At 43.8% G+C, this 72,089-nt stretch overlaps 1 protein-coding gene across 1 annotated transcript; it reads left to right on the top strand.

Annotated features, from left to right (window-relative positions):
• Nucleotides 1-18,271: 18,271 nt before the first annotated feature.
• Nucleotides 18,272-66,007, top strand: PDGFB (platelet derived growth factor subunit B). Its single transcript, XM_040359495.1, has 7 exons — nt 18,272-18,586; nt 28,970-29,066; nt 45,686-45,778; nt 47,626-47,819; nt 52,670-52,817; nt 57,576-57,751; nt 63,665-66,007. The coding sequence occupies exons 1-6, from the start codon at nt 18,530-18,532 to the stop codon at nt 57,710-57,712; spliced, it is 726 nt and encodes a 241-aa protein (XP_040215429.1). The 5' UTR covers nt 18,272-18,529; the 3' UTR covers nt 57,713-57,751; nt 63,665-66,007.
• The last annotated feature ends 6,082 nt before the right edge of the window (nt 66,008-72,089 follow it).

Raw genomic sequence — 72,089 nt, 5'->3', positions numbered from 1 at the left:
CTGGCTATAAGTGTTCTATGTGCAAGCAATGGTCACTCCCAAGGCCTGATTGATGCAATGAGCTGGTGGCTAGAGCTGCACGATTAATCGAAAACGCAATCTTTTTCCCTTCCCGATCTTCAATACAGCATGTCACGATCTTTCTAACAAGTGCAGAGAGTTCTCACAGCTGGATAAACAAAATCCAGGCTGCCTGCCAAGTTTTAATACAACACAAATAAGTGGAAACAAAGTATCTTGTCATTCTTTTATCAATGGAAAGAACTCCGGTGTGTAGATGAAGGAAGTTTAGCCATTTAAAGACCAAACTTTTTCTGACATTTGTTGCTTACAGCTCGCCCCCGACTCCCGTGCGTGTGTCCGGCGGGCTCGATCGCAGCCGGGCACCCGCGATTGCTCGTTACAGAGCTAGGAACGGGAGCTGTGTGTGTAAACACACAGCTCCCGGTCCTGTCAGGGGGGGAAATGCTGATCCTCTGTTCATACAATGTATGAACAGAGGATCATTGTTTCCCCTAGTGAGGCCACCCCCCCCCCACAGTAAGAACACACCCAGGGACATACTTAACCCCTTCCCCGCCCCCTAGTGTTAACCCCTTCACTGCCCGTGGCATTTTTATAGTAATTCAATGCATTTTTATAGCACTGATCGCTATAAAAATGCCAATGGTCCCAAAAATGTGTCAAAAGTGTCTGAAGTGTCCGCCATAATGTTGCAGTACCGAAAAAAAAATCGCTGATCGCCACCATTACTAGTAAAACATATATATTAATAAAAATGCCATAAAAATACCCCCTATTTTGTAAACGCTATAACTTTTGCGCAAACCAATCAATAAACGCTTATTGCGATTTTTTTTACGAAAAATATGTAGAAGAATACGTATCGGCCTAAACTGAGGAAAAAAATTTTTTTTTATATATTTTTGGGGGATATTTATTACAGCAAAAAGTAAAAAATATTCATTTTATACAAAATTGTCGCTCTATTTTTGTTTATAGCGCAAAAAATAAAAACCGCAGAGGTGATCAAATACCACCAAAAGAAAGCTCTATTTGTGGGAAAAAAAGGACACCAATTTTGTTTGGGAGCCACGTCGCACGACCGCGCAATTGTCAGTTAAAGCGGCGCAGTCCCGAATCGCAAAAAGTGCTCTGGTCTTTGGGCAGCAATATGGTCCGGGGGTTAAGTGGTTAATTAATAAAAAATAAATAAACAGCAAAATTAGCCCAATTTTTTTGTATAATTTGAAAGAAGCTGTTACACCGCGAGAATCGTGATCTTTATCTAAGCAAAAAAATTGTGATTCTCATTTTAGCCAGAATCGTGCAGCTTTACTAGTGGCTATTTGGAAAATCAGTGGCAATTATCCTGATATTTCATAAACAGTGACAATAGTAGAGCTCCCAACTGTCTCGAAACTGATTTCGATGGACTGTCTCTGGTTTGGAGAAATGTCACTCTGTCCCTTATTCCTCTTCATTTGTCCCTCATTTTGGTCTGATCTATATAGATATATATAAATGCACTTTTTATCTATCAAAAAGTGTTTTCCAGCGCTAAACGTTTCATCTGATTTCTAAATTGCTCCATTTGTAAATCCGAAAAAGCCAATATAAAGTAATATTAGTGGTAAGAAAAAGCACTTGTGGGTTTAAGCAATCTTGTTTTTTTTTTGTACAATTCTCCTTTAAGGGGGCGTGGCAAGGGGTGTGTCCTATGCCTGCATACTTTGCTGATAGGTATCCCTCTTTCCCATCTCAAAAAAAATGGGAGGTATGATAATATTTAATTTATAATGAACTAGGCATTTTTCATGGAAACAAATTCCTGATTCAGACACAACATACATTTGGGGAAAAAAGGAGAGTATGGGGAAATCCCCCTTTGTTTATAGTCACCAGAACAAGTGTCCCCCTCTGTAAGATTCTTCTTCTTCCCATTCTAGTGACAGTGAAACATTGTAGATTTCCCTCACTTTTTGACTAGCTTGTTCCAGTTGATGTTTGATCATACTTATGTTATAAAGGGAACACTGTACCTCTGCATCAAACACATAAAGTGGTATTAAATCCAAAGGCAAACATTTATTATGCAGTTTTTATTGACGTTTACCAATTCTTAAATGTCATGGCTGCATTCCTTTTCCTTTTTAGACTTCCCTTTGACTGTTTTCCCCTTGCCGATCCTGCCAGTAAGTCTGTTGTTTTTTAAAACAACTCCTGCAGATGTAGCTGTTAGGCCTGATCCATACTGGTGCAGCTGTGATTTCTGCAGGGGGAGGGAGGAGGAGGACAAGAGTTGGGGGAAATCACATCAAAAACCGATCAAAAACATGAGTACAAGCGATTTTGATGCATTTCCATTGAGGTTTATGGGGCATAAAATCACACTGCATTGCACCAATGTAGCACATGCACCTTCCCCAAAGTCACAATGCAGTTGCGTTGCATTGATGTGAGCAGGCACCTTAGAAATGAATGTGATTTCCATTCTGAAGTCGCACCAGTATGAACCAGGCCTTAGAGCAGGGGTCCTCAAACTACGTCCCACCAGGGTGATTTACCCGGCCTGCGGACTGCCCCTTCCATGAAATCGCAGCACTGCCCTCTGCTACCTCATTCACACAAGACGGGAAACATGACAGGCCTGGATAAAGGGTGGGACTTTTCATTTTAAGAAGCGGGTGATTGGTTACTAGACAGTGGTCCCAGCAATCAATCACCTGCCTTTCACTTGAAAAGTCCCGCCCATTGTCCGGACCTGTCATGCTTCCTGTCTTGTGTGAATAAGGTAGCAGAGGAGAGGGGGGAGTGCTGCAATCTCATGGAAGGGGCAACAGTGTAATATCGATGGGGGGGATCTGTTATGGGGGCATCTATGATGGGGGATCTATTAAGGAGGTCATCTATGATGGAGGGAATCTGTAATGGGGGGCTCTGTAATGTGAGGGAGTCTGTGATGGGGGGTGTGGTGGGGGAGAGTCTGTGATGGGGAGGATCTGTGATGGGGGGATCTGTGATGGGGGCACTGGCAGCAGTTGATGGGCATAGTAACAGCAATTGATGGGCAGACTGGCAGCAGTTGATGGGCACAGTAGTGGCAATTAATAGGCACAGTGTCCGCAATTGATTGGCACAGTAGTGGCAATTGATGAGCACACTGGCAGCAATTGATAGGCACAATGTCAGCAATTCATGGGCACACAGGCAGCAATTGATGGGCACAGTAGCAGCAATTGATGGGCTCACTGGCAGCAATTGATGGGCACACTGGCAGCAATTGATGGGTACAGTAGCTGCGTTTAATGGCACAGTGGCAGGGTTTGATGGCACAGTGGTTGCTTTTGATGGCACATTGGCTGCGTTTGATGGCACAGTGGCTGCGTTTAATGGGCACAGTGGCGGCAATTGATGGGCACAGTGGCTGTAATTTATGGGGTTTTTTTCAGTTTGTTTGCGCCCCCCCCAAAAATTTTGAGCACCAGCCGCCACTGGTTTCTAAACTTTCCCAACTCTATCCAAAACTAAAGGGAAAGTTTTGGCTTTACATACATTTTAAAGGTAAAGTGAAGCTGATATACAAATCAAGCAAAGCACAAACAGTGACTAGTCACCTGGTAGCAACATTCATATTGAGAATGTGATCATGAAAGACCTTGCACCAATATAAGCTGCTCTTGAAAACCAATGATGACTTTTTTCAGGTTTCTATCTATAGATAGTGATGAGTACAGAGAACTGTATCTAAATATAGTAACTTGATGATATCACTTTCTATATAGAGGAGCAGGACATCCAGACCGCTGCAGAGGTGGTGCTATGCGCTGATACCAAGAAATATATATATATATATGTATAACAAAGTAGAAAACACTACTTTTATCTCAGGTGCAATTTGAAACGACAGTTCAAATTAAATGCAGAATTTTTTTTAAAGACATTTTTGAAATGTTTGAATACAAGCAGATGTGTGACTCATGAATGGGTTAATTTAGGCTGAACAATGTATGGCTTCTGAATGACTCATAACCCAATGGTATGTATTACTGTCCAGTCAGACAGTATTTTAATTAGACACGTATCACGTGGTCAGGTGGACCATCTTACTACAGCTGATCATAGGGGAGGGAGAATGTGTAGACTAATTGTAGACTTGGAGTTAGAAGACGCATTGTGTGGGCCGATCGTATCAATGATGGCTAAACACGGACTTTTAAGAGGGGGTAGAGAAGGCAGAAAGGTAACTTTGTGGGCCATAGAGGCATACAGGAGGCAGAGTTGAAGCTGATCAAGGGCAGATTGGAGAGAGAGGCACCAGAAGATCATGGGACATTAGATGATGCAGGGAAGGATCTGACTGGGGAGGAAAGAGAGGCACAAAGGAGATCATAAACTAGGGAAAGAGAGAGAAGGCGGTAGAATCTAATGGTCAGGGCTGATCCTAGGCAGGGTGCACAGGATGCTTTGCACCCAGGCGCCTGCAGAGGAAGTGCCAGAGTTCTCCCCTCCCTCCTTCTCTCCTTGTTTGTGTCCGTCCAGAACTAGTGTTCTGAGCATAGGTGTGTGTCTGTCCAGAACTGATGTGTGAGCATAGGGCAGCCCATCCAGCCTGGCAGTGCTCGAGGGAGAGGCCGCTCCTCTTCCTGACATGAGGGTTCTAGTTTTCAGTGGCTACTGAGTGCTGATGTGCAGGAATGAATTCCTCACACTGGGAGTCTCGGATCCTGCACTGCCTCCCCCTCCCATCTCTATCTTGGGCTGCACAGAGAGAGAACCGAGGGGAGTCAAAGTGTTCAGTGTGCTGTGTGCTGGGAGATGGCATCCCCAGCATCCCTTTACACATGCTCTGGGCTGCCCCTGCTCTAGATGTTTTATAGCATGATAGATTGCATAGGATACACAGCCCCTGCCCATCTCCTGTACTATGTCTGCAGTCTCTGACCATCTCCTGTACTATGTCTGTGGTCTCTGACCATCTTCTTTACTATGTCTGCAGTCTCTAACCATCTCCTGTACTATGTCTGCAGTCTCTGACCATCTCCTGTACTATGTCTGCAGTCTCTAACCATCTCCTGTACTATGTCTGCAGTCTCTGATCATCTCCTGTACTGTGTATGCAGTCTCTGACCATCTCCTGTACTACGTCTTCAGTCTCTGACCGTCTCCTGTATCATGTCTGCAGTCTCTGACCATCTCCTGTATCATGTTTGTAGTATGTCTGGGGACTCTTTCTAACAGACTTTCTAACAAAAGCCCTCTCTGTGTCCATCAGAGAGACTCCCCTCCATGTCCCAATAAAGTACTCTGCTTCTCTTCCTGTATTTTGTTTATTGTTAAGAGATCATGTAAAGATCCCAGGTTAATGAAGATTTCGTGGGGGAGCATATCTATGGTTGAGTCATTGCCATAGAAACAGTTGTAAATGGAGGAGTTAGTAAAATGACCACACCCATGTGGGGGGCACCAGAAATATTTCTGCACCCAGGCAGCTGTGACCCTAGGATCGGCCCTGCTAATGGTGAACTGGAGACCATTTGTGGAATAGGTAAAAAGGGGTTGGTGGCAAAGAGGAAGATGGCTGGGTGGTGGGAAAACTACAGCAGAAACAAAGAGGAAAAAGAGTAGGGAGAAGACAGTAATTATTGTAAGCAGCCATATAACCCGGCATGCTGGTTTTACTCAAGTTGGTTGATCGATCAGTCAACTTGGTACATTTAGCATACCCAAACACGGTTTGAATCTCAGCTGGTTAAGCAGATTCAAACTGTGTATGCAGGGCTAATGTTAGAAACCATGGCGCCCCATAAAGCCAACCTGATACCCCCCCCCCCCCCTCAAAAAAAAAACAGCTTACTATGCTTCAGTTATGGATGAACACAATGAGGTATCAGTACAGGTCATTCAGGAGAAAGATCAAAACTCATCTCTTTTGATATCAAAGGAGACAGGAACAACAAGCGCCCAGAGGCGATTAAGTTCGCATGTGCTGCGCTATATAAGTTTTCATTCATTCATTCATTCATTGTGTCTATTCATTTACTGGACCTTTCCCAACTCTCCATCTTGAAGGAACCTATTGTGTGCTTGAAACTGCCAGTCGGAAGGAAAGGAGGAAAGTCAGCAGCACTGCGGGGGTGGGGGCACACAGGCAGGTATGGGCAGCAGGGGGAAACGTATGGTAAACAGGGAGGCAATTGCTAGAACCGATCCCCTGTATGGAGCTCTCTGCTGAAAGCCAGCAAGACCGAGAGGAGAAGAAGCCAGTTTTCAGCTGCTGCAGAGAGCCATACAGGGGATGTGTTCCAGTAATTGCCCCTCCCCCCACCGTGCCGATCACCCTCGCTGTCGACATCCAATTCATCCAGCTACCTGGGCCCCCTACTGGCCTGGGCCCCATACAGGAGTGCTGGTGGTACCCCCTTATCTACAGCCCTGTGTGTATGGCCTGCCTAAAGCTTAATATCACCAGAGTCAAACCTGATGTAGCACCCTGATGTTTAGGCAGGGTTGCTATCAAATTTATTTGCCAAGTGATAGTTGCCCTGGCCAATTGATAGGAGGTCAATTGATTTCACCCTATTTCTGGAATTGCTGCACTTCTCTCTTCTGTCACTAGATGGCCGGGTATCTGGTGGCATTAGATAGGACAAGGGCATTGCAAGGACAGATTGGGAATGAGTGGGGTGTCTTAGCCAATGGGCAGGGATTTTCTTGGTTCGCTTGGGCTGCTGGGAGAGCCTATTTATTTGGGTGGAGTCAGGTGATCAGGTTTCTGTGCCACCTGGACAGCTGTCTGGGAGGACGTGTGTTGTAATGCCTTGGGCCTATGTTGGGGACATCTGGCTGCTATGCTGTCTGAGGGCCTATTCAGAAGCAAGAGAGCAGCGTTGGCTTGCAGTCCAACCAGAAGCAACGGTTCTGCCGGCCAGAGAACCAGCTGTGGTCAGAGGTAGAGGGGAAGCTGTCGCCACTAAGGGACCATCCACTTTGCTACTGGAGACCACTGTGAGTAGCTGAAGCAAGTACCTGAGCAGTATTCTCACCAGTCGGGGACCATGAAGAATTGGAGAAACTTCGGCAGATGCCAAGCCAGGGACCAAGCCAGTGGAGGTGACGCTTGCGGAGCATTATTGTGTGCAAAGCCAGGGACCAAGCAGGCCAGTGGGGTGAAGCTTGAGGAGCATCTGTGAGTGCCAAGCTAGGGACCCAGCAGGGATGTGGGGGTGACACATGAGGAAGATACTGAGTGAGAAGATTGGAGGAGCTCCGAAGATCTAGTGGTGGGTGGATCTGTTGGTCTAGTGAAAGACTGGGAGCTTAGCTGAGTGAAGTTCTACTATAGATGATTGTAGAAGAAGTGGAGGAATTTATTGAAACTGTTGTTAGAAACTCTGATTGTTGCCATAGGAGACAGCGGTCCTACTCATGCAGATGTGGCGTCTAGCTGGATGCCTTTCCCTGCATGGCTGTCTGCCTTTAGAAGTCTCGGAGTCTGACAATTAACATTGCATCTACTAAAGGGTGTCTTGTCCCTGAGGCCTTGTACACACGACCGAACATGTCCGCTGAAACTGGTCCGTCGGACCAGTTTCCGCGGACATGTCCGACCGTGTGTAGGGCCTACCGGACAGTTTTCCGGCCTAGCGGACAGGTTTCCAGCGGACAAAAGTTTCTTAGCATGCTAAGAAACTTGTCCGCTGGAAGCCTGTCCGTCGGACATGTCCGATGGTCAGTACGACTCATCGGACATGTCCGCTGGCCCGAAATCCCACGCGTGCTTCGACGCATGCGTGGAAGCATTGAACTTCCTGGTGCGCGCACGTCGCCGCGTCATCGTCGCCGCAACGTCATCGCGTATTCTGTCTGCGGGGAATTTGGTCTGATGGTGTGTACACACATCAGACCAAATGATCTCAGCAGACATGTCCGATGAAAACGGTCTGCAGACCGTTTTCATCGGACATGTCTGGTCGTGTGTAAAAAGCCTCACTCTTTCGCCCACCGTTCTGTTTAAGACAATAGATCTCTTTGCATTCAAGAAGTGAATGCATTACACCCACCAGGCACTTGGCTACATTTGGTGCCCAACATGGGGCAAAGGCATTATGCTCGCAGCAGTTGCGCATAGCAACTGGCTACAGCTACATCGGGCAAGTAACATCTCTACTTCTTATAGACTGTGTTATTATGCATTCTGACAATGTGGGGAAGAACCAGCAAGTCTCATTGTCCATGAAAGAGTATCAGCCTGGTCTTTTGACACTTTCCGACAGCGCTGCAAGGGTTAAAACTGACTCCATTACAGATTTGTCTCGCTCCAGAAGGAAAAGGTTGAGCCCAAAAGTTTCTAGAAACTATCTGCACCAATCCGTTGGCAGGGGGAGGAGCCCCTGCTCTGCAGAGAAGAATAAGGAAGTGCTGCCACGTGTGCCTGGTTTTGGGTTGGAGAAGATGGCACAGTTTGGAGGTGCAATGGTGGATTGGAAGATGTATGCTCTGGGTGTTGGCTTTGGTCTGAACTAGGGATGAGCCGAAACACCCCCACGGTTTGGTTTGCGGCAGAACATGCGAACGGACCAAAAGTTTGCGCAAACTTTCCAACACCGTTAAAGTCTATGGGACTCGAACGTCAAAAATCAAAGTGCGCATTTTAAAAGCTAATATGCAAGTTATTGTCCTAAAAAGTGTTTGGGGACCTGGGTCCTGCCCCAGGGGACATGTATCAATGTATCTCCCCAGCCCATTACCAGGCCCTTTGGGTCTTGTATGTATATTAAGTGGAACCCGGCACCCAAATAAAAAAAGAAAAGTTGAATCTGTTTGTAATTTGGAACAGGTACATTTTTTAAGTGTAGCTCCATTTTTAAGCTTTTTGGATCGCATAGGGAAAGGTTATCACCCCTGTAACATTTGTTTTGCTGTCTGTGCCCCTCTTTAGTAGAATTCACCTCACTTTCTGTCCCAATGACAATTGGATTTTGAAAATTTGGGGTTATTAGGGAAACAAGGATTGGTGATAAAGCATTTTTTTTCCCCATATTGGGCCATATTCTCAAACAAGTTACGCCGGTGTATCTACTGATACACCGGCGTAAATCGAATTTCCCGCCGGCGTATCATTGTTTTGTATTCACAAAACAAGATACGCCGGATTTAGGCTAGGATCCGACTAGTGTAAGTCACTTACACTGTCGGATCTTACATGTAATTCGCCGCCGGCCGCTAGGTGGCGTTTACGTTCAGGTCTCATTTGTTTATGCAAATGAGCCTGATACGCTGATTCCCAAACGAAATCGCGTTGCGTAACCGTCGCTTACGTTGTTTGCGTAAGCGTAAGGTTACCCCTGCTATATGAGGGGTAACCTTACGCCAGTCCCACGTATGCCATGTTAAGTATGGCGTCGGGTCCGCGTCGTCTTTTCCCGTCTAGTACGTCGTTTTACTAAGTCGTTCTTGAATACCACTTTACGTCAATGACGCACACGTAGGCGTCATTGACGTTTTCCGTCGAGAACTGGAGCATGCGCACTGGGCTATTTTAAGCCCAGCGCATGCGCAGTTCGAACGGCACGGGGGCGCGCTTAATTTAAATACAAGCCGCCCCCTTGGAATTACGCGGGGATACGCCGGGCCAATTACACTACGCCGCCCCAAACTACGGAGCAAGTGTTTGGGGAATACAGCACTTGCTCCTGTAAGTTGGGGCGGCGTAGTGTAAATGGCTTACGTGACGCCGCCGCAGGAACTACAAGAATCTGGCCCATTAACTCTAAGGCCTCAAACACACGATAGGTTAACCAGAGGACAACGGTCTGAAGGACCTATGAAGCTGACTGATGGGTTAAATAACCGATCGCGTCAGAACGCGGTGACGTAAAACACAACGACGTGCTGAAAAAAATGAAGTTCAATGCTTCCAAGCATGCGTCGACTTGATTCTGAGCATGCGCGGGTCTTTAACCAATGGTTTTGCATACTAACGATCGGTTTTGACCTATCGGTTAGCAATCCATCGGTTAAATTTGAAAGCAAGTTGTAATTTTTTTAACCTAAGGTTAAACAACCTATGGGGCCTACACATGATCAGTTTTTCGACCGATGAAAACAGTCCTTCAGACCGTTGTCCTCTGGTTAACCTATCGTGTGTACGAGGCCTTAGGCCTCGTACACATGACCGTTTTCCTCGACAGAATCCATCAAGAAACTTGGTGGCAGAGCTTTTTCTCTGAGGAAAACGGTCGTGTGTATGTTTTTCGTTGAGAAAACTGACGTGGAACTCGACGAGAAGTCTCAATTTCCTCATCATGTTTCTCGTCGGGCTGGTTTACGACGAGAAACACGTTCGTGTGTATGCTTAGAAACCCGCGCATGCTCAGAATAAAGTATGAGATGGGAGCGTGCCTTCGGTAAAAGTAGGGTTTGTAATGGAGATAACACATTCGTCACGCTGTAACAGACTGAAAAGCGCGAATCGTCTCTCACCAAACTTTTACTTAACACGCAGTAACATGAGATTAGCAAAAGCAGCCCCAAGGGTGGCACCAGTGGAATCAAACTTCCCCTTTATAGTGCCGTCGTACATGTTGTACGTCACCGCGTTTGAGAACGACGAGATTTTGTCTTCACAGTGTGTGTACGCAAAGAAAGCTTGACAAGGTTCTCGACAAGCCTAACAAGGAACTCGTTGAGGAAAACGATGTTTCATTTATGACGTTCCTCGGTCGTGTGTACAAGGCCTTACAGGAGAGAATTTCCCTTCCTAGGGGTAGATTTCCTCTCACTTCCTGTTGTCTCCCTCAGTCTGTAAGTAGGAGTCATTTGTAAGTTGGATGTTTGAAAGTAGAGGACCGCCTGTGTATACTATACGGCCTGCCATATATACTCTGCAGAAAATTTAGCCTTAGGCAGTGGTGGTGGTGGCACAACACTGTAAAGCTCCACAGATACTCTTGTTCAGCACAGGAACGGGCCCTGCTGAGAAATATTAAATCAAAAATTTAAATTACGCGCCCCTGTTAAATAAGGGCAGACAAATTGGGCCTTAGGCGGTGGTGGTGGGGGCACAACACTGTAAAGCCTGCCTTCTTCTCTTCTTCTTATGTTGACGCGTCGCTTCCTTCCGCTGTAATGCCGGGTGTCCGGTGCGTGATGATGATAGGCCTCTTATGACGTCACAGTTCCATCATGCTCCGGTCCCGATCCGTCACAGAAGACGTCACAGAAGAGAGTGCTGGCCGCCGCTAGTAATTGAACTAACACACGAAGATAGCGGCAGCCAGCCCTGAAGGAGAAGGCACCGGAGAGCGAGCGGGAGAAGAATCGGGGAGCGCCGAGTCAACAGCGGAGATCGGAGAAGATAGAAGAAGACCCCCCCGGAGAGTGGAGAAGACCCCCCCAAGAGCAGAGAAGACCCCCCGGAGAGCGGAAGAGAACCAGACGGCGGTGAAGAAGAAGCCCCCCCTGCTAAAAGAGCTAAAGAAGACAGGGGGGGCCCCCGGAGCAGACTAATAAATGATTTAAAAAACCCTGTGTCGTGTGTTTATTTACTTTTACACTTTGCCTCCAGGTGAATGGGTAGGGGTACGATATAAACCATATTCATTCACTTAGGGTGGGGGGCCGGTATCTGGGGGCCCCCTTATTTAAGGGGGCTCCCAGATTCCGTTAAGCCCCCCGCCCACAGACCCCGACAACCAACGGCCAGGGTTGTCGGGAAGAGGCCCTGTCCTTATCAACATGGGGACATGGTGCTCTGTGGTGGGAGGGGCCGCAGTGTGCCCCCCCTGCCCCAGAGCACCCAACACCCCCATGTTGAGGGCATGCGGCCTGGTACGGCTCAGGAGGGGGGGCACTCGCTCGTCCCCACCCCCATTCCTGACCGGCCGGGCAGCGTGCTTTGGATACAGGTCTGGTATGGATTGTGGGGGGACCCCCACGTCGGCTTTTCGGCGTAGGGGGTCTCCTTACAACCCATACCAGACATAAGGGCCTGGTATGCTCCTGGGGGGGGACCCATGCTGTTTTTTTATTTAAAATTTGGCGTGGAGTTCCTTCTCAGGATGCATACCAAACGCCGCAGCTAGAATTGGCGGGAATCCAAATCGGATCTCCCGTTGCTTCTATGACGCGCTCGCTGGAATGTGCTTTGTCTATTCCAGCGAGTGCGAGATGTCGGCACCCTGTCGCCGAGAATCAGCGCGATGCTATGATGATATGTGTTTTTCTACATATTTTTGGTAAAAAAAAACGCAAAAAGCGTACAGTGGAACCTCGGATTGCGAGTAACACGGTTAACAAGCGCTTTGCAATATGAGCACTGTATTTAAAAAAATCCTGACTCGGTTTGCGAGTGTTGTCTCGCAAAACAAGCAGGATTCAAGTCAAAGCTGTGTGCAATACCGATCAGCGCAGTTCGAAGCTGTTCAGAAATGCTCGAAAAATCTTGGAAATACTCTATTCCCGAGCCTTTCCGAGGTTTTCCGAGTTGAGCCGGGGTGTCCTCGGCCCTGTCTGAGGGGTTTACGAGGCTCTCCGGCGCCCCCCACCCACCTCTGGCCATATGCGGTATTGCATGCCATTGAAGTCAATGCGGAACAAATAACTTTCCTTTCCAATGACTTCAATGGGGAAACTCGCTTTGATATGCGAGTACTTTTGGATTACGAGCATTCTCCTGGAACGGATTATGCTTGTAATCCAAGGTTCCACTGTATATTGATTGGTTTGCGCAAAAGTTATAGCGTCTACAAAATAGGGGATAGATTTATGGCATTTTTTTTTTTTTTATTGGTAATGACGGCGATCTGCGATTCATGACTGCCACATTATGGCGGACACATCAGACACTTTTGACACTAACAGAACAAAGAAGTGGCCGCACACTGGAACTCCAAAATCGCTTGATGAGTCTTTATTGTACGTCACCGCGTTTGAGAACGACGAGATTTTGTCTTCACAGTGTGTGTACGCAAAGAAAGCTTGACAAGGTTCTCGACAAGCCTAACAAGGAACTCGTTGAGGAAAACGATGTTTCATTTATGACGTTCCTCGGTCGTGTGTACAAGGCCTTACAGGAGAGAATTTCCCTTCCTAGGGGTAGATTTCCTCTCACTTCCTGTTGTCTCCCTCCGTCTGTAAGTAGGAGTCATTTGTAAGTTGGATGTTTGAAAGTAGAGGACCGCCTGTGTATACTATACGGCCTGCCATATATACTCTGCAGAAAATTTAGCCTTAGGCAGTGGTGGTGGTGGCACAACACTGTAAAGCTCCACAGATACTCTTGTTCAGCACAGGAACGGGCCCTGCTGAGAAATATTAAATCAAAAATTTAAATTACGCGCCCCTGTTAAATAAGGGCAGACAAATTGGGCCTTAGGCGGTGGTGGTGGTGGGGGCACAACACTGTAAAGCCTGCCTTCTTCTCTTCTTCTTATGTTGACGCGTCGCTTCCTTCCGCTGTAATGCCGGGTGTCCGGTGCGCGATGATTTATATAGGCCTCTTATGACGTCACAGTTCCATCATGCTCCGGTCCCGATCCGTCACAGAAGACGTCACAGAAGAGAGTGCTGGCCGCCGCTAGTAATTGAACTAACACACGAAGATAGCGGCAGCCAGCCCTGAAGGAGAAGGCACCGGAGAGCGAGCGGGAGAAGAATCGGGGAGCGCCGAGTCAACAGCGGAGATCGGAGAAGATAGAAGAAGACCCCCCCGGAGAGTGGAGAAGACCCCCCCAAGAGCGGAGAAGACCCCCCGGAGAGCGGAAGAGAACCAGACGGCGGTGAAGAAGAAGCCCCCCCTGCTAAAAGAGCTAAAGAAGACAGGGGGGGCCCCCGGAGCAGACTAATAAATGATTTAAAAAACCCTGTGTCGTGTGTTTATTTACTTTTACACTTTGCCTCCAGGTGAATGGGTAGGGGTACGATATAAACCATATTCATTCACTTAGGGTGGGGGGCCGGTATCTGGGGGCCCCCTTATTTAAGGGGGCTCCCAGATTCCGTTAAGCCCCCCGCCCACAGACCCCGACAACCAACGGCCAGGGTTGTCGGGAAGAGGCCCTGTCCTTATCAACATGGGGACATGGTGCTCTGTGGTGGGAGGGGCCGCAGTGTGCCCCCCCTGCCCCAGAGCACCCAACACCCCCATGTTGAGGGCATGCGGCCTGGTACGGCTCAGGAGGGGGGGCACTCGCTCGTCCCCACCCCCATTCCTGACCGGCCGGGCAGCGTGCTTTGGATACAGGTCTGGTATGGATTGTGGGGGGACCCCCACGTCGGCTTTTCGGCGTAGGGGGTCTCCTTACAACCCATACCAGACATAAGGGCCTGGTATGCTCCTGGGGGGGGACCCATGCTGTTTTTTTATTTAAAATTTGGCGTGGAGTTCCTTCTCAGGATGCATACCAAACGCCGCAGCTAGAATTGGCGGGAATCCAAATCGGATCTCCCGTTGCTTCTATGACGCGCTCGCTGGAATGTGCTTTGTCTATTCCAGCGAGTGCGAGATGTCGGCACCCTGTCGCCGAGAATCAGCGCGATGCTATGATGATATGTGTTTTTCTACATATTTTTGGTAAAAAAAAACGCAAAAAGCGTACAGTGGAACCTCGGATTGCGAGTAACACGGTTAACAAGCGCTTTGCAATATGAGCACTGTATTTAAAAAAATCCTGACTCGGTTTGCGAGTGTTGTCTCGCAAAACAAGCAGGATTCAAGTCAAAGCTGTGTGCAATACCGATCAGCGCAGTTCGAAGCTGTTCAGAAATGCTCGAAAAATCTTGGAAATACTCTATTCCCGAGCCTTTCCGAGGTTTTCCGAGTTGAGCCGGGGTGTCCTCGGCCCTGTCTGAGGGGTTTACGAGGCTCTCCGGCGCCCCCCACCCACCTCTGGCCATATGCGGTATTGCATGCCATTGAAGTCAATGCGGAACAAATAACTTTCCTTTCCATTGACTTCAATGGGGAAACTCGCTTTGATATGCGAGTACTTTTGGATTACGAGCATTCTCCTGGAACGGATTATGCTCGTAATCCAAGGTTCCACTGTATATTGATTGGTTTGCGCAAAAGTTATAGCGTCTACAAAATAGGGGATAGATTTATGGCATTTTTTTTTTTTTATTGGTAATGACGGCGATCTGCGATTCATGACTGCCACAATATGGCGGACACATCAGACACTTTTGACACTAACAGAACAAAGAAGTGGCCGCACACTGGAACTCCAAAATCGCTTGATGAGTCTTTATTGTCACAAATGTCAGACGAACACAGGAACAGCAGTTACAGCAGTTGATGCATTTTAGAAGCAATGGCTTGCTTGTTCAGCAGTTTTTTCCAAAGTGCTTTTTGGGGGCCAGTGCATGGTGTATAATTAATATAATATTTTATATATTCTACAATTGTAATTGTTTTTTCTTTATTTATTTTTCACAATGCTTGGGGGGAGGGGGGGCATGGAGTGGACAGTTGTATTGTGTCAGTAGGGCAGTGGATGGCGGCAGTCGTTTTTGTTTTTATTTTATTTTCTATAATTTTTTTAGTTCCTATTTATTATATATTATATTATTATATTATATTATATTGTCATTATATTTTATAATTTATAACACATTGGGGTGGGGGGTGTCAGTATGGCAATGGACAGTGTCAGTAGTTTTTAGTTTTTATGTATTTTTTTTTTTTTTTACAAATTAATCTTTTAACTTTTTTTTTTTTTTTTTACAATTACATTTTTTGTTCTTTTTTTTTTTACAATGCTTTTTGTGGGGGGAGGGGGTTGAGGTGTCAGTAGGACAGTGGATGGTGTCTTTTGTTTGTCTTTGTTTTTTCTATTGTACTATTGTACTATTTGTACTATTTGTTTTTCTTATTTTTTTTTTTTGTCAGGATAAAAGATTTAAGGGGTGGCCCAGTTAGGCAACTGTGACGGGAAACTTTTTAGTCAGTGATGTTTTCATATATGAATAGCACCAAAATAACCTTGTTGAGGCTGGTTTTGTTAATGTACTTTAAGGCCCCTTTCACACCGACACGTTTTTCAGGCGGTTTAGCGCTAAAAATAGCGATGCTATACCGCCTGAAGAAAATCATGCCATGCAGTCTTCAGTGTGAAAGCCCGAAGGCTTTCTCACTGAAGCGGTGCGCTAGCAGGACCGCTCCAAAACTCTTGCTAGCCGCATCTTTGGAGCGGTGAAGAAGCGGTGTGTTTACAGCTTTTTCACCGCTCCTTCCCATTGAAATCAATGAGAAACCGTGGTAATATGCCTCTGCAGAGGCGCATTGCCGGCGGTATTAACCCTTTTCCGGCCGCTAGCAGGGGTTAAAACCACACCGCTAGTGGTCAAATATTGCGGTAAATACGACGGTATAGCAGCGCTAAAAATCGCCCTGCTATACCGCCAGCGCACCTCCTGTGCCCAGTGTGAAAAGGGCCTTAGTAATTAAATGTTAAAAACTAGAAAAAGAGCATGTTTTGTATACTTTGTATGAAAAGTCCCAAAAATGAATGGGTTATTTGCAGAGATTAAAAATACTTTTCTGTGCCTTTACCTAAAAAGTTAGTCGCTGGGTCTGTCTAAGCACTGAGCTGACTTGATTGTAGAGGCTAATCTACTTTCCCTATAAGTGTGCGGTCACTAAGTCCATGTGCTCTATGTCCATCCAGGGTTCATAAAGTCACCCCAGGGTGATGTGTGGTCAGTAGCAGTGGTGGTGCGTCCATAAAGGGTGCACGGGCACCGCCCCCTCTCTCCTGCCACCTGTCTATCACCATAGATAGATTCATGCATTGCATTAATCTATCTCTGGCCAGCCCTGCCACCCCCTATTCAGGTATCCAGTCCCTTTTCTGACACCGGGCACCTGAATTACAGTGGCGGGGTATTTTTTGGAAGCACCTGATTAGAGCCATAGGCTCTAATAGGCATCCAAACAGGTGAACAGCGGCGACATGCTGGGCGCTCGCTGTTCACTCAGTGTTGTGTTAGCAAAGCAAATGTATATCCGCATTCCTAACACTGAACCGCCTCTAAGCCAATCAGGTGCTCGGGTCTGTTACCTGTCACCTGATTGGCTGAAACGACAGGTGCTGTGATTGGATGCCTATCACAGAGGATGGGAAGAGACGACAGGAGAAGACATCGAAGAGCGTGAAGGACACCGGACACCACTCGCCCGCCTGCCGCCGTGCCCTGCTGCCCCACCGAGACAAGGTAAGTGGTAAGGTAAGTGGTGGGAGGGGGATGCACACTGGCAGCATTTAATGGGCACACTGACGGCAATTGATGGGCACACTGGCAGCAATTGATGGGCACAGTGCCAGCAATTGATGGGCACACTGGCAGCAATTGATGGGCACAGTAACGGCAATTGATGAGCACACTGGCAGCAATTAATGGGCACAGTAGCGGCAATTGATGAACACACTGGCAGCAATTGATGGGCACAGTGCCAGCAATTGATGGGCACAGTAATGGCAATTGATGAGCACACTGGCAGCAATTGATGGGCACAGTAGTGGCAATTTATGGGTACAGTGGCTGCATTTGATGAGCACAGTAGCAGCAATTGATGAGCACAGTGTCAGCAATTGATGGGCACACTGGCAGCAATTGATGGGCACAGTAGTGGCAATTGATGAGCACACTGGCAGCAATTGATGGGCACAGTAACGGCAATTTATGGGTACAGTAGGGGAATTTGATGGGCACAGTGGCTGCATTTGATGGGCACAGTGAGGGCAATTGATGGCACATTGGCTGCATTTGATGCCACAGTGGCTGCTTATAATGTGGGTGCATTTGGTGGGCACAGTGGCTGCGTTTGATGGCACAGTGGCGGCAATTGATGGGCACAGTAGCTGAGTTTGATGGGCACAGTAGCTGCGTTTGATGGCACAGTGGTGGCAATTGATGAGCACAGTAGCTGCGTTTGATGGGCATAGTAACAGCGTTTGATGGGCACAATAGCGGCAATTGATGGGCACAGTAGCTGCGTTTTAAGGGCACAGTGGCTGCAAATGATGGGGTTTGTTTTCAGTTTGTTTGCGCCCCATGAAACATTTTGATCTTGAGCCGCCAGGTGCGGAGCTCGGTGTGAGGTCCTCCTGCGATCTTTAGCAGCACACACACATATGATGACACATCGGTAAATGATTCGGATGGTTTGTCCACATGTTGTGCGCGCTGTCAGTGTCCCTCCGCCCATCACCCCTCCCCTTACACACCTTAGTATGAGTCTTGGCCCCGCCCCTGGGCGCCCCGCCCCTCCACTCCGACATCTAAAGACTAGAGCTGACTTTCAGTGCCTGCAGTGCCCGGCTGGTGTGTACATGTGGAGCGGACACGGACTATTAATGCTGCCAGCCATCACTCCCCTCCGCCTGGCACCTTGGCATCTCTTCTCTATGGAATAAGGATCGTTGTTCTCCGGGGAGGGAGGAGGACCCTGCTGTCACATTCCCTGTCTACACCGAGCTGACAGCTGCTATATACATGAACCATACATTCTGCCCCGGACTACAGGATGAATCTGGGGGGTCTGCTAATGTATGTGGGGCTCCTCTATGCGGTTCGTGCTGAGGTGAGTCCGATCATCTGGAATAATCATCAGCCTTACCAGAGACACCTAAAATGTACATTACCATAGCAACTAATTAGAGATGAGATTTCATCAGTGAGTATATGATGAACTAATGGAAGGTGATTGCTGATTGGCTGCTCTGAGTTGCTGTGCACCTTGGCTCTACTGTATGGGCAACTTTGTCATAGTGTGTGTACAGATCGAATGGACTGTCTATTATACACAACACATCGGATGGAAGCTGCTTGGTTTTTGGGTTTTACTAAACATATTGGGGTCTGTTTGTGAATGTTTTCACCCAAGATCAATGCAACTTTCACCCAGGATTCACACATTTCTCTGATTGGATCCAGGTAGAAAATTGTGTAAATATTCGGTGAAAGTGTTAGGAATTTTAGGTAAAGGTAATAATAAATAGTCCCCAAATGGTCAACTCACAAAAACATATTATATGTGTTTATTATTATTATTTGTGTTTGCCTTCCTTTTTATTATTGTTACTATTTCATTAGTATTTTTTATTATTCTTATTTATTATTCTTGCTATAATATTATTAGTATCATCAATATATATATATATATATATATATATATATATATATATATATATATATATATATATATATATATATATATATATATATATTTTAATGATTATTATAATTGGTTCTTTTTTTTCTTTTATTATTATTTTTTATTTTATTATGTGTTATTTTCTTATTTATTCTGCTATTATATGTGTTTATTATTATTATTTGTATTAGCCTTCCTTTTTATTATTGTTACTATTTCATTAGTATTTTTTATTATTCTTATTTATTTTTATTACTATAATATTATTAGTATCATCAATATATATATATATATATATATATATATATATATATATATATATATATATATATATATATATATATATTTTTTTAATGATTATTATAATTGTTTCTTATTTTTCTTTTATTATTATTTTTCTTTTTATTATGTGTTATTTGCTTATTTATTCTGCTGAATGTACCATTCTTTCATGGCTCTGTGGATCCTCTATGTAAAAGATTATTGCACAGATGTTTTCTGAATCCTGTCCTTCAGCTGGCATTAATGATGACTTTCTAGGTATCCATGGCAGAATCTAGAAAGCAAAGTCCCAGGTGGATGTAAAATAATGCCTTCTGATATAAAGTGCAATGCATAGAAGTGACAGTTCCATAGAGCTGTTATGTGGTTGCCTATGATAAGAGCACTGGCAATGGTGTGTTTGTACATGGGTGATGTGGGAAGGTGGTTGGCAGTGGGTGCCAGTTGTAGAGGTGACCTGTGCAGTCCCAAGTCATGGCCTGCTGCACCTGCCAGGGACGGTGTGTGTGTGTGTTTGCGGAAGTGTGATCACAGCAGTGAATGTGCAGCCTCAGGGACAGAGTTCTGAGATGCCTGAGGAGGGCAGGTTACATTACAACACAAATACTCGCCTGGGAGGCAGGGAGAGGACAGGCACGAAGGAGATAGGAAGACAAACTCGGAGAGAGTTAAAAAGGCCCAGTGATAAGTATCTTTGATGGATTCCTTTTGATCAGCCTTCATCCACATTTTTTATTACACAGTAACCCTTGAAATAATGTTCAGGTTTTAGGGAACTGCTTATAATTGTTAAATTCGCAGCTCAAAGGACTATGGCGTGAACAGCAAGTTTTTATATAATAATAGAAGCGTAAGGAATGTGGTATACTTACTGTTTGTGGTACCTGGGGCTTCCATGTACAACCATTTGTTTTACCAGTAATAATGAAAGGCAACAAGTGATAATGGCCAGGAAAGAAACCTTACATTGGTGGTCAGTAGAAACGTAGTGCCCACATGTGTTTGCGGGCAGTAAAGTTGCCCTGTACACTGGAGATTAGTGATGGGCTTTGTTACATTGATGGTCAAAGTAGTGTCTCTTACACTGGTGGTCAGTGATGTCCCCATTTACACTGGTGGTCAGTGATGTCCCCATTTACACTGGTGGTCAGTGAAGTCCCCATTTACACTGGTGGTCAGTGAAGTCCCCATTTACACTGGTGGTCAGTGAAGTCCCCATTTACTCTGGTGGTCAATGAAGTCCCCATTTACTCTGGTGGTCAATGAAGTCCCCATTTACTCTGGTGGTCAGTGAAGTCCCCATTTACACTGGTGGTCAGTGAAGTCCCCATTTACACTGGTGGTCAGTGAAGTCCCCATTTACACTGGTGGTCAGTGAAGTCCCCATTTACACTGGTGGTCAGTGAAGTCCCCATTTACACTGGTGGTCAGTGAAGTGCTTTATTACATTGATGGTCAGCATAGTGCCCCTTAGACTGGTGATCAGTGACAGTTACATCGGTGGTGAGTACATTTTCCCTTATATTGGCGGTAAGCAAAGTGCTTTGCTAGATTGGTGGTCAGTAAGAAGGGCCCCCCCTTAAGCTGGGTATACAGAGGTCGAATATCGGGAAACAACGGGCCATTTAAAAAAAACAGCAATCGGCCCGTGTGTATGTCCGGTCTGTCCCACGGAAGCCGTCCATACAGACGGGCCAATGGCAGAGAGTGCAGATCAGAGTGTTCTTTCGGGGGGGTGGGCCCTGTCAGAACACAACAGCCCAGCGGGGGAGATCGCTGATCTAACCTCCCATCGTTAGTACAGCGGCTCAGATGTGTTGAACATAAAATAAATAAAAATAGTGTGTACCCGGCATGAGGATGGTGGTGTGTGAAGAAGAGCCCACTACACTAGTGGCCAGTGTAGTGCCCCTTACATTGGTGGGGTCAGTGAAGTGCTCTGTTCCATTGGTGGTGAGTAAAGTGTTCTGCTACATTGGTGGTCAGTGAAGTGCTCTGTTCCATTGGTGGAGTCAGTGAAGTGCTCTGTTCCATTGGTGGTGAGTAAAGTGTTCTGCTACATTGGTAGTCAGTGAAGTGCTCTGTTCCATTAGTGGTGAGTAAAGTGTTCTGCTACATTGGTAGTCAGTGAAGTGCTCTGTTCCATTGGTGGTGAGTAAAGTGTTCTGCTACATTGGTGGTCAGTGAAGTCCCCATTTACATTGGCGGTCAGTACGATTTCCCTAACATTGGTGCTTGATGAACTGCTTTGTGAGGCATTGAAGAAGAGTACCCTGGGCTGTGAAGAAGGGCCCCGTTGCACTGGTGGTCAGTGCGCAGTGCCCCTTACATTGGCAGTTAGTGAGAAAATCGCTCCTTACATTGTTGGTCAGTGAACTGCCCTGTTACAATGTTGGTCAGTTGAGAACGGCCCCTTAATTTGGAGGTCAGTGGAGAAGAGCTACTTTTAGATTGGTGGCCAGTGGAGAAGAGCCCATTACACTGATGGTCAATGAGAAAAATACTCCATACATTACTGGTCAGTAAATTGCTCAGTTACATTACTGGTCAGTAAAGTGGTCAGTTACATTACTGGTCAGTAAAGTGCTCAGTTACATTACTGGTCAGTAAAGTGCTCAGTTACATTACTGGTCAGTAAAGTGCTCAGTTACATTACTGGTCAGTAAAGTGCTCAGTTACATTACTGGTCAGTAAAGTGCCCAGTTACATTACTGGTCAGTAAAGTGCTGTTACATTACTGGTCAGTAAAGTGCTCTGTTACATTACTGGTCAGTAAAGTGCTCAGTTACATTACTGGTCAGTAAAGTGCTCAGTTACATTACTGGTCAGTAAAGTGCTCTGTTACATTACTGCTCAGTAAAGTGCTCTGTTACATTACTGCTCAGTAAAGTGCTCAGTTACATTACTGCTCAGTAAAGTGCTCTGTTACATTGGCGGTCAGTTGAGAAGGGCCCCCTAGAGTGAAGGCCACTGGAGAAGGACCCCCTTTAGATTGGTGGGCAGTGAAGAAGAGCCCCATTATATTGGCAGTCACTGAAAAAATGCTGCTTACAATGCTGGTCAGTGAGAAGAGTTCCCCCCTTACAGACAGCCAAAAAGCTCATTGATGTCTGTGGATAGCATTGGACGCTATCTTAGATGCAGAAGTCACCATTGCGTAGGAACCCCTAGCAACATCTGGAGGAATCTTGCGGTTTCTATGGAACTCTGGTTTAGATGAGATGTGTGGACTTGGCATCCAAGTGGCTGTGGAACATCAGAGAAAACATGAACAGGAAAACAACTGTATATCATTACCAATTAAGTGCAAGGCACATAAAAAGCGGGTGAACAATTGACCTGGCACATGACTGTCCCATAGGATGCACATGAACGGACCATGCATAGAACTCAAGTCACAAACTTTAATAATGATCTTTATTTGCAGCCATGTGACTGTAATCTTATAACTGTTACTTTTTTTAAAGTAAGGACCGCTATGCTTGTTAGCTTTGTTATCTTCTGAAGTTTATACATTGAGGAAATGGCATCATTGTAAGTGGTTATCCAGGAAAATCCATTTCACGTGGATTATTCTTCCTCGAAGTGCTAGCGGGGTCACAGTGTGCCATACACGTACGCTGGTTGCTGGCTGTAAAGGAATCATCCTGTGTCAGTTTTAGGTCTAAGCAATGTGAATTAACCAATAGCTTCTCCCCAAGTAACGTCACAGTTATGCATGTAGATCCCAGCTGTGGATACATAATTGTAAAGGATGGGTTTGGTGGTGCCCCATGTCTAGAACTTTGGTACATCTAAGAGCATGTGTCACAGCAGGGGTAGACAGGAGCTGGCTTTCCAGCTGTTGCCTACCTGCCTGGCAGGACATAACAGGAATGTGAAAAGATTTGGGCCGCTTAGGCTGGGCAGGGTTTGAAGCACTTCTTGTAATGATACATGTTCCTTGGCTGCCTTCCAGTACAGGTGCAACATGTCAGGATGTCTGGACCTCCTTGCCTCCTTTGTTTCTTTGTTTATAGTTTTTTTTTTTTTTCTTTTTACAAGTCTTCAGTTTATTGCTACTTTTATCTTTGTTTAATCATAGCAATGTTCTCTTAGCATTCCTCTTAGATAAGACATGTTAACACATTAGTATTTTTGTATTTTTACTATATGTATATAATATATCTGCAATTCTTTGCTTTAGGCTAGGTTTACACCTGAACTTGAGCTTCATCAAGTGTTTTTGAAAAGTTGTTTTATGTGCGTTTTGAATGCACATTTTTTTTTGGGTGCTTTTAAGCTTGAGCGTTTTTATTTTGGCCAATAGAAAGATAGTTACTAGAAGAGGGAGAGGCAAGATTTCCATTACATCTAATGGTGCCCTTTTAGGCTAGGTTCACAGCTGTGTGGGTGGTGCTGCTGTGGGACCCGCACAAATTCCCGCAGCTGAAACCACCTGCACAGTGAAATGAGGGACCCGTGGGTGGTTGCCAATAATCCTAATGGCACGCCGCCTGCACTGGATATCACACCTGCACTGGGAACCACACTGTACTCGCAGTTCGTGTGCAGGCTGCAATTTCCAAAGTAGTGCAGGGACTTCTTTCCTGTGTTTCACGGTGCACAGCAGCCCATTCAAATGTGCCCGAGCAAATGCGTGCCGCACAAGTGTGAACCTAGCTTTAGGGCCAGTTCACACCACATGCAGCCCAGTGTGTTTTTTTTCTGCATCAAAAATGCATGGAAAGTAGATTATATGGTTTCCAATGGCATAGTTCATACCAGTGCTTGCGGTTCCAGTGCGTTCCAGTTCTAGAAAAAAAGTAGAACATGCTGCATTTTTCCTGCACTGGACTGTACTGGAACGCTGTAAAACGCATCAAAAACTTACTGAAACACACCAGGACTCACCTAAACGCACCAAAAACACACTGGAACACACATGTCTTTATTTAAGGTTAAGGAAAAAGAAAAAAACTTGTCAAAAACGCACATGCAGAAAAGCATCTGGACTGCGTTTCTATGGTGTGAACTGGCCCTTTCACCTGAGCATCATGTCTCTTGAAGCTTGAAAAAGTACATGAGTTTTTTTGTGCAGAGTTGTGCGTTTTTGGTCCATCTAGTATTCAGTTGGAGCACTTGAAAAATGCACGTGACACTCATATATTGGGAATCTTGATGTTGAGCATTGAAGCATTGTGGGAAATGCACAAGTGTGAACATAGCCTGATGCCGCATACACACGATCAGTTTTCTCGTTGGGAAAACTGTCAGGCCCCATACACACGACCGAGTTTCTCGACAGAATTCAGCGAGAAACTCGGTCGGAGCCGGATTCTGCCGAGAAACCCGGTCGTGTGTACACTTTTTAGCGAGGAACCCGTCGGGCCGAAAAGAGAAAATGTTCTCTATTTTCTCGTTAGTCAATGGGAAAAGTCGACCCGCCGAGATCCTCGGCGGCTTCAACACTGAACTCGACGAGGAACTCAATGTGTTTGGCACGTCGAGTTCCTCAGTCGTGTGTACGGGGCCTCATGTTCTCTCTTGGATGAGAAAACCGGCCGTGTGTAGGCTCTCCAGCAGTTTTCCCGACGAGAAAACCACCGAGAATCACAACAAGAAAATTTAGAACATGCTCCAAATTTTTCTTGTCGCAAATCGTGGTGTTTTTTTGCTCGGCAGTTTTCCCATATGGAAACACTGCTAGGGAGCCTACACACGGCCAGTTTTCTCGACCAAGAGAAAACCTGTTGGTTTTCACCACTAAAACTCGATCGTGTGTATGAGATTTGTCACGTTCATCAGCATGCTGCAGAGCAGGATCTCAGTAACTCACACTTTTAGAAGCCACGGCACTTCCTATCGCCAAAAGGCTGTCAAGAATCCTGGGACTTGTAGTTGCACTGCAACTGAGGCCCCGTACACACGTCCGAGAAACTCGACGGGCAAAACACATTGTTTTTCTTGTCGAGTTCCTTGTGAAGCCGCCGAGGATCTCGGCGAGCCAAGTTTCCCCATTGACTAACAAGGAAATAGAGAACATGTTCTCTATTTGGCTCGACGAGTTCCTCGTCGGTTTCCTCGGCCAAAAGTGTACACACAACCCATCGGCTCCCATCGAGTTTCTGGCTCAATTCTGCCGAGAAACTCGGTCGTGTGTACGGGGCCTGAGACTTATCAAGATGCTTGTGCCTATAGTAGGGACTAGAGAGATGCTTAATATATCAGCAAGTGATTCATGATTGCCAACCTCCAGCCCTTTCCTCCCTCAGCTCCGCTTTCTCTGTTTAGCCTTCTCACCTTTACATCAGGGCATTCATTTCTCTGAACAATAGCTGGCATCGTTCCTTGTGGTCCTAGTATTTCTTTCCTAGAAAGGCTGCATGCCAGAATTTTCTTTGTCCCGGCTTGTTTCTCTCTCTGGGCTGGGTTTTTATGTGTGGGAGAACTGTGTGCAGAGCCTAAACACCTTCATAAAATGTAAGAAGGGAATTCAAGCTGTGTATTAGCCGTGCTCTGATGTTTTCTGTTGACTTGATATGTTTTATCTGACTCTTTCAACACAGAGATGTCCGGTTAGTTATATTGTAGAGGCAACTTCATTAATAGTATGGTGTACATGTTAACACATTTACTTTTTTTTTTTTTCCAACTCTTCTGATCGTATATCTCGGTATGGCGTTAATGGAACAATTAGTGATGGCAACTGTCATCTCCTAAGCACTTTGCTTTGAAACTTGAAGTGGTAGAAGGTTTCTTTGCTACTGAACTATTGAGTTTACTCTCAGAGGTTTCATCTCTCTTATTTCATTCATCTCCTTTCATGAAAGTAAAATATGATTGTTTGCTGTGGGTGGCTGCACATTTCACATCACTATTACTCTCTGCCCTTACCAAGAATAGCAAATCTATCCTCATTTTGTTGCTTGTGTACTGAATTGGATTGACATAGCTGTGCTTGCTCAACAGCAACACGTCAACTGTTCACGAAACATCCATTCATGTTGTCTGAAGAGTAAACCAGGTCAAATATTCCATACTTTTTAATAAGGTTGTCCCGATACCGATACTAGTATCGGTATCGGTACCGATACCGAGCATTTGCGCAAGTACTTCTACTCGCGCAAATGCTCCCGATGCTTCACCCGATATATTTTTTTTCAGAGCGAGAGCGGGCGGAGAGGGGGCGGCGAGGGGAGCAGTGCAGTCCTCAAAGAGAAAGCCAAGACCCCCTCCCCCGCCGCCACCGTCTAGTTGATAAGCACAGGAAACAATACAGCTTTCATTTGAATAGCTGTGTGTTCACCCGTCACGCCTCGTCATATATAGCCCATCCCCCTTGTCCGGGCACTTTGATAGACAGATCACCCGTCCCATGATTGGATGGGTGATCTGTCTATCAAAGTACCCGGACAAGGGGGAGGGGCTATATATGACGAGGCGCGGGAACACACAGCTATTCAAATGAAAGCTGTATTGTTGATGGCGATGGCGGCGGGGGGGGGGGGGAGGTCTTGGCTTTCTCTTTGGGGACATGGCTGCATTTGTGGTGGGCATGGCTGCATTTGTGGGGACACGGCTGCATTTGGGGACACATTTAAAAAAAAAGTATCGGTATTCGGTATCGGCGAGTACATGAAAAAAAGTATCGGTACTTGTACTCGGTCCTAAAAAAGTGGTATTGGGACAACCCTACTTTCTAACTGTCCCGGATTTGCCAGGACAGTTCTGCTTTTTAATCTGTTGTCCTGATACGGCTGTGTCCTGAACTGTGCCCAGAGTGGTGTCTTTGTATAATTCCCATACAACCAGAGTTTTATCTGCTGCTTGATTACTTGCATGTTAAGCCCTGTACACACGATCGGTTTGTCTGATGAAAACGGACCGATGGACTTTGTTTTCCATCGGTGAAAATAAAATAGAACATGTTTTAAAATGTTCCTATGGATAAAAAAACAATAGAAAAAAACGATCATCTGTGTGGAAGTCCATCGGTCAAAAATCCATGCATGCTCAGAATCAAGTCGACGTATGCTCGGAAGCATTGAACTTATCTTTTCTCAGCACGTCGTAGTGTTTTACATCACTGTGTTGGACACGGTCGGATTTTTGACTGATGGTGTGTAGGCAAGACTGATGAAAGTCAGCTTCATCGGATATCCGACGAAAAAATTCATCGGATTAGATTCCATCAGATATCCGATCGCGTGTACAGGGCTTTAGACTTCCACATACATGGCTCTGCAATATTGACTGGTCAGTTTACTTAGCTACTGGCAATGCAAGGCTGACACTGATCATTGTCGGTGTTGTGACTTGTAGCATATTGCTAAGCTTCTGCTGGGCCATAGTGGACACTTCCTGTGCAGCCTCATGGTATTCCTCAGGCCTACTAACCTTGGGTATCTGGTTAGTCTTTTGGGTGGGACACACTAGATAAGAATCCTACTTATAAAGGGGGGGCCCCATCTCAAATGGATATTGTTAGGAGGATGACTGGCATCACAAAGCAGTCTGCAAATTAGGGTACTAGGAACTCCACCTGTGTAGGGAATGGGGGGTTGGCTGTGGACCCACAGTGATCTCTGAGGGGGGTTGGAGAGTTAATTGGGGGTGCCACAGTGGTCTGTGGACACCATAGTAATATTGATAGAAAGGGGTAGGCTTGGGACCCCACAGGGATCTTTAAGGGGATGGTGGGGTGGTAGGCTCTGGACCCCACAGTAATCTGTGAAGAAAATAGGATGGATCGTTGGGGACCCCACAGTAATCTTAAAAGAGCTCACGCTGTGTACCCCTCTGTAATCTGTGAAACGGTTAGTAGGTCAGCCAGAGACCCCAAAGTGATCTGTAAAGTGATCTGTTAATGTGATTTATGTGGCTAGGGACTCTACAGTTACCGGCAAGTGTGGTTGTAGGTTAGGGACCCTTTAATGATTATGGGGCAACTAGGGCCTGTACAGTGATCTGCCAAGAAGAAAATATTTCCCTGCAGAAATCTGTGAAGGGGGTGTATTTGGTTAGGGAATCCTTCAGTCTTCTACAGAAGGGGGTGGGGATTTTACAGAGATCAGAATATTGGGATGGTAGGCATACTGTAGGAGCAAAGGGGTAACTTCATAACTAGGCTCTTGTAGAACCGCACTCTTTTTAATTAAATACAATGCCCCTAATTAAAGTACAAAGAATGCAAAAATGATATCAAATGTTCATGTAGCATTCAGTCATGCCACCCCAAAGAGAAAATAATCTTAATTTGGGGACTAAATGCAAATTTTACGCCTGTAGACAGTCTGCTGATTTGATATTCAGTGACAGTACATGACTCAGTATGGTGATGAGGTATATTTGAAACTAATTTCATGATAAGACGAGTCATTCCCGGGAGATTGTAAATGTCTGCAGATGATAAGGATAGTCGTTGCTCATTTTCTCTAACATGAATATGTAAATCTGTCGGCTTTATATAGATTTATTATTTTCAGTAAATAGTAAACATGCTTTTCTGATGATCATATTAAAAGTTTTCTGCTAATTCTTTGACAGGGGGACCCTATTCCAGAAGAGATGTACGAGAAAATTGCAGCAGGATCTGTCAAATCTATAAACGATATACGAAGACTACTGCAAATAGATTCCGTAGGTAAATCTCTACAGAACTGTCTTTCCATACACATTATTTTTTAAGATGGTTATATTGCAGGTGAAGTTTTTGGCCTGATGCTTATAATCTTTGCATTTGTGTGTAACAAATTGTAAATCGTTTCTGACTGATCATAATGTCTAGTTGTCTACCTGTCTGCTGGAAAATTTCTGTTGTTTGATACCATGTGGGTACAAACCTTTTTTCATGTTAATGGCATATAAATATACTGTGTGCGTGCGTATATATATATATATATATATATATATATATATCTATCTATCTATCTATATATATATATATATATATATATATATATATATATATATATATATATATAGATATATCGATATATATAAAATACACGCACACACTCTTCACCCCAGTCTAGAGGTTAATCAGTACACAGGTCTGACCCATGTGTGTAGGGAGTCCAGCCAGGAGCACAGTGTTTGCTATGCGGCACTGCGACCTCCCTTTCTGCTATTGTCTCTGTACGCACGTCAGACCCTTGCACTCGGCTATCTGTGTCTGGACACAACTTCCCCTCTTTGTCTGTTGTGCAAGTCTCCATCTCTGGCTTGTGCTTGAAAAGAATTCTTTGCGCCCCCCCCTTTCCACTAACCGCCCTCTCGCTTCCAGACTTCATCCAGCTGTAGCAGCTGTGTGTGCTATTAATACCTACAGGGTATATACAGCGGTGCTAAACCATGGCCATGCCAATGGGAACCTGGCATGAAAATATTAGGGATGCAGCAGGGGAGGATCCTGTATTTGGTTGCCCTTTACTGGTTTATGAATGATACGCCTTTCTGTGTGTGTGTGTGTGTGTGTGTGTGTGTATATATATATATATATATATATATATATATATATATATATATATATATATATATATATATATATATATATATATACACAGTATCTCACAAAAGTGAGTACACCCCTCACATTTTTGTAAATATTTTATTAGATCTTTTCATGTGACAACACTGAAGAAATTACACTTTGCTACAATGTAAAGTAGTGAGAGTACAGCTTGTATAACAGTGTCAATTTGCTGTCCTCTCAAAATAACTCAACGCGCAGCCATTAATGTCTAAAAGGCTGTCAACAAAAGTGAGTACATCCCTAAGTGAAAATGTCCAACTTGGACGCAATTAGCCATTTTCCCTCCCCGGTGTCATGTGACCCGTTAGTGTTACAAGGTCTCAGATGTGGATGGGGAGCAAGTGTGTTAAATTTTGTGTTATCGCTCTCACTCTGTCATACTGGTCACTGGAAGTTCAACATGACACCTCATGGCAAAGAACTCTCTGAGGATCTGAAAAAAATTATTGTTGCTCCTACATAAAGATGGCATAGGCTATAAGAAAATTGCCAATACCCTAAAACTGAGCTGCAGCATGGTGGCCAAGACCATACAGCAGTTTAACAGGACAGGTTCCACTCAGAACAGGCCTCGCCATCGTCGAACGAAGAAGTTGAGTGTGCTCAGAGTCATATACACCGCACACTGCATCAAATTGGTCTGTATGGCTGTCATACCAAGATGATGCACAAGAAAGCCTGCAAACCTTAGCAGACTAAGGACGTGGATTACTGGAACCATGTCCTGTGGTCTGATGAGACCAAGATAGACGTATTTGGTTCAGATGGAGGAGTACAAAGGAGGAGTAGAAAAACAAGTGTGTCTTGCCTACAGTCAAGTATGGTGGTGGGAGTGTTATGGTCTGGGGCTGCATGAGTGCTGCCGTCACTGGGGAGCTACAGTTCATTGAGGGAACAATAAATGGCAACATGTACTGTGACATACTGAAGCAGAGCATGATCCCCTTCCTTTCGGAAACTAGGCCGCAGGGAAGTATTCCAACATAACGACCCCAATTACACCTCCAAGATGACCGGTGCCTTGCTTAAGAAGCTGAGGGTAAAGGTGATGGACTGGTCAAGCATGTCTCCAGACCTAAACTCTATTGAGCATCTGTGGGACATCCTCAAACAGAAGGTGGAGGAGCGCAAGGTCTCTAACATCCACCAGCTCCGTGATATCGTCATGGAGGGGTGAAAGAAGATTCCAGTGCCAACCTTGGAAGCTCTGGTGAACTCCATGCCCAAGAGGGTTAAGGCAGTGCTGGAGAATAATGGTGGCCACACAAAATATTGACACTTTGGGCCCAGTTTGGACATTTTCACTTAGGGGTGTACTCACTTTTGTTGCCAGTGGTTTAGACATTAATGGTTGTGTGTTGAGTTATTTTGAGAGGACAGCAAATTTACACTGTTATACAAGCTGTACACTCACTGCTTTACATGGTAGCAAAGTGTTATTTCTTCAGTGTTGTCACATGAGATATAATAAAATATTTACAAAAATGTGAGGGGTGTACACATTTTTGTGAGATACTGTGTGTGTGTATATGTATATGTGTGTGTGTGTATATATATATATATATATATATATATATATATATATATATATATATAGAGAGAGAGAGAGAGAGAGAGAGAGAGAGAGAGAGAGAGAGAGAGAGAGAGAGAGAGAGAGAGAGAGAGAGAGAGAGAGAGAGAGAGAGAGAGAGAGAGAGAGAGAGAGAGAGAGAGAGAGAGAGAGAGAGAGAGAGAGAGAGAGACGTGCTGTTTGTTTTTAACCCTCCCTGCTAATTATGTTAAAACAATTGATGATAGGCCTTGTTTATATCTGTGCTATGCACGCTTCCCTGGTATGAAATTATCTTCCTGCAAACCAATGAGCTCCTCTTAATTATCTCCTTCCTCTATCAACAATAAATTATTATTTAGTAAATTTAGACGGGAGTGAACAATGCTTTAAATGTGCATGTTCATGTTTCAACAGCAACAGATGCGTCTTCCTGGTCTAAGCTAGTTATATGAGGACAGAAGTAACAATCATCCCCCCCCCCCCCCCTCCCCCCCCATACGCATACATGCCACATTTTCTTCTGTATTATCAACATGTTTATTGTGAAAGTATCTTAGGGAGTGACCCCTAAAGTAATCTTGTCATGAGGAAAATACAGAGGTTTCCACTACTGACCTCCTTCTGATAATGTCCACCGGCTTTCAAAAAGAGAGGTCAGCAATGGCAACCTCAATCAGATTTTGTGTGAAGGGGTTTTTGTTTCAGATGTTTCCAGTTGTCTCTTGAACCTCTTAGTCAGCCTTTCTCAACCTTCATAATATAGAGGAACCCGTAAAACAATTTTCAGGTCTCCAGAAACCTAGGCTAAAAATGATTATATCTACAGCTTACAGCATGATTAGTATGTTGTAGATGTTATAATAAATAAATGGATAAACAATGTGACATCGATACCTAGAACAAATCATTTTTTACCACCCAATGCTTTGTACAACTTGCATCAGTGGACAGGGACCCTTTAAATTACCGTATTTATCGCGGTATAATGCGCTCTCGCGTATACCGCGCACCCCTAATGTTGCCCCCGAAATTCCTGTAAAAAAAAAAGTTATATGATTTTATTACTTACAGTTTTAGTGTCTTCCCAGCGTCCATCGTCCGGTCCGGCGTCCGTCTGCGGCCTCGATGGTGTCCTCCCGGCTTCTCCAGCGCGCGCCTCACGTCGAGTCCCCGCTTCCCGCGCTCAGTTCGAACGCCTCCGCCGACATATACCGAGTGCAGTACACTCAGGTACATTCGGCAAGGCTCGGCTTAGCTCGCGCTGACGTTTATGCGTGAGCGAAGCCGAGCCTGGCCGAATGTACCCGAGTGTACTGCACTCGGTATATGTCGGCGCAGGATTTCAAACAGAGCGCGGGAAGCGGCTATCGGCGTATATTGCGCACCCACGATTTTCCCCTTATTTTAAGGGGAAATAGTGCGCGATATACGCCGATAAATACGGTATTGATCAGTGGAGAAGCAGCTCTTAATATCAGTGATCAGAGGAGAGGAAACCCTTTGCACTGGTGGTCAGCAGAGAAGGAACCCCTTACGTTGGTGGTTAGCAGAGAAAGGACCCTTAACATTTGTAGTTGGTGCAAAAGGAACTATTTGCATTAGTGGTCAGTGGAGAAGGAGCCATTTCATTGGTTGTCAGCAGAGAGGGAACCCTTTACGTTGGTCAGCAGAGAAGGAATCTTTTCCATTGGTGGTCAGTGGAGATGTAACCCTCTACATTGGTGGTCAGCAGAGAAGTAACCCTTTACATTTCTGGTCAGAGGAACTATTTACACTGGTGTTATGTGGAATGCTCCTTATATTGATGGTCAATGAAGTTTCCCCTTACGTTGTTGGTTAGTGAGAAGAATGCACCTGACATTGGTGGTCAATGTTGTGCCCCCTTACTTTGATGATCAGTGATAAATATGCCCTTTTAATAACAGTTAAACAGATCATTGGTGTTGATGTTGGTGTTGATGGCAGAGCCATGAATAAGCACTGAGACAGTGTGAAACGTGTAGGTTAATCTTTTCCCATATTTTGCTGCTTTTCTGTGGTGCATTTTCTATTCATTTTACAAATAAAGACAACTCAAGAGTTTTTTTGGAGTGTGTCTGTCCATCCTTTTGAAGTTTCTATCATTTGCCTAGTGCATTGCCGGCACCCTCAGTTTCCTGGGAGGTTCTTGATTGCTTAGTAGACCCACCTGGAGTGGTGACTCCCTTTCCCAGATCATTGGTGTCGGTTGTTACCTAATGAGAGGATGGTTTGCTAAGTGATGTTGGAAATATGCAGGCAGGTGGGAGATCAATCCAAGGAACCCATAGCAATCTTTACAAGATTTATAACCTAGTAAAAAAAAAAAAAAAAAGGTGCTCCGTATAATTATAAGAGGACAGCCCCATATAGTACAGGATACAGCAATGTATCCTATCAGTAAGACCTATTCTCCTGTGTACAGGACGATGCAAATTTTTACTGGTCAGTGTTTATTTCCCAAATGAACATGAAAGTTTAATCACATATAAGGATCTTCTATCCGTTAGAGTGAAGGCCCCACAATTGAATATTCCATACTTTATCCTCCTTTTATTTAAATAACAATTTTTACAGTTGCTGTATTTCTGAACATTTAGAATTATAGTGTTAATTATATGTAATTTAAGAATGTATAAACAAAATAACAGGGCAAAAAATGGAAGACTCAAGCATGTTAGCTTAAAGCGGTGGTTCACCCTCCTTCACATCATTAGACCATTACATTCGGCATCGTAGCGCGAGCTACGGTATGCCGGTCTTAAATTTTTAATCCCCGTACTCACTGTGCTATCGCTCATTGAAGAATCCGACTCCCGCGGGGAATGGGCGTGCCTATGGAGAGGGAGTATGATTGACGGCCGGCTCTGGCACGTCACGCTCCCCGAAGACAGCCGGAGTAGGTCTCGGTTCTTCACGGCGCCTGCGCACAGGCTATGCGCAGGCGCCGTGAATAGCCAAGCCTATTTCGGCTATTTCCGGAGAAGCGTGACGTGCCAGGGCCGGCCGTCAATCACCTTCTCTCACCATAGGAACGCCCATTCCCCGGAATCTTCAATGAGCCAAAGCACAGTGAGTACAGGGATAAAAAATGTAAGACTGGCATACCGTAGCTCGCGCTACGATGCCGAATGTAATGGTCTAATAAAAAAAAACATTTTTTTTTTTTTAACAGGGTGAACCCCCGCTTTAAAGGGGTTTTAAAAGCTTGTTTTTTATTTTCTAAATTGGTTCCTTTAAGCTAGTGCATTGTTGGTTCACTTACCGTACCATTTCCTTTGATTTCCCTTCTAAATGTTTTTTTTCTTTGTCTGAATTTCTCACTTCCTGTTCCTCCTTAGTAAGCTGTTTTGGCTGACTAACCCCCAGCCAGAACGGTTCTGATGGGGACAAGCTTACTGAGGAGAAACAGGAAGTGAGAAATTCAGACAAAGAAAAAAAACATTTAGAAGGGAAATTGAAGGAAAAGGTAAGAGAACCAACAATGCACTAGCTTAACCACTTAAGGACCGCCTAACGCCGATATACGTCAGCAGAATGGCACGGCTGGGCACAGGCACGTACCTGTACGTTGCCGTATAAGCCAAGTTTTTCAGCACATTTTTTGGTGCTGAAAATGCCCCCCTCGGCTTATACTCGAGTCTCCAGTTTGTGCCTGATCTCCCAGACTTTGGGGACCAGGTACCGTCCGTCTGGCCGGCCGGCCGTAGGTCCCCTGGACCCCAAACTTTGCCCACATATAGCCTCTACAAGTGTGCAAAGTTTGTTGTCCTACGGCCAGGGAGCACCGATTTTTCAAAGTCTGGCACCCCTTCCATAGACTCCCATGTTAAATGGTCATTTCTATGGTAACTTTGAGGACCCGGTACTTTGGCACACATGTAGCCCCAGTTATCCTCTACAAGTTTGCAAAGTTTGCTGTCTGGAAGACCTAGGGTCGGGGAGCACCGATTTTCCAAATCTGGGCACAGTGAGGCATGGGCACAGTGAGGCATGGGCACAGTGAGGCATGCACATGGACACAGTGAGGCATGCACATGGAAGCAGTGAGGCACAGTGAGGCATGCAGATGGACACCCTAGGCTTATACTCAAGTCAATACGTTTTCCCAGCTTTTTGTGGTAAAATTAAATGCCTTGGCTTATATTCGGGTCGGCTTATACTCAAGTATATACGGTATTATCTGTTAAAATAGTAGAAGATGACTTTGTTAAAATTGTATTTATCAAAATCTTTCTTGCTATTAAGCTAAATTATTTTGGATTTGCATTTGAGAGAAATCTCATGTACAAATTGACCAAACACTCCGTCACGTCTTAACGAAATGTGCTTGGGCATGTACTTTAAACTCGTTTACGAAGTAGGTGGAGGATTTGGGTGCTTACAGTGAACTTTAGAAACTCCAGTGTGCTATTATAATTCCTTCTAGAAGCCTCATTCATTTCTAGAAATGGTCATTTCATGAGTTGTGACATACACAATGAAGTGTCATTAATAAGCCTGGGGACAGTCAGACCCCAGCGTCTCCTGGCCTATTCACTGTTTGTCCTTGGTGTGTTCTCATACAGACAGGGTGTGGTGAATGTGCTGTTTTGGAAACACAACTTACTGAGGGTTACCAAAAATCTAAATAATAGCTATTGTCTTCTTTTATTCCTTTCCCAGAATAAAGTATATTTTTTGGTTCAAGGAAGTTTAATGAGTTAATAATATTAACACTGAACTATGTAGACTTTCATATACATGTTATATACTACTGTCAGTTTTATTATGTGTTCTAATGACATTTATCACCAAAACTTGCTAGAGTAGTGCTGGAGGGTAGTTAGTAATAGCCAGGTGTGATGATATACAAACCACTGTTATCCATGTTAAAATCATTTTTCTTGTAATATGTTTAATAAAAATGATTAACACATTGGAAGCTCAAAGTACTTAAGTTACTGCTTAAAAGGTAAGCCGTCCATACAAGGCTCAAATTTAGGGCGATTCCTGCTGAATGTCCCTGTTGGCACCTCCCAGCTCAACAAAAGTAGATTTCAAAATCAAATTCACTGTTTGGGTACTCGGATCGTCGCAGGTGCTGCTGCTATCTGAATACATTAACGGGAGAGTATATTCCACCATTCATGCTGTATGTATAGGGGGAATCAGTTGATTTTTCTCCTTCAGCCTATGGAGATGAATGAGGCCTCTTACACACGGCCGAGTTTCTCGGCAAAAACCAGCAAGAAGCTTGCTGGGTTTTTTTTTTTTGCCGAGGAAACCGGTCGTGTGTACACTTTTCGACAAGGAAACCGGCGAGGATCTCGTTGGGTCAAAAAGAAAGCATGTCTTCTTTTTCCCCAACGGGAATGGGAAAATTTGGCTCGCCGAGATCCTCGGTGGCTTCACAAGGAACTCGACGAGCAAAACGATGTGTTTTGCCCGTCGAGTTTCTCGGCCGTGGGTACGAGGCCTGAGAGAAAAATATCTAAGTATTGCTAAGCCTTAGCCTGGCCACACCTAGCTCCTGTTAGAGCCTAAAGTATTTTTGCTTATCTTCAAATCATCCCTTTTGTGTTTGTGGAGGACCTTGGATCCTAAAACTACCCTGATTATAAGTCTTAATCTTCTCTCCAAGTCCCAATTAGGGGAAGCCTATACTAAGAGAAACATGGGGGCTGCCAATGCTCCTTCATTCGAAAATGCTAGATGCCTGGCCTACATGTTGTTTTGCGGCAACTGTTTGTGATATCTTATGTTATGAAGCCTTAAGTGGGCCATACAATGATCGAAATTCTAACAGTCCGGATTTGAATTGGTGTGTGGCCTCCCCCAGTCAACGGAAGTCAATTATTTAATCAACTTCCATCAAAGAGATATGTTGAAAGATTTTCAGCTGATCGATCCATCTATTCTGATAGTGGCGGGTGCTGCTGCTTCGTTTGGGTAGATGTCAGAATCCGTGTATGGCCAGCCTAAGGTTAAAGCGGAGGTTCCGCGGGTTCTGTAAATCATTGTGAAAATCTGCAATGATTTGTAATATATATAGCACGGTACTACTCACTTGCTAGCCGCTTGTACGTCCGTCTGTTCCGTTTTCGTCCAAACGAAGAAGTTATAAAAAGTACTCCTGGGCTTTTCCATCTTGCTTGAAGCCCACAAGCAAACACTTCCTGGATTCCGTTATGCGCCCTCGTCACATGACGCGCTTTGCGAGTCATGTGACCCGCTTCCCGTGTCACGTGACACTGGAGCTAGCGCGAGAATACACGCCTGGCTATTTCGGATGGTCTCCTGTGAGTGTTGAAACGTCACTCCCAGGAGACATTGCGTCAAGGAAAAAGAGCGACACGCCCACTCCCGCAGGGAAGAAGACCCGTAAAGTGAGGCTGAATGCATCTGAATACAGGTAAGCGTTCAGATCTGGAAAAAAATTACAACGGTTCAGGCATGTATCACGGCTGCAGAAATGATAAATAGAAAGTTCAGTTTAAGGGTGAACCTCCGCTTTAACTATAGATATGAGTTGGTGGTCAGAAGATCCATCCCTGTAGAGTCATTCCACAAAGTCATCATGGTATACTTGAATATGACTGATGATAATTAATGATTTCCGTTGAATGTGCAGGTTTATATACTGGGCCCCTTTATGCTATTATAATTTGAAGAAAAGTGATTGTCCTAGCAGGTTCATTTTATTCTTTCCTCGGCAGAAACCTCCTAGTCTGCCTATCTAGAAGGGAAACAGTGTATCCATATTGGCCAAATCGGACAACAACTTGGCTCATGTCTGTCAGATCTCTGTATCTTTTATGGGTTCTGTATTGTCTATAAAATACAAATTGTAGTTTTGCTGTTGACCTGTTCTCGCGTGTACAAGGCTTTACAATACTCTTTAAATTTTTTTTAAGGTTCTATTAAGAATCACAAATAGGGCATGTGATTACCATTTAAGAATGTGTTTTCTCCTTATGTAAATCCAGTTGAGATGGAATGATACAGTACAACCTCCCCAGGCTCCGAATTCTAAATCCTAAATACCTTACTGTAAATTAGATAACTGCAATTAACTATCCCCCTTAGGCTCTAAGTAAATGAGGCATCCACTGCATGTACATATTGTATGGAAGAGCCCTGGGGCCATCATAAAAAAAAAAAATACTAAATTCTGAGTTTCAAAGTCAGAATTCTGAGATTAAAAAGACAGAATTCTGTGTTTCAAAGTCAGAATTCTGAGATTAAATCTCAGAATTCTGTGTTTCAAAGTCAGAATTCTGAGATTAAATGTCAGAATTCTGAGATTAAATGTCAGAATTCTGAGATTAAATGTCAGAATTCTGAGTTTCAAAGTCAGAATTCTGAGATTAAATGTCAGAATTCTGAGATTAAATGTCAGAATTCTGAGATTAAATGTCAGAATTCTGAGATTAAATGTCAGAATTCTGAGTTTCAAAGTCAGAATTCTGAGATTAAATGTCAGAATTCTGAGTTTCAAAGTCAGAATTCTGAGTTTCAAAGTCAGAATTCTGAGATTAAATCTCAGAATTCTGAGATTAAATGTCAGAATTCTGAGATTTAAAGTCAGAATTCTGAGATTAAATGTCATAATTCTGAGTTTCAAAGTCAGAATTCTATTTTAGTTACAGCATACAGTATGGGGAAGCAGGCAGTGCTGGGCTCTCTGGTTCCTCTACTGTATTAATAGTTCCTCAGTTTGCTGTCATCTGCTCTAACATAAAGAGGGATGCTGAAAACGAGTGTATTGTCTGTCTGTGTGTGTGTGGGGGGGGGGGGGGGGGGGGGGTGATGACACAGCTTCCATAGATAACAGAACACAATGCACCCCAACTTTGTGGAAACATTGCACTGTTGCCCCAACAAGAGGGAATTGTGAGCACAATGTGTGTCTTTGTTCAGAACGGCTTGATCATAGCAATTACATGTCTGGACTAATTCTTACAGAAAATGGACCCCATATTACACATAAAAATCAACAGAGGTATATAACTTGAGAATTAGCTCAATGCATAGAGTGACAGACTTGTGATTGATATTTTGTGGGTTCGAATCCAGGAAAGAGCACAATTTGTTTTTAAGTTATATGTATATATACATATTATTTTATACATTGCTCTTAGATTAAAATAGAGATGTCCCAATACCAATATTAGTAAATCAATATATTGAAAATGTATATGTCTTCAAAAAATTAAGCTCTGAGCTGGATTCGAACCCAAAACTTAGAAACACAGAAACACAGAAGTCTATTACTCTAACCACTGAGCTATAACCCAAGTCATAAATCTCTACTGTTTTTATAGGTTTAATATGGGGTTCATTCTCTGTAAGAATTAGTCCAGACATGTAATTGCTATGATTAAGCCGTTCTGACCATAGACACACATTGTCCTTCTGCCTTCTAGCCGTTCACAATTCTCTCATGTTGGGGCCACATTGCAATGTTTTCCACAAAGTTGGGGTGCATTGTGTTCTGTTATCTATGGAAGCTGTGTCACCAACCCCACCCACTCACACACAGAATACACTCGTTTTCAGCATCCCTCTTTATGTTAGAGCAGATGACAGCAAATGGAGGAACCAGAGAGCCCAGCACTGCCTGCTTCCCCATACTGTATGCTGTAACTAAGATAGATTTACAGATCAATATCTAGAGCACAAAACTTGTATGTCTGCAGAATCATGGTCTATGGGTGTTAATACATTATTGCTAAATGCTCCTAAAATCCTCCTAATAGAGACTACTATATTTAGAAACTCAGAATTCTGAGATTTAAAGTCAGAATTCTGAGATTAAATGTCAGAATTCTGACTTTGAAACTCAGAATTCTGACTTTTAATCTCAGAATTCTGACTTTTAATCTCAGAATTCTGACTTTTAATCTCAGAATTCTGACTTTTAATCTCAGAATTCTGACTTTTAATCTCAGAATTCTGACTTTGAAACTCAGAATTCTGACTTTTAATCTCAGAATTCTGACTTTTAATCTCAGAATTCTGACTTTTAAACTCAGAATTCTGACTTTTAAACTCAGAATTCTGACTTTGAAACTCAGAATTCTGACATTTAATCTCAGAATTCTGACTTTGAAACTCAGAATTCTGACTTTTAATCTCAGAATTCTGACTTTTAATCTCAGAATTCTGACTTTTAATCTCAGAATTCTGACTTTTAATCTCAGAATTCTGACTTTGAAACTCAGAATTCTGACTTTGAAACTCAGAATTCTGACTTTTAATCTCAGAATTCTGACTTTGAAACTCAGAATTCTGACTTTTAATCTCAGAATTCTGACTTTTAAACTCAGAATTCTGACTTTGAAACTCAGAATTCTGACTTTGAAACTCAGAATTCTGACTTTTAATCTCAGAATTCTGACTTTTAATCTCAGAATTCTGACTTTTAATCGCAGAATTCTGACTTTGAAACTCAGAATTCTGACTTTTAATCTCAGAATTCTGACTTTGAAACTCAGAATTCTGACATTTAATCTCAGAATTCTGACATTTAATCTCAGAATTCTGACTTTAAATCTCAGAATTCTGAGTTTCTAAATATAGTAGTCTCTATTAGGAGGATTTTAGGAGCATTTAGCAATAATGTATTAACACCCATAGACCATGATTCTGCAGACATACAAGTTTTGTGCTCTAGATATTGATCTGTAAATCTATCTTAGTTACAGCATACAGTATGGGGAAGCAGGCAGTGCTGGGCTCTCTGGTTCCTCCATTTGCTGTCATCTGCTCTAACATAAAGAGGGATGCTGAAAACGAGTGTATTCTGTGTGTGAGTGGGTGGGGTTGGTGACACAGCTTCCATAGATAACAGAACACAATGCACCCCAACTTTGTGGAAAACATTGCAATGTGGCCCCAACATGAGAGAATTGTGAACGGCTAGAAGGCAGAAGGACAATGTGTGTCTATGGTCAGAACGGCTTAATCATAGCAATTACATGTCTGGACTAATTCTTACAGAGAATGAACCCCATATTAAACCTATAAAAACAGTAGAGATTTATGACTTGGGTTATAGCTCAGTGGTTAGAGTAATAGACTTCTGTGTTTCTGTGTTTCTAAGTTTTGGGTTCGAATCCAGCTCAGAGCTTAATTTTTTGAAGACATATACATTTTCAATATATTGATTTACTAATATTGGTATTGGGACATCTCTATTTTAATCTAAGAGCAATGTATAAAATAATATGTATATATACATATAACTTAAAAACAAATTGTGCTCTTTCCTGGATTCGAACCCACAAAATATCAATCACAAGTCTGTCACTCTATGCATTGAGCTAATTCTCAAGTTATATACCTCTGTTGATTTTTATGTGTAATATGGGGTCCATTTTCTTTAAGAATTAGTCCAGACATGTAATTGCTATGATCAAGCCGTTCTGAACAAAGACACACATTGTGCTCACAATTCCCTCTTGTTGGGGCAACAGTGCAATGTTTCCACAAAGTTGGGGTGCATTGTGTTCTGTTATCTATGGAAGCTGTGTCATCACCCCCCCCCCCCCCCCCCACACACACACAGACAGACAATACACTCGTTTTCAGCATCCCTCTTTATGTTAGAGCAGATGACAGCAAACTGAGGAACTATTAATACAGTAGAGGAACCAGAGAGCCCAGCACTGCCTGCTTCCCCATACTGTATGCTGTAACTAAAATAGAATTCTGACTTTGAAACTCAGAATTATGACATTTAATCTCAGAATTCTGACTTTAAATCTCAGAATTCTGACATTTAATCTCAGAATTCTGAGATTTAATCTCAGAATTCTGACTTTGAAACTCAGAATTCTGACTTTGAAACTCAGAATTCTGACATTTAATCTCAGAATTCTGACTTTGAAACTCAGAATTCTGACATTTAATCTCAGAATTCTGACATTTAATCTCAGAATTCTGACATTTAATCTCAGAATTCTGACATTTAATCTCAGAATTCTGACTTTGAAACACAGAATTCTGAGATTTAATCTCAGAATTCTGACTTTGAAACACAGAATTCTGTCTTTTTAATCTCAGAATTCTGACTTTGAAACTCAGAATTTAGTATTTTTTTTTTTTATGATGGCCCCAGGGCTCTTCCATAATATTGAGATAGGGAATGGTCACATCAGCATTCTGCTTGTTCCATGGAAGCTCTCAGCAGGTTGTGTTTTTACTGGTGCCAGGTCTTTGGGGGAAACGGTGACGCCATTCCTCTCAGTGCCCACTCCCGTTCATTATCGTTTGTTGTGTTAACAGCGCTAAACACATGGATCTTTGTAGTAGGATCCTGTTTTAATCGTAATTAAAAATAAATAAACAAAGGTCAGCAAGTGAAAGGTGATTGGTTGCTGTGAGCTGTAGTACTTTACACAATATTCTTAGGGCTATTGCACAAGTACGGTTGTGGTTGCTTCTGTCCTTTAGGTAGAAGCATTGTTGGAGACCTTTCATTGCAGTGGTAACATTCTTAGGCCTCGTACAGACGACCGGATCTATCCGCTGGGATTGATCCGCGGATCAGTTCCAGCGGACAAATCCGGTCGTCTGTACGGCCTAGCGGATATTTTTCCGCGGATTAAAATCCGGCCGATCGATTTCAAGCGGATAGAAATTTCTTAGCATGCTAAGAAATTTATCCGCTTGAATCGTGTGCAGCGGATTGATCCGGTCGTCTGTACAGACTCACCGGATCAATCCGTCCGCTCCCATCCCTTTGCATGCGTCGTAATGATTCGACGCATGCGTGGAAGTAGTTACCTTCCAGCGTCGCGCACGTTGCCGCGTCATCGTCGCGGCGGCGGCGCGACACGTCACCGCGGATGTATTCCGCGCGGATTTAGATCTGATGGTGAGTACAGCCATCAGATCCAAATCCGCCAGAGGATGTATCCGCTGGAAACGGTCCGGCGGACCGTTTCCAGCGGATATCCTCTGGTGTGTACGGGGCCTTAAGGATTTTTTTTGGTGCAAATGGTAGTCATCAAACGTTTACTACAGGTGGATATTTTCTGGTGCTTGTGATTTAAGTGACAGTGACTAAATAACCTGCAGTGAACGTTTGGTGAATGCTTCATTCACTGCTTTATGAATATGACCCTTATTTTAGTGCTTAAAAGTAAAAACTGTAAAAAAATGAAGTTTACACAAGGCACTGAGAGCCTACTGAAAAATAACAAAAATATGCATGTGACTAACATTAATGCAGACGTTGTTCAAATTTATGCTAAACCAGAAAGCTGTAAAATAGATGGTTTTCTATTATACTCTTGTTGCTTATGTATTACATACATACCTAGTTAGTTTTTTTTTTTTGTGCCATTAGCAACAAGTAAGATACCAGCTTTTGCTGGAAATAAAAATGATAATCTGATTGGTCAGAACGGGCAATAGCAGAGCTCTACACTTTTACATTTTTTTCTGCTTAAAGCGGAGTTCCACTCGTGTTTTAGTTTATTAAAGGTCAGCAGCTACAAAAAGCTTAGCTGATAGTTTTTAATAAACCGACACCTACCTACCCCACGGTTTTCGATGTGGCCACCCAGAGGCTCGCCCCCCCCCCCCCCCTCTCCTCTATCGCCGTCATTGTAACTGTGGGCACCCGGTCGTGACAGCTTACGGCTTCACGGCACGCACTGCGCATTTACGAGTAGTGCTGTGCTCTCCTATTGGCAAGCCGATCTTCTAGGACCGGAGTTGTGTCTTCTAGGGTGAGAGGAGAAGTCGCCTAGGTGGCCCAAAAAAGCAGGCAGGAAGTGGGACAGGAAGCCCCACTAAAAATAAGGTAAACACCCCCCCCCCCCAAAAAAATGACATCCCAAATGGGGCATGTCAGGGGGTGAGGAGTGCTTAAAGCGGAAGTTCCAATTTTGGGAGGAACTTTCCTTTAGTGTTAGAAATAGTTCCTGCTGATTTAATGTGATGTCGACGTGAATAAACTGTAAATAGAGCCAAAATAGATACAGACTGAGGCCCCGTACACACGCCCGAGTTTCTCGTCAGAATTCAGCCAGAAACTCGATCGGAGCTGAATTCTGCCGAGAAACCCGGCGTGTGTACATTTTCGGCCAAGGAAGCTGACGAGTTCCTCGTCGAGCCAAATACAGAACATGTTCTCTATTTCCTCGTTCAATGAGGGAAGTTGGCTCGCCGAGATCCTCGGCGGCTTCACACAGAACTCGACGAGCAAAACGATGAGTTTTGCCCGTCGAGTTCCTCGGACGTGTGTACGGGGCCATAGGGGGTTATTTACGAAAGGCCAATCCACTTTGCACTACAAGTGCAAACTTGAAAATGCTTTTGCTATAAATCTGAGGGGAAGATCTGAAAACAGGGGAAGCTCTGCTGATTTTATCATCCAATCGTGTGCAAGCTAAAATGCTGTTTTTTGTTTTACTTGCATGTCCCCCTCGGATCTACAGCGACTGCACTTTCAAGTGCACTTTCAGTGCAATTTCAAGTGCACTTGTAATGCAAAGTGGATTTGCCTTTAGTAAATAACCCCCAATGTGCAGCGAATTTAACACAGATTATTTTTATATTTATTTATGTATTTATTTGTTATTATATCTTTTACCAATCTATACAGTATTGTATTAACGTATTTTACAGAAACCATTGACCCATTCAAATCAGTCAAAATGCAATTTAAGTTTCCCACTATGTTAGAGTCAATTTGGGTGGACGCCAAATAACGTCATTGTATCTTCATGGGTTCTGGGAACAAGCCAGAGCAACTAGAAGATACCAATGCAAACACAGACTCTATGCACATAGCTTATTAGCTACAGAGATTGAATGCAGTCTACTTACTACTGCGCTGCTCATAGGACTTGTTTTTCTTTCTTTTTTTTAAACACCTATTAATCTTTACCATCTACAGTGTAACATAAACTACGTTTTAGTATCTTTTACTAACGGACACATTAACTTTTACAGGAAGCAAATCTGTGACAACGTAAGTGTGAAAATTGTAGCTCATACAGCTCTGCATGCTTTAGTGATATGATCTAAACTTTAACCACAGCTGATGTTTGCTCTGCAGAGCACCCATTCTTTTGTAAGCTGACCTTGAAGTACACATGGCTTTTTTTTATAGTAGATGAAAATATTTAAATCTCTTTGGAATTCTTTTTTCCCTTGCTAGATGACGAGGACGATGTGTATGAATTAACCAGAAATGAAACAAGAAGTTTGCCTAGGGGCAGTTCCAGCCACTCCCGGGTCATTCGCAGCTTAGGTAAGAGATATCCCTGGGCTAAACCATTTCTCAATGACAAAGAGGCATAGCTTGCAAATTACATCATGCATACCTACTTTATAGTTAAAGCGGAGGTTCACCCAAATAACATGTATATAAGATAATATTCTTTATACTTCCAACATGTACAGTATGCCCTTTTTTTTGGGCTCTACATACCTTATTATTGCTATTTTCCACCCGACTTCCGGGTACTCACTCCAGCGGGAGTAGGCGTTTCTATGCAGAGGCGCAATGTCATCTGGGACTTCGCCCAGATGATTGACGTCCTTGAGAAAAAGTTCCCCCCTGCGCCCTCCTATTGCGTAGGCGCGTCACGAGAGTCACGGAGTTTCCGAAAGTAGCCGAACTGCGAGTCAGCTCTATACGGCGCCTGCGCAGTCAGCTCTGCATGACTCCTAGTCGGTGCGCAGGCGCCGTGTAGAGCTGACTCGCAGTTCGGCTACTTTCGGAAAACTCTGTGACTCTCGTGACGCGCATACGCAATAGGGGTGCGGGGGGGGGGGGGGGACTTTTTCTCAAGGACGTCAATCATCTGGGCGAAGTCCCGACATTGCGCCTCTGCATAGAAACGCCTACTCCCGCGGGAGTGAGTACCCAGAAGCCGGGTGGAAAATAGCCATAATAAGGTATGTACAGCAAAAAAAAAGGGCATACTGTACATGTTGGAAGTATAAAGAATATGATCTTATATACATGTTATTTGGGTAAACCTCCGCTTTAACTGGTCTTATCAAAATTGTACTCGCAGTGTGTATACAAAGGTTTAACAACTACATATAAGTCAGAAAGCACACAGCTGTTCACAGTATATAACAGACATTTTCATGATAGAGGTGATATCGGACATGCACTCTTTGCACAACCTCTAAATTTATTAGTAGGAAAGCGTTTTTCAATGTAACAGATATTACAGTTATTGGTTTAAAATCCACTGGTGTTAAATCAGATGATAATTGATACAGCATTTTAGTAGAGCCACATCATTACCAAGTCAACCTATTTAGGGGCCTACAACCTGGTGGATATCTAGGATAGGGTGACCAGACGTCCCCGGTTTCCGGGGACAGTCCCCGACAGTCGGTGCAGATTAAAAATAAATACATTCTGAATTACACCCCCCCCCCCCACTCTGCCACTCCTACTAAATTAGGGGGTGTATTTTTCTCCATTATCTGTGCCCCTTTCTGATGGTCATGTGCTGGTCAGAGCGGAGGAAATTTTTCTTCAGTTTTGGGTGCATGCCCATCCAGCTCCGCTCGCATGTTCTTCTGCCTTGGCTCAAGTCCCGGCCAGCCGCCTGCCTGCTTAGCTCCTATCTCCTGGTGGAGTGATCTTCCTCCGCTCCCCACCCAGTAGTAGCTGGGGCCCGGAGAGTAAGACTTGACAGGCTGTGAGGTGAGTGGCAGCGGCGACGGGCAGAGAGACGCTTATTGCCGCCATTACTAGTAAAAAAAAATGTCCCCAGATATATTTTTTTAAATCTGGTCACCTTAATCTCAAAGGCATTGCTACAACTGCTATACTGAAAACCAGAGAGATAGCACATCACAAGGGAGAATTCACATGCCTGTAGTGAGGAGGGGTCATGCCAGTACTGGCAATGCAAATGAGTAAGTAGCTCTGTGCTTACTGTAATCTTTATCAATGTCAATCAAAGAGCTTTTACCTTGCCTAGGGCCTATTCTACCTTAATCCACCTCTGCCGTGCTTTGTATCTTTGATGTGAGCGTCGGATTTCTGTCACATGGACTCAAAACGCACTCTTTAGAACTTTCAGCAGCTTGCTCACTGTATCATTGACCCGAGACATTGATTCTTTACAGATGCGCAGCAGGCCCAGATTGCAGAGTGCAAACCCAGAACAGAAGTGTTTGAAATCACCCGCCAGATGGTCGATCCAACCAATGCCAACTTCATTGTGCAGCCACCGTGTGTGGAGGTTGAGAGGTGCTCAGGGTGTTGTAACTCCAGACACATAAAATGTGTTCCTTCCCGGATGCGCATCCGGCATGTGCAGGTAATGCATAACTCTGTGGGTTTTTTACTTTTCAGTTCTGACAATGTTATATGTACGATATCTCAGCTGTCCTGTTAAGCATGCAACCATGCATAGTTAAGGTTACAAGTGCGCCAAAAAAGTCAAAATGTGGTAGCCAATGGAGAGTGCAAAATCTGGTGCCGCAAGGTAGCTGATTAGCTTGTTTAGTTAAGTCTTGACAGAAAAACCTAGAAGCTGATTCTATGCAGAGCTTCACCAGATTTTGCACTCTCCAGTTTTAGTAAATCAACCCAAAGGAGCCACAATAACCTAAAGCCTTAAGGGGTTTTCATTTTTTTAATGCAGTATCTCATAGCAACCTGTTAAGACCCATCTCTTGTAAGTTATTACAGCTGATGTCCAAACAGAAAAAAAGATTTATTCCACATACAGTAATTGGCCTATGCCTAACATGCCTCTATTTGTTATAAAAACATATTTGAAGAAGCTTCCCTCCCACCCCTTTGCATATTATTTATATATACTGTGATTCTGTACTTGCCAAATATGCTGCAGAAACCTCCCTCCACTAAATATGGATGCAGCCATTTTAACTGTGGGCAGCTGAAGCTGCTACCTGTTCAGTTCCTGGATTTGCACATAGGCACACCTTCAATTTAGCATCCCTGCAGCTTTCATTGGCCCTCTTATGACTCATCCCCCCTCCCACTGTTTCATCATGTGATTGATAAAATGCTGAAAATGTAATACAAAGGAAACAGGATACTTTTTAAACGAGGTACATGGTATAGCAGACCCATACCAGAAAGATGAAATGTTGGGGTAACATTCTTTTTAAATTAATCAGTATGATTTTTAATCGGCTTGTTTATGGGTTCTAAAACTGCACATACCATTTTACTGCATTAAAAAATATTTATATATATATTGTAAGCGGTTAGCTCGGTAGTGGGGTGTGTGACACCTTGGATGGGTTCAAAACACACTGAATTTATACAGACTGTCAGTCGAAGACTGTTTTTTTTTTTGCTGGAAAACAATTGCAAGCATCCAGACAGCATAAACAAAATCAAACATAAAATAAACCCTAGCCACTCTGGGCATCTACCTTCCACACAGGAACCTATCTATGGAGTCTGGTTCAGCCTAGCGCTGGGCAGACAGTGCTGGTCGTACAGCACAAAACAATAGTCTTTTGATTTTTATCACACAGAAAAATCAATCCTCTCCTCCCCTCCACATTAGACCTTCTGGCACTGCTCTCCTTACTCACAAAGACTCAGGATGATGCAGCCAATTAGAGAGAAAGAGAGATATAAATATCTCTCTCTCTCTATATATATATATAGATATATATAGCACAGAAAATTTGGGCTTGGTGTATTGGGTTAAGCAATAAGGATTTTTCAGATAAAACAATAAAAGCCATGCTGAAATCACAACGATGTGTTTTCCCCAATCCTATCATCCATTAAAATTGATGAAAGTACATGTCAAGGCGCGTTGATGCCAGTTATTACTGGTTATTACTTTGGTTTTCAATGTACATTGAAATGCACTTTGTATTGAAAGTACATGGTGTGTTTATGTGCTGTATGGCATCACAAGGCGTGTTGATGTACATCTGAAGGTATGTGTTGAGATCTGTGTTAATTTTGGCAGCGAAAATCAATGTAGTTTTAGTCTTACTGCTAAAATGGCATTTTAGTTTAGTGCCCTGTACACACGATCGGTTCGTCTGATGAAAAAGGTCCGATGGACCGTTTTCATCTGACGAACCGATCGTGTGTGGGCCCCATCGTTTTTTTCCCATCGGTGAAAAAAAATAGAACCTGTTTTAAAATTTTCTGATGGTTAAAAAAACGATAGAAAAAAACGATCATCTGTGGGGAAATCCATCTGTCAAAAATCCACGCATGCTCAGAATCAAGTCGACGCATGCTCCAAAGCATTGAACTTCATTTTTCTCTGCACGTCGTTGTGTTTTACGTCACCGCGTTGGACATGATCGGATTTTTAACTGATGGTGTGTAGGCAAGACTGATGAAAGTCAGCTTCATCGAATATCTAATGAAAAAATCCATCGGTCCGTTTTCATCGGATGAACCAATCGTGTGTACAGGGCATTAGTCCCATTTTAGTCTTCTGCAATTGTTTTAGTTTTAGTCGCCTAAATCTCCAGGACATTTTAGTCAACTAAAATCGAATGAGTGTAGTTAAATTGTAATGCATTATTGAAGCATTTCTTAACAATTTCCAAACTCATTATATACTGCTGGAGTGAAAAATCGAATATGTTATTGTTTATGTTATTGAGGTATGAACATGCACTACAGACCAGTGTTCATTTTAATGTCAAATTTCAATTTAGTTTTAGTTGTTTGACTAAAATGCCATTTTAGTTTTAGTCATATTTAAGTTAGGGTTGTCCCGATACCGATACTAGTATCGGAAACGATACCGAGCATTTCCCCGAGTACTTTCTCCGATGCTTCACCCGATACCTGGGCAGTCAGGGTGATCGGCGCGGCAGTTGCAAGTCTTCTTCGTGCAGTCTTCTCCCCCCCGTGCTCCGTGCTGCCTTCTCCCCCCCGTGCTCCGTGCTGCCTTCTCCCCCCGTGCTGCCTTCTCCCCCCGTGCTTTGTGCTGCCTTCACCCCCCGTGCTCCGTGCTGCCTTCTCCCCCCGTGCTCCAAGGTGCCTTCTTCCTCTGTGCCGTCTTCTCCCTCAATTTGTCAGGATGGAGAGCGGAGGTAGGAGCTGCTAAACCCAGCTCCTACCTTTTCCGAATGAAGAGTCAGTGATCACTGACTCTGTCCATTCACATAACTGAGCATCGTAACCTGTGTTTACGATGCTTCAGTTTATGAATATAGAGGAGCTTCTCTCCATTCATTTTAGCTGAGGCTGCTGAGAAAGGGACTGGGGAATCTGTGTCCTTAGTCCCTTTCTCTGTCTTAAAGGGGAGATGTCAGAGGTCTGTTAAGACCCCTGATATCTCTCCAAAGACCCCCAACAGGGCTGATTAAAAAAAGAAAATTTGCAATAAAAAATTAAAAAAAATTAAATAAAATGTAAATAATAATAAAAAAACACACTGACAATCCACTCCTCCCCCCCCAAAAAAAAAAAAATTGTAAAAAAATAAATAAATGTGTGTGTGTGTATATATATACCGTGTTTCTCCGAAAATAAGCCCGGGTCTTATATTAATTATGCCAACAAAAGACGCAGTAGGGCTTATTTTCGGGGTAGGTCTTACTATGTAATGTGATGTCTTCTCTCCCCCTCTCTCTCCCTGCCTGTTGGGAATCCCCAGTGTGAACTGAGTTAAAATGCTTGTAAAATCCTATAATCCGCTCTTATTACAGTATTATATAATGTACAATGTGTGTGTTTCTGTAATATAATTGTGCCAAATACCTTTGTTATAGAGCCGCTCTGCGCTTCTGTTACCCGCCGGAGCTCTCTTCCCCGCAATTCTATTACAGAAACACACACATTGTACATTATATTCCACTGTATTAGAGTGGATTATAGGATTTTACAAGCATTTTTAACTAGGGCTTATTTTCAGGGTAGGGCTTATATTGCAGCCCTCCTGGAAAATAATGCTAGGTCTTATTTTCAGGGTAGGTCTTATTTTTGGGGAAACAGGGTATATATATATATATATATATATATATATATATATATATATATATATATATATATATATATATACTGTCACAGTAAAAAAAAGTATCGGTAATCGGTATCGGCGAGTACTTGAAAAAAAGTATCGGTACTTGTACTCGGTCTCAAAAAAGTGGTATCGGGACAACCCTAATTTTAGTCATCTCAATTGTTTTAGTTTTAGTCGACTAAAATTGTATGTTAGTCAACTAAAATGTATTAGTTGGTTTTAGACAACTAAACTAACACTGGTTGAGATGCACTTTGATGTGTTTCCATTGATTTCAACAGAAAAGGTATTGAGAAAAAAGGCGAAGGAGTAAATCCAGCCTTAATGATTACACTCGTCCACACTGGTAGTTTCTGATTACTAATGCCATCTTTTTGGTTGGCTGCACACAAGCTTAGAATAATATCATATAATTTAAGACTTCTAAGACTTGATTAATTGAAAATACAAATTCACACTGGAAAATACAAATGAAAATATCCCACCTGGAATGCACAGCCCTCCCCATTTCCATGGAATCAAAGCAATGTTTTACTTGACAGTCTGCCAAATGTCCTGACAGTGCGGCATGTGTAGCCGAAACATTTCATTACTGGACTTCTTTAGAAGCGTTTTTAATATGTAAAAAATGCTGTACAAAAAGAAAAAAATAAGATTTCTGACATTTTACATCCAGAAGTTAAGAAACAAAATCCAGTTTAAAAAGATAAAATAAAATTGGTCTTTCTGAGTACATGAGACATATTTTGTACTGCACAGCATTTCTCTGATGATATGTACACCACTGTTGGGGGTACTTTCCAGGAAATTGTCGTGCTTTGGAAAAGTGTGATGTTTTTTATGGAAAATTCCTAGTTGGACTATTTGTGTTATGGAATCTGCGATTGGGGCAATGGAAATATCTGCTCAATGCACAGTATGATGATTCTACAGGCGGAATGCGAGGAGAAGAACCCACTTTGTTTTAATGTGAATCTGAAAAGAGATAGAATTTCCTCTTATTGGGTAATGGAAAGCTTTCAGGTCTGGCTATAGCATGTAGATATTAGTAATGACTGACCTGAGGTCAGCTGTAGCTATCATCAGTGTTACTTTTTACAGTTTACTGACAATTTTACTAGAGATAATAATCAGAACACTGGTAGGGCCAGTCACTCGTTCTAATATATGTGCTGTTTATATAGGTGAAGAAAATTGTGATCAGGAAATCCAAGAAGGAGGTTCAACTTGTCCCCATTCCTCTGGAGGACCATTTGGAGTGCAGGTGTGAGGCAATCAGTCCCTTATCCGTCAGGAGTCACCACACTTCTCATGAGCACAGGGGGGCTGCAGGTAATTGTCTTTTTAAATGTTTTGCATTTTAGTACATAATAAGCATTTTCTAAATGTATTTACTATTTTAATGTATGTTATTCAGCTTTAATGGGGTTGTAAAGGTTTGATTTTTATTTTCTAAATCGGTTTCTTTAAGGCCTCGTACACACGATAGGTTAACCAGAGGACAACGGTCTGATGGACCGTTTTCATCAGTCCAAACCGATCGTGTGTGGGCCCCATAGGTTATTTAACCATAGGTTAAAAAAAAGCCAACTTGCTTTAAATTTAACCTATGGATTCCTAACCGATGGGAAAAAACGATCGTTTGTAGGCACAACCATCGGTTAAAAATCCACGCATGCTCAGAATCAAGTCGACGCATGCTTGGAAGCATTGAACGTTTTTTCAGCACGCCGTTGTGTTTAACGTCACCGCGTTCTGACACGATCGTTTTTTTAACCGATGGTGTGTAGGCACAACGGACCATCAGTCAGCTTCATCAGTTAACCTATGACAACGGTCCATCAGACCGTTCTCATCGGATGGACTGATTGTGTGTACAAGGCTTTAGCTAGTGCATTGTTGGTTCACTTCTCTTTTCCTTCGATTTCCCTTCTAAATGTTTTTTTTTTCTTTGTCTGAATTTCTCACTTCCTGTTTCTCCCCAGTAAGCTTGCCCCCATCATCCGAGCCATTCTGGGGGGGGGGGGGGTTAGTCAGCCAGAACAGCTTACTGAGGGCAACAGGAAGTGAGAAATTAAGACAAAGAAAAAAAACATTTAGAAGGGAAATCGAAGGAAAAGGTAAGTGAACCAACAATGCACTAGCTTAACCTGGCTGGCGGTATTCCCGAGTCTGGCTCGGGGTGAGATTTTTGTGCTGCGATCGGTAACCCCAAGCCAGACTCGGGCTCGCCTCGCAGCATCCACAGGCACAAGTTACTTACCTTGTCCCTGGATCCTGCGGGTCCTCGCTCGATTCACACAGTGTCCCTGTGTGCCGCCGATCTCCGTTTCCTGCGACGTTACGACGCACAGGGGCAGAGAACAGCGCCAATTTAAAAAAAAGTAAATAAACACAATACATACAGTATACTGTAATCTTATAGATTACAGTACTGTATGTAAAAAATACACACCCCCCTTGTCCCTAGTGGTCTGCCCAGTGCCCAACATGTACTTTTATATAATAAAAACTGTTCTTTCTGCCTAAAAACTGTAGATTGTCCATAGCAACCAAAAATTGTCCCTTTATGTCAAAAGTGATTTTAGAGCAGCTAGAAAACAACAATAATAAATTATAATCACTTGCAGAATTGAGCGATAGCGATTTGTGGGGAAATTCGTCATAAAAAAATAAAAGTAATGACAGCGACAATTCTGCAACTGAGCACATTTCAGTGATTTTGATTTGATTACATTATTAAATAATTTTTATTATAATTATATTATTATTTGTTATAATTATTTATAATTATTTATTATATTATAATTTATAATTTTGTTTTTAAAACAAATTCATACCCGGGATGCCTACTAGACTCTTGTTTGGTCAGATTTAAGTGAGTTATTCCTAAGAATTGCAGGCCTACAGTATAAAACGCCAAATTTCCTTGCAAAATAATTGTACCGCTTTTGGTACGTAATTCCAGACCGAATCATACCGCCAGGGAGGTTAAAGGAACCTATTTAAAAAATAAAAAACAAACCTTTACAACCCCTTTAACAAGTAACAAGACCATGAGCTGGGGTAAGGAGTTCTAAATCCATGAAGTGAACCTGCCTAGATTATGCACCCTATAGTTTGTACATATTCTGAACAAGCAGTAAACACAACCTCTCTCTCATGTTTGTAGCTATAGGCACCTTGAGAAATTCATCTTCACAACTGAGACACTGAAAACTGATTTTTTTTCTATTGACACCAGATGCCTTTTTTAGGTGTTACTATAAGTTGTTAGAAGCCAACTGAAACCTAGAAACTTTGTTGGTAACATTGAGAATTAAAGTAGATTTCCAGGTATGATTTTTTATTTTTTTTGCATAGTTACATTGGTCCAAGTTGGATCAATTTAAGTATGCATGTGCCATACCTGGCCAATCCCTGTGGAAGCTGGAATTCACTATAGTAGACACCCCTACTATGGTGTTTACCGCTAGTGTTTGGGTCCCATGCAGTGTGGCTGTCCTGCTGTTTAGTGAACACAGGCGGGTTGATTTACTAAAAGCAAATTGAAAAGTGCAGTTGTGTTCTGCAAGTGGAATTGCTCCAGAGCTTAGTAAATGAGTTTGCGAGGAAAAAAAACAAATAATGCAAGGAAAAAAAAAATATTGGATGATGGAAGTCAGCAGAACCTCTGCTTATTTACTAAGCTCTGGAGCAACTGCTTTTTCAGCGTGCAACTTGCACTGTCTATTTGCCTTTAGTAAATCAACCCCAGTTGGTCATTCAGCAGGGGTTCCTTTCAGAGAATGCTGCAAAGCATTCTCTGATTGGACAAAGTGGAGAGCTGGTGCAGTGATGGGCATGGGACTTGGAAGCTCTAGTAGTAGGATCAATCTAGTAGTAGTGTCTACTACAGTGTTTTCCAGCTTGCACAGGGATCAGCCAGGTATGGCACATACATCGGGGGACCAATGTAACTATGCAAAAATATTAATGCATAAGCTTCAGCTTTGATTAGTTCACAGTACAAGCAGCTAGAGAGGTAAGGGATTTCTTCCTGTAACCTATTGCTGCGAGGACATCCATAGACTGGGGGCATGTGCTACATGGAGCATGAGTAACAAAAGTTATGTTTGCTTAAAATTAGACTTGAAAGGGTCTGTACTCTCAAGTGAAGGTTTAGGGCAGTGATGAGGAACCTCGGCACCCCAGATGTTTTGGAACTATATTTCCCATGATCCTCATGCACTCTGCAGTGTAGTTGAGCATCATGGAAAAGGTAGTTCCAAAACATCTGGGGTGCCAAGGTTCGCTTTTACTGGTTTAGGGAATGGTGTGGAGACTTTAAGAAGATACAAGAGTGGGGGTACAAAATGTGTAACAACAAAACCAATGACAGGAAAAACAGCACATTTATTTCCAGATATAAGAAAACATCACAAACAAACAACACTAATGATTACCGGTAAGTGTGAACAAACAGGCCCTATGATAAAGCTGCATCAGCAAAATGCGTCAAGGCTTTGCTTGTTCATGCTGTTAATACAATTTGCTACACACAGACATTTTTTGTTTTTTTTAATGCATAGAATGCATTAAAATAAAAAAACCTTCTGTTACAGCTCCTTTAAGTAAGTTATTTAATTTATAGGCTCTCATGTTAGTTGGATTTCACATGACTGCTGAGAAGCGTAGGCGTGTTTTAACCAGCTATTACCAACCAAAATCTTGCCCCCCAGAAAAGACACACAGACTTATTTAAGTTGGAATTAGGGCAAGGCCACAGCTTTATTGAACTTCCAACGGTAACAGTGTTCAACATAACAATGCCAGTCATGGTTATACCATGAGCATCCATAACATACACAGATAGTCTAAGAGGCCTGACTCCACCAACACTGCGAGACAGGCATTAAACTGATCCCAGACTTAAACTTGAGGGCATAGCCCATAAAGCAATATCCATCGCTGGCCAGGTAAAACCGCCAATTAAGCTGTGACAATAATCACAATGTTAGGGCAACTCTTGTGACGTCAGCATCTTCTGGTGAGACGTGCCCTTGCGTAGCCTTTTTCTATAGTTCCGACTCCGCCCAGTCACCTTGTGCTTTAGTTGCCAATCCTGTCAGAGCAACTTAAACTCCCTGCTTTTGATTAATGCCCATGTAGCTGCCAATCTTCCAGCAGTCAAGGCTCCCTTTCCCTAGGAGTCAGGGGTGGGTCAAGGGGCCTTAATTCTAAAATTCAGCTCTGTGTCCTTGCTATTGGTTTTTCAAAATGTCTTTTTTCTTGATTTCCCAAATAATGCAGTTGGCACATTTTAGTAAATATGTACTGCTTCTGCATTTACTATAGCACAGTAGTCAATGCATAGGTATTCTTAAGGCCCGTACACACGATCGGATATTCCGACAACAATTGTGTGATGGACGTGTTTTGTCGGATAATCCAACTGTCTGTATGCTCCATTGGACAATTGTTGTCGGAATTTCCGACAACAAATGTTGGATGGTCATGCTCTCAAATTGTCCGACAACAAATGTGTTCCGTCGGATTATCCGACCGTGTGTACACAAGTCCGTCGGACTAAAATCCAAAGTACAAACACGCATGCTCCAAAACAATGCTAACCATCAGACAACATTAGCAGAAGTTGCCCAAATGGTGACACTAAAAAGCTGAAAAACCACATAGTTGTGTATGTTGGTTGAAAAAATTCTGCCATCTGTATGCAGAACAAGTTCGCGGTCAACGCCCTTCAGACAAAAATCCATGAATTTGTCTGATGGAAGTCCGATCGTGTGTATGAGACTTAAGTTTAAATGTCTAGGCGGTTCCTCTGCATGCTTACAAATGTGAACAATTCCTTGCCCTCATGAGCGTTTGTATGTTAATTTCTGTTCCAACTTGCTACTAAGTGCTTATTTACGATAGAAATCAGTTTTCCAGTGTTCATTTCTTTCATGAGGTAGAGAAGAAAGTCATTGTTCCTGCATTTTGCATGTACGGTATATTTTTTAAAATAGATAAAAGTAACTTTTGCCTGGAATTACTCTAATGACAGCTTTGAACTTGAAAGGCTTTTGTATTTCTTTATGAATTTCACAGGTGTATCTGTAACTACAACGCCTCCCCCCACTACCATTCGAAAGGAAGAGCCCCCACTTCGACCGTCAAAGAAGAAAAATAAAAAATATAAATATCTTCCCAGCAAGAAGGAGCAGAGAGACCTCCTAGTCACGTAGTGACCGTGAAAATGGTTCTTGGTGTCTGTCACTGAACAGGTGAGCGATCGTAATCCTCCACAATTTCGAACACATTCAGTTAATCCTAGGACTGCCAGAGGCTTTTGCCACAAGTTCTAGTGGGATTAAGTGGTATTGGAAGGGAAAAGCAAATCTTTAAACCCTAAATCAGCAGCTTCAATTTACAAACAGTTACAAGATTAAGTCTGCAAGTATAATGTATCCCTCCGCATTTGACCTAGGAATAATTATTTAACCACTTCAGTTCTCACACGTGTACACCCCAATGGACCAGAGCAGTTTTTCATTTCTACTATTTATGCAATAACTTTGTCATTACTTAAGATAAAGTAATATGTATTGTCATTTCTATAGTGAAATTAGTTATAAAGTCTTGCAAAACTTATTTTATTTCTTATGAAATCCAAAGGACCCCCAAAAAAGTAAAAAAAACTTTTTTTTACATGATCAGTGTTAGCTTACAAACAAACTAAGGGTAATGGGTTAAAGAGGCACAAATTAAAAAAACATATTTGTATTTGTTCATTTGCTTTAAAGTGGATGTAAACCCCAAAAAAACTTTTTTTTGTTAAGTTAAACTAAGGCTTTAATCTGAATATGATTTCAGTTAAAGTGGATGTAAACCCAAAAAAATGTTGATGTCACAATGTAGAGCATAAGATTTCCTATCATCTGTGCCCAGTCTTGCCACACAGAGTTAATCCAGCTCTGAGCAATCATCTTTTATTGTTCAGTGAAATACAACAGACTTCCGGATAAAAACCAAAGTCCTTGCTTCTGAAAAAAAGTGCACAATTCACATCCCCTCCCCTGTGTTTTGATTAAATGTTTTCAAAATATGGGGTGAGTCACAGTTCAGTGCCATGAGAAAATGCAACAGCCATCAGAATATACATAGAGCCGGAGGGAAGAGGGGAGGGGGATGTGAATTGAGCATTTTTTACAGAAGCTGTGTATGTCTGCAAAGCAGTGCACGAGATATGTAAATAACCTGTCACTCAAGCAAGGACTTTGGTTTTTATCTGGAAGTCTGTTTTATTTCCCTGAACAATAAAAAGAGGATTGCTCAGAGCTGGATTACCTCTGTGTGGCAATACTGGGCACAGATGATAGGATGATAGGAAATCTTATTCTCTACATTGTGACATCAAAAAAATGTTTGGGTTTACATCCACTTTAACTAAAATCATATTCAGATTAAAGCCTTAGTTTAACTTAACAAAATAGAAAATAAGCACTTCATTGAGATGTGTCCTTCGCGCTTCTGTCTTTTAGTTCAGTAATAATCTTCCCCATCCAGTGCCCCCTGCTCCCCCCCTCATGCCATTATAATCTTCCGTGGGGCAGAGATAATAGAACTGACGAGCGGTCACAGGCACTCATCAAGAGAGCTGACCTATGCCCATCCTTTACACCCAACTTTTCCATTCATAGAAGCCGTGCTACAGCTTCTATGAATGAACCAGGGACTATGAATGGAGTATGGGTTGGTGATTGATAGGTCCATCCCCTCCATTCATAGATTGTGTTATATTCATAGAAGTTGTAGTAGGGCTTCTATGAATGGAGGACCTGGGCAGAAAAAGCAAAGTATAATTGGGCACTCTTGATGTGTGCCTGTGACAGCTCCCTTAATTCTATTAACCCTGTGGACCCCCCATTGCACTGGATGATTATGGCGGTGGCGGGGTAGGTGGGGAGCCTTGAAGGAGGAGGATTTTCTGTTGAACTAGAAGACAGAAGCACAAAAGACACAGCACTCTGAAGGCAAGTAATGCCCCTTGTGCTTATTTTGCATTTCTTTAGGTTAACTTAGGCTTTAAAATGATTAATTTAATAAAATAGTGTCACAGTGCAACAATCCTAAACAACAAAAAAAGCAAACCAGCATGTTCCGTGAACCACACACAGTAATGGATCAGAAGCAAATATACAAATATGTACAGTGCATCCGGAAAGTATTCACATTGCTTTACTTTTTGCACAATTTGTTCGAGCCTTTTCCAAAATGCATTAAATTCATTATCTTCCTCAAAATTCTACAAGCGATACCCCATAATGACAATGTGAAAGAAGTTTGTTTGAAATCTTGGCAAATTTATTAAAAATAAGAAATAAAAAATCACTCCAGACATGACGCTTGCCATTCAGGCCAAAGAGTTCAATCTTTATTTTATCAGACCAGAGAATTTTGTTTCTCATGGTCTGAGAGTTCTTCAGGTGCCTTTTGGCAAACTCCAGGCGGGCCTTTATGTGCCTTTTACTGAGGAGTGGCTTCTGTCTGGCCATACAGACCTTATGGTGGAGTGCTGAAGAGATGGTTGTTCTTCTGGAAGGTTCTCCTCTCTCCACAGAGAAATGCTGGAGCTCTGTCAAAGTGACCATCGGGTTCTTGGCAACCACCCTGACAAAGGCCCTTCTCCACCAATCGCTAAGTTTGGCCGGGTGGCCTGCTCTAGGAAGAGTCCTGGTGGTTCCACACATCTCTCATTTACAGATGATGAAGGCCACTGCGCTCATTGGGGCCTTCAATGCTGCAGACATTTTTCTGTACACTTACCCAGATCTGTGCCTCGATACTATGCTGTCTCCAGGGACTACAGACAATTCCTTGGACTTCATGGCCTAGTTTGTGCTCTGACATGCACTGTTAACCGTGGGACCTTATATAGACAGGTGTGAGCCTTTCCAAATCATTTCCAATCAACTGAATTTACTGCAGGTGGACTCCGATCAAGTTGTAGAAACATCTCAAGGATGATCAGTGGAAACAGGATGCACCTGAGCTCAATTTTGAGTGTCATGGCAAAGGCTATGAATACTTATGTATATGGGATTTTGTTTTTAATTTTTAATACATTTGCCAACATTTCAAACAAACTTCTTTCACGTTGTTATTATAGCATATTGTTTGTAGAATTTTGAGGGGAAACATGAATTTAATCAATTTTGGAATAAGGCTGTAACATAACAAAATGTGGAAAAAAGTGAAGTGCTGTCAATACTTTCCGGGTGCACTGTATATTTTACTGTATGTGATTCAGTGTACACCTTTTCCAATAAACACCACCAAATCAACTATACAGTATATGTTAAACTGCTCACCTTTATATTGACCTCCAAATTATGAGGTCTAATCAGGCAAAAAGGTAAATCTAATGGGATAATGGTAAATGCCTCAACCCTACGGGAGATCACACCACCATCCAGGGGTTATGGTAAACATTAAATGACTCTCAAATATCGTGTTTTATTGCGATGTGCTAAGCTGCAATTCTGAAATCTCAGTACGTAAAGTACAATTGGAATTATTCTATTTTGAGATGTTAATCTCTTCTTATTGCTTCTTCGTCAAGGCAATTATTATTTTGGCAAGATGGATTATTTACTTGATATAATATGCTTGACACCGAGACAAATTTTCCTCATCTGTGCCCAAAAACTGCCTATGTGCCATGTTTTACAAATGCACAGATGCTTTCCTTCTCTAATTAACCAATCCACTAATAATCCCATGTGTTCAGATATTGTAACAAATAGAATATTAAGTGGTATAAGGTCAAATAAATGTTAATTTTTTTTTAAAGAAAAATATGGGGTTGCCATTACTACCCACCTTCCAAGAACACTAGCTGCTTGGCTGCCTGTGGCTTCAATATTTTGACCCAAAACAAGCACCAAAGTTAAAAAGTCGGGATGAGATCAAAGCTCCTGATTTGTGTATCTGCTTTAGGCCAGTGTCTCAGAAAGCATTGAAGCCATTGCATCAGCAAGACAGTCAGGCAACTAGAATCTAAGGCTCAGTTCACACTGCTGCAGCCCCAAAGTTGTGCCACTTTCAGTGTGACTTTACATTGCGACTTCATGCAACTTCAATGTGACTTTCGTGCGACTTTGATGTTTTACTACTTTGTATTTGGCAAATCACAATACATAGTGTGACACATATTATTGAACTTACAAAACCCTCTGAAGTCTCAGCCAAAGTCACAAAGATAAGACAAAGTAAGACACAAAAATTTAATACCGTAACAATTTTCTTTTTGTCTCTGCAACTTGAGTCAATTAAGATGGTACCCATTAAAATGAATGTGTTTTGACTTGTCATGCACAGCAGTGTGAATCAGGGCTTAGAGAAGTCAGAAATGGCAACCTTCATCTTCTCTTAGTGAAGGATTCCTTTAAAAGATGTATGCAATGTAAATCTGTTTGGATGACAGAATGTTACTTCTGCAAAATGCAACTCAAGCCTAATGTTTACTTTAATTTCCTAATTTATTCATTTCACACCACCACAGAGGAAAATGTGGCATTACCAGCACAAGTATTCATTAATGTACCCTATTGTAATCCATAATATATGCTTTTTTATTCTTCTTAAAAGTGTACAAATGTAAAACATACAGTTCCTGTCCTTAGATTAGGTGGCTGTATTATTTCAGGGATTTTTTTCTTGGTGATCTTGCCAAGTAACACATTTCTCATCTTAGGATGACAGTCCTCACCCACAGCAGTACAATAAATATGGAGGAGCAGCGTTGAAACCCTAGGTTGCTCCTGGAGTCCTTGAAATACAAACACATCCCTGTCATGGACATGCAATGATGTCTGGCAGCTTACCTTCTCCTGAAGGTCTGCTTTGCTGTTCAACTTTGTTTGTTAGCTTGTTCCTGTCTGCCGTGTGCTATGTTTACCTTTCTGTGTACCGATTTCGTCTCGTCTCTGACTACTCCTGTTTGCCTGTGACCCTGACCCTTTGGCCACCCTTGTCTGACTGTTGCCCCGACCTCGGCTTACCCATCACCATCCCTTAAGTCCTCAGTGACTGCTTCCCCTCTCTCCCTACGGAGCGTGACCTGGGGGACCCCAGGGGCCGCGACCTGGGTTCAGTTGCAGGGAAGGCCATCCTCACCACTAGAGGCTCTGGTGAACACCTGCTGGACCTTAGACTCCGCGCCCTGGGGAATCTTGGGTTCACGTTTCCTGTCCATCTGCAGCAGTCTGCTATTGGGTTCACTACCTTGCGGTACACCCCTGTCTTCAACGGGGTGCATTTGTGACCTGAAAATCCCCCTCTTTTCCTCCCCATTACTTAGGGGTATGTGCAGTAGCGGCCGCTCCATTAGGGGAGCCACCCCCCTAATCCATGTTTTTTTTTCAGCGCATGATTAGAGCCTGAGGTTTTAATTGGCTTCTAAAAGGGTTTGTGACAATAACTAATTAATATTCGCTATTGTCTTTCTGCTTCTCCTCCCAGCCAATCAGGAAGTGGGTCTTAAGACCTGATTGGACGAAAGGCAAAGCGATCATATTGACCGGCCTGGAGAAGACGCAGGGGGGAAGCCACCCTGGGGAAAGCCGCCGGTGACCTGGATGGGGGAAGTGCAAGGCTGGTGGGCGGGCGGACGAGCGATGGGGGGGGGGGTTTGTTCACTAAGCGACCGGTGGTGAGGGGTTTGACCAACCTAACGGGGGGTGGGGTTGGGTTTGGTTGGTTTGTTTGTCGAATACCCCCCCAACCAAAAAATTGAGCACCAGCTGCCACTGGATATGTGTGTATTGTTATTTACAGAAGATAGCTGGAAACACTGTAGTTTGACATTTCAGTTCAGTACACAGGAGGCTGTCATGATACAAGGTTTCTGAAAGAATCAACAGGTACTTTTTGTACTTGCAGAAAATGTATGTAGCCTAAAAAAAAAGAAAACGGATGCAGCCACCACATCTAAGGATCTGCAATATATTACATTGTTTTTGGGTTTAGCTGTACTTTAATATTTAATGTTTTCTTAATCTTCACTGGTTCACATAAGTTTTAATTTAGCCAAATGTTCTGCAAGTGGTAGCATATCAACATGAAGAAAACGGTTTATATTGGCAGGTCTGCTGTATAACTTCATAGTCACTGACATTTCCTTCCTTGTTTTACAGGATAACTAAAGAATACATTTGGCCCCCATGGGGTCCTCCGGCTCACCTATGACTGCATATTTTTATATGCCGGACTTGGCACTGGTGCTTTGTAAAAGACAATTTTCAAATAAAAAAGAGACTATATTTTATCTCTACCTGCTACCCCAGACTGGATATTTCACCTAACAAGAGATTCACCGAAGTACATTTCATTATTTGCAGCAAGATTAAAACCACTAACTGCCAGTTTCCCCGCCAATTTAAGTGGCTGAATGTTTTTTGGGGTGGTGGGAGGGATAGGAAAGCTCAAAATTATTTTGAACTCACCGGATGTATATAGACACCTTATTTAATGTACTTTATTTTGTATTTTTTTATATAAATATATGCATATTTTTGTAAAAATGTGTTTCCTTTGCTCAGATTGCACGAGGCAGGACAGAGACTGGAAAATGGGATTGGGACTGACTTCCTTGTAACTCCCCCCCCCCCCCCCCCCAGCCTTGTATTTTTACCAGGTCATATACACTGAAAGGTCATAAGCTGTACGTGCTATGCGTGTTACTGTTCTAAGCTAATGGGCCATATCAGGGAAAGCAAACAGTGGATAACAATTGCCGTGACTGTAACTTCAGGCCTACTAGTAGTTGTAGTTCAACCAAACAGCAGATACAACTGTGCAATGTTGATGCTGTTGTATAATACAAGAAGTGGCTATTGAATGTATCCCTACAAACTGACTTAATGCTTTTTCTTACTGTTATCAAATCTTTCCCATTGATCTGTGCCACTTGTACGATTTCTTGACACTCTTGGGTGGTTCATTGATGCATTTAAGTTTACTCCAGCCATGTAAACCTGTACTTCTCTCTACTCTTTTCAGGATAACAAGAAAAGGTTTTTTGCACCCCAGGAAACTATGCCCAGGGCCTAATATGATGATGTATTACAGCCCTCAAAATTTCCACTCGCCTGCTTGCATTAGGTGAGGGGAAATGACCTGAGGGCAAGTGTAGAGCCACATCAGAGGAAGGATGGAAGGGGGGTGCCACCGGCAGGTGGGATGGAATGGGAGCCGATTCTCCTCCCAGCCTCCATCCCCTGTAATTTTCTTAGCAGAGCCTGGCATACAGGGAGAGTTGGCAAAGAACTAGATGAGGTGGGAGTGGGGCAGGGAGGGGCTTTGGGCAGGTGCTGCCAAAGTTTACTTTTCCTATTAACAAGCTGGTGATTGGTTGCTCAGACCGCCTACTAACCAATCACCAGCTTGTTAAAAGGAAAAGATAACTTTGGTAGCTCCCCTGTCAAGTGCTGTGCTCCGCTGTAAGTCTCCCTGCATCCTAAATCAGTGAAAGTGTCATTCATTGGTTTTATTTTTTTTAATGCTTTATTATAGCATTAAAATATTTACTTAACAAGGCAGGAATTATGTGTACAGTGGCCAATCATATTTTATCTTTATTTTATTTATCACAGTGAGATCAATGAAATATGCTTTATGATACTATTGTTAAAGGTGATGTTGTTTATATTTATTTTTGTAACTTAATTCTGCATAAAACATTTCATGAGATGATTTACGAGGGCGCGTTGTGTAGCGGGGGCGTGTCAGGACAAGTCATATCATTGGGGGAGAGCACACTGAGTTCCCAGTAAAGCTAGGGAAATGACCATAGTGTACTCTCCTGCTTATTGTGGTCAGTTTTCGTAGGAAAGCAAGGGGACTATCAGGAAAACCAGAGATTTCACATAAAGGAAGCAAGCCAAAGAGAACAGGAGACTTTCTCATACAAGTACAAGGCACATATCAGGAATATAAAGTGTTGGGTAACAAATGCTTTAAGCCTGGCTCGTAGCTCAGGACTTGAAATTTTGAGCCCTGGTGTATGACATAATTTGGACTTTCTCCACTCCACTTCACGTGGATTTAGCAGCCAGTAGGGGATCACAAGAACTCTTGACATTATCTATCACTAGCAGTTGCTGAGCTTTTCTAAGTATCAGCTGGTAGTATCAAAGCTTCAACTTTTAGAAGAACCATTTCTCCTTCATAATAGTACAGTTAGAAAGTGGAGGTGTTTTCAAAACTCACTATGGCACCAGAATACATGGGCCCCCGTCTTTAGAGCATATGTCAAGTCTGGGCTTGTCGGGTTTGCACATCTGGAGTACAACTTAAACCCCTTTGTAAAAACCACCTCTTAATTTTCAATTCCTTTCTCTTTGCACACAGCTCTGCCTGTCATTAAAAAGAACTAAAATATTGATCTATTATGTAAAGTAATTTATATGCAATATTTAAATGTATGAAGAAGAGCCCAACAAAAATTCTCAATTTGTATTAAAATGCAATCAAATCTACTGCTATGTATTATGTTTTAACTGGAAAGGTGTCATTTTTCGTCTTGGTCTTAATGCTGCTTTAAACTATTTTCCCATTCTTTGGATTTTGGAAGAAAACTGGAACAACCTGAAGATATCCACACAGCTCAATATGGATAACAATCTGTTTGGAAATTACCTAAGGTTTTAGGACACATGCAGTTATCAATATTTAGGTCATTTGGTATTCATTGACCAGCTTCAGCTGCTTTTGCATTCTCATAGGCTTATATGGGGAGCAGGCCCTTAACCTCCCTGGCGGTATGATTCTGTCTGGAATTACGTACCAAAAGCGGTTCAATTATTTTGCAAGGAAATTTGGCGTTTTATACTGTAGGCCTGCAATTCTTAGGAATAACTCATTTAAATCTGACCAAACAAGAGTCTAGTAGGCATCCCGGGTATGATTTTTTTTTAAAAACAAAATTATAAATTATAATATAATAAAGAATTATAAATAATTATAACAAATAATAATATAATTATAATAAAAATTATTCAATAATGTAATCAACTCAAAATCACTGAAATTTGCTCAGTTGCAGAATTGTCGCTGTCATTACTTTTATTTTTTTATGACGAATTTCCCCACAAATCGCTATCGCACAATTCTGCAAGTGATTATAATTTATTATCGCTGTTTTCTAGCTGCTCTAAAACCATTTTTGACATAAAGGGACACTTTTGGACAATCTACAGTTTTCAGGCAGAAAGAACAGTTTTTTTTATACAAAAGCACATGTAGGGCACTGGGCAGACCACTAGGGACAAGGGGGTGTGTATTTTTTACATACAGTACTGTAATCTATAAGATTACAGTATACTGTATGTAATGTGTTTGTTTACTTTTTTTAATTTGGCGCCATTATCTGCCCCTGTGCGTCGTAACGTCACAGGGAACAGAGATCGGCGGCACACGGAGACACTGAATCGAGCGAGGACCCGCTCGCTCACACAGCAGGGATGCATTGCAGGATCCAGAGACAAGGTAAGTAACTTGTCTGTGGATGCTGCGAAAGGTAAGCCGCGCCGCTGCACGCTCTGCACATCTACCCCGAGCGTGACTCGGGGATACCGATCCTGGCATTTAAAATCCACCCCGAGTCACGCTCGGGGATACCGCCAGGGAGGTTAAAGGAGTTGTAAAGGAAACATTTTTTTTGCTGAAATGACTGTTTACAGGGTATAGAGACATACTAGTTAACTGATTCCTTTTAAAAAATGATTAAAAATAGATAAAAATCAATCATATGATGTACCTACAGTTTCAGTTTCGTTTTTGCATGCTGTTTCCTGCTTCTGTGATGTACAGAGACTCAGAGCCAATACAGGGCAGCGATGGTTTGTAAAACGAAACTGATTGGTGTTGAGGGGTTTTAGACACACAATAATCACACCTCCTTGATTAGTGACCACAGAGAGAAAGCTCCCATGACTTTTTTTTATCAGGAAACAGACAACCAGAAAGTGTTCAGAACAGAGAAGGATTACAGCAACATCAGAGCAATGAGGACATGAAACCAGGACTGCAGTAAGGTAAAGGAAGCTATTTAGCTAAAAAAAAAAAATATTTTAGTGACCCTTTAACCTAGTCAAATAATTGAAGTGTTGCACATTATAAATACGTGTGTAACAATCTTGAAATATATGGGGTTTGCAACAGAGGACAGAATTTTACTTGTGTTATGAAATATCTTGGGACTCGTAAGTAATTTAGGTAGCAGGACTGATAGGGCGGCAAGTGGTGGTGTAGTAAATGCTGCCGGGTGGTGGTCAGCAGTTGGCACGGTTTTAGCAGCATACTTACCGTTGTCTACCCTTCTAGCACAGTGGTGCTTTTCAAGCGAAAAGTAATTGTGGCTTCCAAGTGAGTGAATGTTTTTAATTCCACAAATTTCTTTCAGTTTTTCGGTGTCAGAAAAGATGTCCCAACCTGCAATTCACTGCTAGTGCTTACATATTACAAGCATATACAGTATATAAAGAGGACTACAGGTCCACAAAGATATCTTCAGAGAGGATCAGCCGGTCAATTACAAACAGCTTTATTGAAAATACAAAATGTTTTGATAAAAAGTGTGTATAACTCCGATATAACTTAAATTAAAATTACAATGTTGTCATACCGAACAAATTGCAGCTGCAGACACACTCCACGCATACAGCACACGTTCATCCAACCCAGGAAGCAGTTGCAACAGCACTAGTGCATAAAACTGCAGATTGGGTGCAAGGCTGGCTAAGATAATTGATTTCCGTAATTGGTCAGTCTATGACCCCAGGTCATGGATGATGTGTAGCCAGACACAGTAAGGAAAAGCTGGATATGTATGGATGGCAAGACCCACTGGATCAGAGTCCGTCAGTGATGCATATGTATGAAAGACTATAAGTCCTAGCAGGGCCGGTGCTAGACTATTTTGCGCCCTAGGCGAGACCAGCTACTTGCGCCCCCCCCCCCAAATTTTTTTTTAAATAAAACTTCTATACCGCTAAAATATAATTTCTATACCTATATAAGGTATAGAAAGGGCGCAAAACAGTCTAGCACTGGCCCTGTCTATACCCCCCTGTGATGTTTGTTGACCCTCATTGAACTGCCGTACACAGCAAGCATAGTTGCCAACAATTCAATTTTTTTTAGAGAGAGAACTGGGTGACAGCAGGGGACAGGGTGACAGTATGGCGGAGGACTGGGTGACAGCAGGGCTGAGGACTGGGTGACAGCAGGGCTGAGGACTGGGTGACAGCAGGGCTGAGGACTGGGTGACAGCAGGGCAGAGGACTGGGTGACAGCAGGGCAGAGGACTGGGTGACAGCAGGGCAGAGGACTGGGTGACAGCAGGGCTGAGGACTGGGTGACAGCAGGGCTGAGGACTGGGTGACAGCAGGGGACGTGGCGACAGCAGAGGACTGGGTGACAGTATGGCTGAGGACTGGTTGACAGCAGGGCTGAGGACTGGGTGACAGCAGGGCAGAGGACTGGGTGACAGCAGGGCAGAGGACTGGGTGACAGCAGGGCTGAGGACTGGGTGACAGCAGGGCAGAGGACTGGGTGACAGCAGGGCAGAGGACTGGGTGACAGCAGGGCAGAGGACTGGGTGACAGAAGGGCAGAGGACTGGGTGACAGGAGGGCTGAGGACTGGGTGACAGCAGGGCAGAGGACTGGGTGACAGAAGGGCAGAGGACTGGGTGACAGAAGGGCAGAGGACTGGGTGACAGAAGGGCAGAGGACTGGGTGACAGCAGGGCAGAGGACTGGGTGACAGAAGGGCAGAGGAGAGGACTGGGTGACAACAGGGGACAGGGCGACAGCAGGGGACAGGGCGACAGCAGAGGGCTGGGTGACAGTATGGCGGAGGACTGGGTGACAGTATGGCAGAGGACTGGGTGACAGCAGGGCTGAAGACTGGGTGACAGCAGGGCTGAGGACTGGGTGACAGCAGGGCAGAGGACTGGGTGACAGCATGGCTGAGGACTGGGTTACAGCAGGGCACAGGACTGGGTGACAGAAGGGCAGAGGACTGGGTGACAGCAGGGCTGAGGACTGGGTGACAGCAGGGCAGAGGACTGGGTGACAGCAGGGCAGAGGACTGGGTGACAGCAGGGCAGAGGACTGGGTGACAGCAGGGCTGAGGACTGGGTGACAGAAGGGCAGAGGAGAGGACTGGGTGACAGCAGGGGACAGGGCGACAGCAGGGGACAGGGCGACAGCAGAGGGCTGGGTGACAGTATGGCGGAGGACTGGGTGACAGTATGGCAGAGGACTGGGTGACAGCAGGGCTGAAGACTGGGTGACAGTATGGCGGAGGACTGGGTGACAGTATGGCAGAGGACTGGGTGACAGCAGGGCTGAAGACTGGGTGACAGCAGGGCTGAGGACTGGGTGACAGCAGGGCTGAGGACTGGGTGACAGCAGGGCTGAGGACTGGGTGACAGCAGGGCAGAGGACTGGGTGACAGCAGGGCAGAGGACTGGGTGACAGCAGGGCAGAGGACTGGGTGACAGCAGGGCTGAGGACTGGGTGACAGCAGGGCTGAGGACTGGGTGACAGCAGGGGACGTGGCGACAGCAGAGGACTGGGTGACAGTATGGCTGAGGACTGGTTGACAGCAGGGCTGAGGACTGGGTGACAGCAGGGCAGAGGACTGGGTGACAGCAGGGCAGAGGACTGGGTGACAGCAGGGCTGAGGACTGGGTGACAGCAGGGCAGAGGACTGGGTGACAGCAGGGCAGAGGACTGGGTGACAGCAGGGCAGAGGACTGGGTGACAGAAGGGCAGAGGACTGGGTGACAGGAGGGCAGAGGACTGGGTGACAGGAGGGCAGAGGACTGGGTGACAGAAGGGCAGAGGACTGGGTGACAGAAGGGCAGAGGACTGGGTGACAGAAGGGCAGAGGACTGGGTGACAGCAGGGCAGAGGACTGGGTGACAGAAGGGCAGAGGAGAGGACTGGGTGACAACAGGGGACAGGGCGACAGCAGAGGGCTGGGTGACAGTATGGCGGAGGACTGGGTGACAGTATGGCAGAGGACTGGGTGACAGCAGGGCTGAAGACTGGGTGACAGCAGGGCTGAGGACTGGGTGACAGCAGGGCAGAGGACTGGGTGACAGCATGGCTGAGGACTGGGTTACAGCAGGGCACAGGACTGGGTGACAGAAGGGCAGAGGACTGGGTGACAGCAGGGCAGAGGACTGGGTGACAGCAGGGCAGAGGACTGGGTGACAGCAGGGCAGAGGACTGGGTGACAGCAGGGCTGAGGACTGGGTGACAGAAGGGCAGAGGAGAGGACTGGGTGACAGCAGGGGACAGGGCGACAGCAGGGGACAGGGCGACAGCAGAGGGCTGGGTGACAGTATGGCGGAGGACTGGGTGACAGTATGGCAGAGGACTGGGTGACAGCAGGGCTGAAGACTGGGTGACAGTATGGCGGAGGACTGGGTGACAGTATGGCAGAGGACTGGGTGACAGCAGGGCTGAAGACTGGGTGACAGCAGGGCTGAGGACTGGGTGACAGCAGGGCAGAGGACTGGGTGACAGCATGGCTGAGGACTGGGTGACAGCATGGCTGAGGACTGGGTGACAGCAGGGCACAGGACTGGGTGACAGAAGGGCAGAGGACTGGGTGACAGCAGGGCAGAGGACTGGGTGACAGCAGGGCAGAGGACTGGGTGACAGGAGGGCTGAGGACTGGGTGACAGCATGGCTGAGGACTGGGTGACAGCAGGGCAGAGGACTGGGTGACAGCAGGGCAGAGGACTGGGTGACAGCAGGGCAGAGGACTGGGTGACAGCAGGGCAGAGGACTGAGGACTGGGTGACAGCAGGGCAGAGGACTGGGTGACAGAAGGGCAGAGGACTGGGTGACAGCAGGGCAGAGGACTGGGTGACAGCATGGCTGAGGACTGGGTGACAGCAGGGCTGAGGACTGGGTGACAGAAGGGCAGAGGACTGAGGACTGGGTGACAGCAGGGCAGAGGACTGGGTGACAGAAGGGCAGAGGACTGGGTGACAGCAGGGCAGAGGACTGGGTGACAGCAGGGCAGAGGACTGGGTGACAGCATGGCTGAGGACTGGGTGACAGCAGGGCAGAGGACTGGGTGACAGCAGGGCAGAGGACTGAGGACTGGGTGACAGCAGGGCAGAGGACTGGGTGACAGAAGGGCAGAGGACTGGGTGACAGCAGGGCAGAGGACTGGGTGACAGCAGGGCAGAGGACTGGGTGACAGCATGGCTGAGGACTGGGTGACAGCAGGGCTGAGGACTGGGTGACAGTAGGGCAGAGGACTGGGTGACAGCATGGCTGAGGACTGGGTGACAGCAGGGCTGAGGACTGGGTGACAGTAGGGCAGAGGACTGGGTGACAGTAGGGCAGAGGACTGGGTGACAGCATGGCTGAGAACTGGGTGACAGCAGGGCTGAGGACTGGGTGACAGTAGGGCAGAGGACTGGGTGACAGTAGGGCAGAGGACTGGGTGACAGCAGGGCAGAGGACTGGGTGACAGAAGGGCAGAGGACTGGGTGACAGCATGGCTGAGGACTGGGTGACAGTAGGGCAGAG

The sequence above is a fragment of the Rana temporaria genome, chromosome 7, assembly GCF_905171775.1.
Source record: "Rana temporaria chromosome 7, aRanTem1.1, whole genome shotgun sequence".
Taxonomy (NCBI): domain Eukaryota; kingdom Metazoa; phylum Chordata; class Amphibia; order Anura; family Ranidae; genus Rana; species Rana temporaria.
This window is presented reverse-complemented; position numbering and strand designations above follow the sequence as displayed.

Excerpts from the sequence above, each read along its gene's own strand:
- PDGFB (XM_040359495.1), top strand. The coding sequence starts at position 18,530 with ATGAATCTGGGGGGTCTGCTAATGTATGTGGGGCTCCTCTATGCGGTT. Across the intron at positions 47,820-52,669 it reads TGCGCATCCGGCATGTGCAG|GTGAAGAAAATTGTGATCAG; the intron begins GTAATGCATAAC and ends CTGTTTATATAG. Across the intron at positions 52,818-57,575 it reads TGAGCACAGGGGGGCTGCAG|GTGTATCTGTAACTACAACG; the intron begins GTAATTGTCTTT and ends TGAATTTCACAG.